Here is a 72,089-nt window from a genome sequence, read left to right as displayed (position 1 = left end):
GACTTTGCTACCGGTCATGAGAAACCAGCAGCCCCTCAGGAAGCAGGCAGAACACTGGACAGGACAGGCCAATCCTTCACAGAGACGATCAACTGATTTTACAAATGTTTTGCATGCTTGGCAAAAGCCTATGGATTTTTGCCATGGTCAATGCAAGACTGACTCAAAAAAAAAAGTTAAAGGACCAAGGGCAAATAAAAGAGGGTAGGGGAGGAGGAAAAAAGTTACCAGTCCTTAAATAGTGAGACTATTTCAAGTGACTGAGCTATGGTCTTCCACTTCAAAGAAGAGGGGTATCCCCATTACAGAACCACAGAGCATTAGGAGACTCTCCTGGTGACAGAGCTCCTGTAGCAGCTCCTCTATTATTTTTCCCCATGCAACAGTAGAAGTAGTGAGTGAGTGTGGGGATAAGTAAAAATGAAAATAGCGTTCCTTCCAACAGAGATCCCCAGAGAGTTCTGCTTTCTGAAATGAGTGAAATGAGGGATCTCCATCTTGCCCAGAAGCAGCAGCGCACCTTGCTCCCTTCACATGCACAATGCACTTGCCTTCCAGGAGGAGTAATGTACCACAAGTTACCTGATGGTCAACATCTCACCTTTAAGACAACACCTGCTGCCTCCAGCTTCAGACAAACCCATGCCCCACCTTTTTTTAAATCTCAGTTCAAGTGCTGGATTTAGACCTACAAATTAATGAACAGCATTGAGTCCTCCATAAAAGCAGATTAACATAGTTAGGAATTTAGTATAGATACAAAGCAAAGATAATAGTTATTTAAAGATAGGTGTCTATATAAATGTATTTTGTTGAACAGCACAAATGCTAAATAAGTGAGCTTTGTTATTTCTGGCACATTTCAAAGTTAGAGTGTTAAAATGTTAAGCAATAAAATGTGTGTTTCATGAAAAATGTTTCTGTTTGGCTCACATTGATTAAAATTCAACTCTTCCTGTTAGAAGCCAGATTAAAAGAGAGGTAGAATATTGTTGGCCACCTGCAACAGGCAACAGCAAGCAAAAGTACTTGCTAAGAGGAATAGGTGGAATATATGTGAGCAGCTTTTTGTATCTCCTTTAAAAGCCATATGTCCCACAAGCTATTTCTTGGCTGAACAGCAGTGTATTCTCTCTCTGTGGACTAACCATTTCCGCAGTGTTCTTCATTGCCGTGGTAAACCAGCAGGTAGGAAACCCTGACCTTGGTGCTGAGGCTTACTCAAATGATAGCTAAAATTTTCTGGTTTGTTCCTGCATGTTTAAACAGTGAGGAAATATTTTTTCCTGCGCTTTACCCAAGTGAATTCATGACAGAAAATTAATCTTCTACCAATTTCCCATGTTTCCTTCCCTTCAAACCAGTCACTAGAAATATACTCCTATAATAACTTGCACGTCATTTAAGAGCTGTTACGCTCATAGGTGGCTATATGTGTTCTGAACATCTCTTCACTGTCTGGGTAACCTCCAAACAGGGAGACCTTAGAGTGGTGGGAAATCTGATTGTTTAGGCGTTTGGTCTCATTAAAATCGACGTAGACCATTTGGATCATGCATATGATTTGTTTGCAAATTTAATGTATAGGTCTTAAGAGAAAAGGCTTTTATATTGGTACTTATGGTTTTATAAGGCTAAAAGTAACACAGAACGCCCACCATTTCCGGTCACATACATACTGCTTTGCTCTCCGGTGCTTTCTAAATTCTTCTCTCCTGAAGCATATGGTCCCTTTTTCAGATTCTTCAGAGACTGCTGCATCTTTGAATTCTTTTTGTAGCTATATCTTTTAGCGTGCTGACTTAATCCGCCAGGGATGGAATTTGCTACCCTAGTGCTACAGATTTTAACACCAGCAGATTCTGATTTAATAAATCTCAAAACCAGGCGCTCTCCCATATTCTGATCCCTAGTTTTCAGGTCATCCAACAGATGAGGATCTTTCTGAAGTTTTGACCTTAAGTCATCTGTTCAGGCATCTCAGCTACTTGTCACTAGTCAGCAGTGACCTTATAAGTCATATCCACTTCTTTTGTGAGTCTGAATGTACAGCATCAACAATAGCTTGCACTGATGCCTGTTGTCATTGCTTTGTTGACTGTAAGATATTTGTATCCAGATCGGGGGCATAGTAGTCTTAGTTCCTACATCCTTTTAAATAGTGATGCTTGCCAACATATTCTTTTGTAGCCTATGCTCAAGCTTCCCAAGGAAGCTCCTGGAAAACAGTTAAGGTTGTTTTGTTTTGGTTTTTTTTAGTCCAAATTCTCTTCTGGTCTTTCCTAGGGAACTGAGGGGTATAGTGTGGTAGGCTGACCTGTTATGGAACCTTATTTTATAAAGTGACATGGAAAAACCTAGGAACTTAGCTACTGTTCATTTTACACACAAGGAAACACTACTCAGTCAACCTTGGTATCCTGCCTCAAGCAGTGACCACTCCGGGAAAACCTAAGATGATATGAAGGAACACTCTCTTTTATATATACTTACATTAGTTCCAATAGCCTTTAGTTGATGGAGCTTTATGCATTTTTTTCATGATTATCTTTTCTTTGGTTGAATTTTGTGTTCATTTTAAAAGGCTAATTAGCTGATTTGACCACCAGGTGGCCTGCTACACTGTGTTGTTGGCGTGTGCCCTAAATTGTGTCTTGAGAAGGGTGTACAGTGATATTTGTTAACAATTCCGTTGTTAGATGGTGTTATTCCGTGAGTGCGAGTGTGGCATTCGAAATCCTAACTTGGTCTTTTTTGTTGTACAGATCGAATGTAAATATATTCATACTACTGGGTCGTTTTCAGGCCCATGAAATGTTGCAAAATTAAAAACATGTATAATGTCCTTAAAGATTTTTGCGTGGTTTAAATATTGAAACCTTTTTCTTAAGTGCTTAATGGCTTTACCAAAGGACAGTTAACTTCTGCCTCTGCCATTTCTTACACACTTTATTAGAGACAAAGAATAAAATCAATGCAATGACAGTTCTTCAAACATCAGTACCAAATGCCAATCGCCAATGAGCTGGAAAAATTACCTTTAATAGGGTTAATGTAGTGCTAGTGTAGTTGCTTAATGTAAAAAAGCTCTATGGCCTGTTCTAAAACGTGTATTCATTACTCTAATTTCTTTAAACTTCAATTCTATAGAAACACACTATAGCTCTAGCATAATAGCTAACAAAATGATCAAAAATAGTTGACTCAGATGTAGATGTGAAAAAGGTAGCCTAGTACTGTTAGGAATGTGGAGTATTCAACAATGTATACTTTTTTTTTTTTTAGAATTGTCACTAATTATAAAAGGATTCTTAAGCTAGGAAGTACAACCACTTTATGTCACTGAAGTGCAGATACCATTCATACAGGTTCTGTCACCATAAAAATTGGACTCACTTATTTTTCGTGATATTCTCAATAGAATGTATTCCTTCAAAAATCTCAAAAACACAGAATAAGCAATGGGATCTTGTTCTTTCCCTTTCGTCCTTTTCTCAATTTTTTTCTTACGTTTTTCCATCTTCATTTGGAATTACTAAATTCCCTATGTATACAGCATAATGTAACAAGCATCTATTAACCAGGCACACAACAGTTAAAGTTGAAAACATCAATGCACATTACTTTAAGCATATATCTTGTCTTAATCGGCACATATCTTTCCAATTTATATTTGAACTACCAGACAGCTATCATGGCCTGCATAGTTGCCAGGATAGGCTTTACATAAAGCAGGACCAGAAAGTTGTGAAAGAATACCAGAAAGACAGAAGTTCATCTCTTCCCTAGTGTTCACTATAGCTGAAGCAAATTCAAAATATCCTAAATTTGCTTCATATCACTTCACTTCTGGTTTTGTGTCCCAGTATATCCTACTACTGTGGTCCTTTGAAACATTTCTTTCCTTCTCAGATATATGCATATATTTTCCAGTTTTCAAGACATGCCTTTTTCATCTTCTTTACATAGAATTCAGACATTAAAATAGCAATAACTTACCAGTCTCTAATCCACTGACATTGCAAGTGTTATATAGATTTGAATATTGATGCTATGGTCACCAGTTTATCAGTCTGCTTAGAGCACAGAGATTAGCATTTCAGCAAGGCAACATAAGTCAACTTGAACTTGTGGGTTTTTTTCTAAAATCCGTTTCTACAGTTTCATCGCAGTATCTTTACAGAACTATTCTGTTTTTAATTGCTGAAAGACATGTTCTATTAATATACAGGCATTACGCTGCATGCTGGTTTCAGAAAAGCTCATTACAAAATGCTAAACACATAGGGGCAGTTGCTTGGTCTGTCAAGATCACATTCAACTTTACAATTTTCAAAGTGAATCTAGAGCACTTGGTGGTATGCACTAGAAAGTACTCTCCTTGTGGGTGAAATTCTCATTGATATCGTCCACTTCATCTGCTACTATGGTCTTTTTCTCCTTCTCATCATCCTTTCCAGCATGAATAGAAACAGAAAAAAAATCTTTCAGTGAACCAGGAAAGCCTAGCAAGTAAAAAACAAAATGTGAGTGCAGGAAATATTGTCCCTAAGCACAGATTATTTTTTGTTTGTATCAGGGCCAAGTTATTGAAAATTGGCTTTCTGACAGCCCTAGAAAGAATCAAGCCTTAAGAATGTCCAAAGTATGTGTATTTGAGTTCACCAGCCTCTGAAAAAAGTGTTCAGCTTGTCTATGTTTTGGTTCTATAAATTGTAATCCCAGAAACACCAAACAGAGTTAACCCGAGATCAGTGCAAGTTATGTAGTTCTGTTTGATTCTTATAGTAACGTCACGCTTTCACAGACATTCAAGCTGTTGGCAAAGGTATAAGAAAATAAAACATCTGGAAGTTAAAATTAAACAAATTCAAACTAGAGACAAGCCATGCAGTTCCTAACAGTGAAGGAGGCTGGTTATTTATCATCTTACCAAGGAATGCTATGAAATTTCCATCATTTGCATCTTTAATTCAGGACTGGATGCAATGCCAAAAGATTTTCTCTAAGCCAGAAATTTGAGAGCTTAATATAGGAAGAGAAGGTAAGACTATGGCACATTTTTATGCAAGGGGTGAGGTTAGATTATGCCAATTTCTTGAACTTCAGATGTGTGAATCAGAACAAGTTTTGTCAGAGAATATTTTGGTGAAATGCCATTAGAGATGAGAAGACACTTTCAGCTTTCATCATGCCAGCAAATAGGAGTTCCCAGTTAGCAGCAGAACAAATCCTTGAAAACTGACATCTGAAATCAGAGAGGTAGAAAGAAACAGAGGAAAATTTTCTTGTGTTTCTTTCTCACTAGTTGTTCAATAGGCAAAGTGAGTTGTGTCACTTCATTCATGTATTCTTTTAAAGGAAATTATTAGTGTTGGTTCCTTAACGTCTTGTAAAAATCAAAATTTATTGAGTTTAGAGCTGAGGTATTTTCTACGATGGCTAAAATATATTGTAAGTACAGTAATTTACTTTTTTTTTTCAGTCTAATGTGAAGCAAACAGTGTTAGGTAGTTCTGAACTAACACTGTATTCTGTTGGACAGAATGCTGGAGCAGATCTCAAAAGACTTGTGTTCCTACATCAGGGATCTTTCTGACAACAGACATGGTGTCCATCTGTATCTTCCCATTTGAAATTGAGAGTAATATTTCTGCACTTCACATGACTGTTGCAAGTCTGCGACTATTTGGAGCACAGGAATGGCAGGCTTGACCCTGCCTGTGAAAGGCTGCGTTAGGGATACCTTTGCTGGTGGCCATTTGGAAAGAGGCTAAGTATCTCTCCTAGGCACAGCAGCTGTTGGAGATACAGAGAGACTGGCTTTCAGCATGTCCTGGATTGTTTAGTTTTCAACATTTCTGGACAGAACTGAAGTTTATCCATCACCTCACAGAATAACAGAGTGCAAATTTCTGTTCCTGGTGGTTCGTGGTCACACTTCATATACTCCTCAGAAGTTATAAGGCTCTTAAAGAGCAAATTGTCACATACAGGTGGCCAGAAGCAGCATTTCTTTGTCTTTTTCGCTTTTCTTTTCCCGTTATATGTGTGATAGTTCCTCTCAATTTTATTGCCTAGGTTTTGTTTGTCTTCAGTTATTTAACATATTACAATATTATTGCATTCAGAAAGTCCATTTTTAGAAATAAACTCAGAGTCTAATTTTCTAAGGCTCTGAAGGTAAAAAAAAAAATAATCGTAATTTGTCATGGATGTTAGTCTTTAGAAACAATGGCAACACTGGCATAGTCCTTTAAATATTCAGCAAATATAGTGGTGGTGTTAAGTGTTCTGGAATTGAAATACATCTTGAAAGAAGTTTTTGCACCTTCAAGGTAGTCTGAGTCTTGCTGAAGAAGCTGCTTGGGCATAGCATTATGCTGTTTTGATGACCAGTGAGGAAGAGAGAAAGCATCTGTGTTAAATACCCATAGGTCCATCAGGGTGTTTTCAGTCTCAGATATTCTGAGGAAGGCTAGTTGTTAGCTTTTGGTGTTCAGTCATGTTTATATGCTTAGTTTGTTTCAGGGACTATTGAACTTCATATTGATAAGGCAAAAAAATGATCATTGCTGTGGCATTTTCTATCAAAGCTGTTAATACCATAAAAAGTGAAATATTTTCTTCCATGATAAAATAATTCATTGACATTTGTGAGGTGTACAACTTCTTGACAACTCTTCTAATTTGAAACATTATCTGTTTGAGGAAAACATATGTTGGAAATTTTTAATTCGGTGATAGGAAAGGCACGAATGAAATATGCATGTATGAATTTTGTATTGCATAAGTTTCCTCTTTCTTGAAATGTGATTAAAAGCCAAACATCTGGATTATGTTTAAAAAGCTTGAATTTCCAGTTTTCAGAGAGATTCAATCTATTTTGACACTGTACACTTAGCCTTAACATTTTCGGCATGCTGTTAAAGTTACTTGCTATTGTAAAAAAATAAGTTCAGGCTTAAACAAAGTTGGACTTCTCCTAATTCTAAAAATGTTTTCTGAAATAGCTGTTTGTGCAGCATTCAGACATAATTTAGGCTGTGTCAGCAGTTCTACTCTAAATTTGCTCTTGAAAGTGGTTTGTAGTTGATCATAAAAATAACTTTTCAACTTCAGAGTATTTTTCTTTTACTATGAAAGTACTATATTTTTCCTAGAATAATATTAAAAATGAAATATTGAGTTCTTAAGAATTTCTAAAATTCAGTATAACATGAGATTAGCCTGCTGTTAACAGAGATAATGGCAATGGGATGCTCACTGTCTCCTTTTGTTTTAACAACATTCATGTATACTGGAAAAGGGAATATCTATTACCTGCTATGTCTCTTTAAGGGTTAAGGGTATGTCCGACTAGAAATGATAATAAGTAGTTAACTATATAACTTTCTTTTTTAACGTGTTTTAACAATAGTTTTCATGTAGTACACTGTAATGGCATTGCTGTAAGAGGAATTACGATGATTGCCAGTGTTTTAGATAGTCTGTGGAAATGTTTTAGCACTCCCAGTGGACCTGTTGCATGTGCCAACTTTGACATAACTCAAGGGAAATTATAAGGAACAAATCAAATAGCACATTATAAAAACTATTAGCTTTCACTTTATTTAATATAGTAGAGGATGTGCTTTTAAAATAAAAATGACATTTTTCATTATAACTTCGAGGCAAATTGAGAAATCTGCCATCAACACCCTTTCTGATCAGCACCTGGATGGGCCCTCAAACAGATGTAAGTTCTGTCATGTAGAAAACAGTACAAATACTTTCAAGACCTTGTTGTTACCCTAGATAATACAGGTAATGAGAACTCAGTTCCACATGTTCTGAGGTTAGAGAGCAAGCTAGACACAGAGTCCATCTGGTCTTGACTTGGATTCACTCACCAGCCTGCAGAGGTTGCAGGGGTATCACCACAGGCCAGGGATGATTTTCTTTTCTCACAGTTCACAAGATCTAGTAATTTCCATTACTAAGGACACTGTGCCTTTAAATGGTTGGTGTACTGCTCTTTGTGGATACTCCTGTCCTTTGGGTGGAGACTTTTGAGTTCTGCCTGTGTTGGTCTGAGGAACTTAGATTTCCATTTGGCTCTTTTTGCAGTGGGGAACCTCCTCTCCTGTAAAACAGTATAGCAAATAGGTAAGAAGAAGCATCCAGAGATATTCCACCCTTAAACATATCCCAGTAGGTATTGCTAGAAGAGAGGATAATTTATTTGTTGATTTTCAGTCAGACTTCACTCATGGGAGGCTATTACTGACCACCATTAGCATTCTGGCTGAGTAACAATGGCGTAAGGACTTCAGAAGAGTCAGTCTGTGAAAGATAAATGCGCAAGAACATCCATTTCAAAACAGAGTGATGCCTGTAACACAGAGCCTGACAATAGTTGGGGCATTTGGAACTAAATCTTTGAGTAAAGGAGTTCCAATTTTATGTTTCGTACATACTGCAAAAGCAGACACGGTTTAGCAGAAGGGAGGATAACAGGTTATAAATTACTTTCTTTGATTATCTTCTTGAAAAAATCTCCTTAATCTTACATTGTTGTACTTTGCTTTGTAAAAATGTAAATGTAAAAATGTAGGTGTATGAGTTTTGGTACATGTCGGGCGAGCATTTCAGAATATCCAACCAAGGATAGACCTGCAACTCCACCTTTTTGTTTCCAAGCCAAACAGTTTCCCCTGCCATCAAACGAATTTTCTGCTCAGTAACAGGCTACCTGCAGTCTACACCACTATTTTGGAATCCCCCTTACTCTGTGTTTTTTTTGTCAATAAATTTACCTGAGCACTAACCCAAAGATATAGTAGTTATTAATTCCTAAAGAGCACTATTTTTATTTAATATCAATTATCCTCCAGACAGCTAAATACATGTAAATTAAGCTAAATCCACATTTGATACGTTAAAGCATGTCTGTAGGTTGCGTCTCTATTAGTCTGTGCCAAAAGTCACACCTCTGGTGCAAGGTGCAAAAAAACCCTCGAAGCAGTAACAGCATTGTTGCAAGCAACACAAGACGAATCTCAGAAATTCCTTTGTGTATCAGCCAAAGATCTCAGTAAAACACATAGTTTACAAGATCAATAGGTTGTTATAACGTGAAGTACACCAGCTCTATGGCCTTACCCGAACTGCACTATAACCTGTGTTGTGGCACCATGTTCTATCATCATCTGCCAGGGTTTGTCGTCTTTTGTAGATGGGCGGCAGTTTATAGATCTAGTGGAATCTCAAGCAACTCCTACTTGATTACCCTCGCTGTATGAATTCAAACTGCTGTGTTTTGACTATATGTTCTTAGCAATTTAATTATATTTAAAATCTGGTTAATAGTGTAGTAAATAACTGGTATTGCTACAAAATTGCATTCTGAAGGTAATGGGATTGAATTTCAACACAAGTTGACACTCAATTAAAATTTCCATATATCTAGTGAATTAGCCAGTTCTTGGCTGCTGTATGAAGGTGGATATCTTCCTGCTTAACTGAACACTGAGCCAGACAGGCAAAATGCATAATACAGCAAAATCAAGACTTAATATACCCACTCAAATTTTTATTGTTTGTGTCAAGTAGTAAGCTTGAAGAACAAACTGAGGGGATGTGGATTAAAAAAAAAAAAAAAAAAATCAGTGTTTAAACAAAATTCCTCTATATTTAGAGTAATGAAGCTTAAAAAAAAAAAGAGAAGCCCTTAAAACTTCTTACTGAATTACTGCTATCAGCCAGTAGATCCATGGGGCTTGTTTGGCTAAAAGCCACAACAGACTTTGTAATGCAATGATGTAATCTTGGCTTTGTGTCATTTATATTCAACCTAAAAAAACAATTTTCCTGAATAGACAGGCTGACAACAATATTGTTCAGTGTTGGTTTTTATTTGGATTGTTTCCAACTGGTTCATATGCCTCCGCAGCAACACCCCATGCCCGCTTAAGTTTTTACTCTGAATTCCAAAGTTTCCTCTTTTTTCCTCACATTTTATTTTGCTTTTAAAGCCCCAGTTATGTTTGTGAAACTAACCAGCCCGGCCACAAAATTAGGATGTATCTTGCAGAGTGCATTCATTTTACTTTTTGCATATTTTTCCCGAGGTCATGTCAAGGTTAGTTTGAATTCCATCCTACATTAAGACTTCTTTCACAGCTATTTAGCTCTGCAGCCTACTCCCCGCTGGGGTCTGCCCCTTGGGCACGTCAAAGCTTCAGACCTGACAAATCACACACAGATGAAGCTGTACAGTTTTTTAAACAGTTTCATCAGTAACGTGCTGGGGGGAGGGGGGGGAGGGGGTTGCCTTTGCACTATACTTTTTTATTTTTTTTTTTCCATTGGAGTTTATTCTCTGAATTGAAATATACTGAAGACTGATTTCCATATGGAAAATTCCCTTGCACAGGGAAGTTTTAAATAGAAATGGCCTTATACAGTATGTGCCACTCAGAGCCTCCCAGAAAGAGAAAGTACAGCAGATCGTCTTAATTAGTAACAAGCTATAGCTCCTTGTCTAATAACTGTAATTGTATTGTTAACATCTATTTGCACAAAGAGTCTAAAACTACAAAGGCTGATAAATATTCAAAATTTATCATCCATATTGTGAACCTGTTAGTTTTCCAGGAGAGCTGTTAGTTTTTCACAGGAATAAACTTCTGTCATCCTTGGGATTACTCAAATGAGTAAACGTTCATTGGTGTCAAGAAATGACGCTTTAGCAGCAATCCTTATGGGACTTGGGAAATTTTAAGTGGGTGTGTATGTGTGTATATATAATTAGCTTCACAACTACGTGCAGGGCTTTCACCACCTACATTCATGCACAGACACCTCCCCCCATGGATATGTCGCTGCACAAAAGCCATTTTGAAGTGTATAATGCAGCTTGCCAGTAAAAATAAATTTTCTAAAATTCTTAGCTGGAGACTGCTATCTGTATTTTAGCATTTTGTGAAACTAATGGTGCACCACCATTTCCCATTTAATTGATGAAGTTAAAATGCTTAGCTGCTAATGAGTGTATTAGCAAACAATATACCCTTAACAAGCTTAAGCAGCTCAGGATTTTAAAAAGCAGCTTACTGTCCTCCTCATTTTTATAAGACAAAATGTACTGCCTTCTACAAATTGCTTGATCGACTGATGAAGTACTATAATTATAGTTGTATTGCAGTTTTGACAAAGCCACAATAACAGATTGTAGTTTAGTCCCCACTTTAGGCACACAACTCTTTGCATTACAAAACCCAGTTTTACTGGTCTAATTCTTACTGAGAACAAAAGGCACCTGGAGATGTTAACTATATACTAAAAGAAAACTTGGAATCTAGGAAATAATAATATTGAGGCATGACTTTTCTTCTCGCAGTCAGTTCATTGGGAATGGTATCTAATGAAGAGTTGTCTAAAGGCTTGCTTGTTTGGAACTAATTAAAGACAGATATCCTAAATAGAAAAAGGATCATGGGAATTACATTAGGTGTCTGGAGACTTGTTATTCTTTTGGTACTCTGAGTAGATTGGGGAAGTTGTTAGGGATTCAAGAAATAAGGCAAGCTAATAAAAAGTTCTATTTTTCTGGTTATTGGCCAACTATAGTATTTTTGTTTGCAATAAGATTTGTGCCAACAGGCTAGGGGCTTGAATAAAACATTTAAACATTTGTGCATTAACACATTATGGTGAAAAGAGAGTCTTGTGCTTTCACTCAGTGCATTTCAGCCTTCAATTAATGTGAAAGCACTACAATGCCTATGCAACTTCTCTTGCCTAGTGGTGCACCATTTATCATTGCAGTTTTACATTGACCTTGACACCCACTTCATTAGAATAAAGATTGTCTACCATTTAGGTTACATTGTTCCTCTGCACAGAGACCCCATGCAAATTTCTGTTCAGATAGAAGAGCTGTGAGCCTGTCAGAGGTCATCTGCATTAAATGATTGCAGCTATTTTCCAACTGCTTCTTTTCATTCTACTCAATTCAGGCTAGGAGGATCAATCAAGCCCTCTGCCTGAAACAGTGGGACTGCTGGGAATATAACTGTTTTTGGTAGTAGTGGATATGCCCTAAACAGTATTAAATATTTAATATAAATTCATTAAAGGGCATACAAAGTCTTCAAAAAGATATTACATTTATAGTAAAATCTAAAGGCTTGGGATCACCTTCCTTAAAAAAAGGCAGAACAATGGGTACCGACTGTATAATTGCTTAATGTAGGCAAAATTTAGTTCAAGAAGTTACTTAGTATTTCTTTCAATGTGTTTATTTCTCTAGCTGCCACAGAAAGGACTGCGTGGCAGAAGTGTGATCTGCATTTGCTACTTTCTGAACAAAAAAGCAAGGTGTCTGCAGGGGTTTAAGACAAAAGTACTAAGATCTGTTTTGTTTTACAGGCATGCACCCATACACATGTGCAATCTCACACAAATACCTATTGTATTATTGTGCTTATTTGTAGGGGGAAAAAGCAAATGGAAATAAGTTAGCGCTCTCTTCCTTGAGTTTTCTGAGTGATATAATTGGAATTAAATTATTAATGGGAGATACTTTAAAAAAGATTGTTTTATGATCTTCTATTAGAGAATTTGCAATTCATTTTAATATTTGTAGTTTGATTTATATTAAAGATAATGCAATCTATGTCCAATTAACAATACATATCCAATGTAATATGATTTCCAGATCATGCAAATGGAATAAACTAGAGGAGGAAAAGCTGATTCTTAACCTCAGATGTAATTTGCTGTGTGAGTTCTGGCAATTTTAAATGACATTGCACTTTTTAATTTTTCCAAAGGCTCAGCAGCAAATTTATCCCAATCAAGAAAGCCTATTATTAATTTACAAGGACAATTGTAGGAGTCTTTATAATTTCCCTGTGCAATTATTTGCCATAAATTGCTAATAGTGAAATACATGAAGTTTGCAAGAAACACAACTGCTATTTATCTAGACAGATCCCTCAGCCCAGATCTTGAATGTTGTCCAGAGGTTCTAGTGCTATTGACAACATAAGAAATATAACCAAGCTTCTGGACGGTTTCTAAAATATTTCACACTGATAGTACCAAAAAAGGTAGAAGCATTAAGAGCTATTGTGAAGGGTAGGCTGGCCTCTAGCAGATTCCTTTACTTTGCTTGTATACAGCTGAGCTTTGGACCCTGGACTCTGGAATAAAAAGAGTCTTTGTTCATCACTGAATGGCATTAGGCATGGGCTTCCTAAGGGGCCACCATGAAGCCTAGCATGAAGAGTGCAAACATTATCCAGAAAGCAAAACGAGAATGTGTCTGAGGAGATGATGGACAAATATTGCTATATGTGCATTGCTATACATTTATCTATATTTATATTACACAGAGTATTGCAGAGTATCCTTTATTCAGTTTATGTATGGAGTATATTTTGCGGATGTGTGCCAGTGCTGACTATGCCTGCATGTACAGACACTGAACATGCATGTGTATGTATTTGTGTCTGCAGCAGTCAAAATGCCCCACAAGGCAAGTTTTTAACATTTAAAGATCCAATACAGGTAAAACTAAAATTGCAGGTGTCTGAGTTCTGATCTCAGTTGTATATCACACAGAGCCATTTGACTGAAGATACTTTGTTAGTCTGTGAATGATGGAATGCAGAGCACCGACAAACAGCACACCGTTATTCCAATAATGGAGAAAGTTCACTGGCTTAATTCTGTACTTCGTAGCCATAGCTCCACTGTGTGTTCAGTATGTCTAGTCTCTTTTCACTTTAACCAACAGAAGCACCATACAAAAGTCTTACAATGGATGTCTTAATCTCTCTGTGTGCTTTTAGAGCATTATTTTGAATTCCATCATGCAGGCTTTTTTTTTTTTTTTTTTTCTTTCCTCCTCTGAAGTTTTATTACAACAACAGAATTCCCAGGGAGCTTTAGGGGCAAGGTTCGCATAATATTGCCCTAAAGTTTTGCTTGAGGGGTGGAATCCGCACCCCAGTCCTGATCATCTTTTTGTGGTGTTTCTCTTTCTGAAAGATGCAGTGCGCAGTCTTACAGAGTTGTTAACTGTGTACAGATTTTTTTATTGTTTACCAGACAGTGCACATCTACGAACCTTTCATGATGATTTCTTTCTCTGACCTCTCAGTGACTAGGCATCTTGTTCCTTAACACTGAGGGAGGCTGAAAAATGCTTGAGTTGCTCAATGTGTGCCTTCTATACCAGTTTCAAAATGGCTTATTCTTCTGGTTTCCATGGTGACAATTAACACTGTTACAAGGCATTGTTCCAGTCTCCATTTGGGCAGAATTTTCGGGTGTGATTTTTCACACAAAAAATGTTTTATATAATTTTTTAAAAAGAAAAAAAAAAGAAAAAAAGGCACAATTTAGTATAAAGTGTCAAAAAATGTGTCTCAATCCAGGCTGCCTGGATTTCTTAGAATGTTCTTATTGGGGAAGTAAGGTTTTAACTTGCTTTATTTTGAAATTCAACTTCTCATAGTTTAAATCTTTTTGCCAAACTTATTCACAGATAAAAGCTGCTCCCTTTTTTTAAAACTCTACTATTTGTCCCTTGAGAAATATTGATTGTATTGAGTGAGAAGGAATAAAAAGCCAAAATTCTTTAACTTACATAACAATGTTTTGGATTTCTTTTGAGTGGCTTCAGGAACACAAAATCAACCATGCATACACACAGCTAATCATGCTGTAAATATTTTGCAGTTTTTCCAGTATGTTGTTGTTTGGGTTTTTTCCCCCAGTTTTTTAGTACAACAGATATTGTAACAAATTAAATATTACTCAGTTATTTAGTTAGTTATTATTGTGTCTGTTGTGAGAAGCCTGTGACTTTAACTTTCTTAATTTCATTTTTGGCTATTAAACAGTAATGTATATCATAGCATTGACAGACTGTCACAATGGAGCAGCCTTTGCTTACTTAAAGCTGAGGAAAGAATGAAACCGAAGATTAAATTATCTTCTCACCGCAGGATTAAGTAGTTTTAGCAGACTAGGGTTGTGAGCACTGATAGAGCTGGTAGCTAATTTTTCCATGCAACTGCTTAGAGTGTAGGTGTTTAATGGATTAAAAAATAGCATTAGCAATAGCATCTAGTGCTATCAGTTCTTAAACTGTACCTCCTGTACATTAAGCTCTTCCCTTAACTTAAAATACACACTGTATGTTAAATATCCAGGAGTGAAACAATACTGACTCTCAGTCACATACCAATGCATCTAATAAAGAACTGAATTCTTTTATCTTTTACAGTTACAGTATAATGCATTTTCTGTCAATCAGCACTTTCTTCATGCTTGTTTGTACAGTAGGTTACATGGTGACAAAGACAGAGCGTGTACATAAAAAATTTAGCTTATTTATTTTTTAATGTAATAACCTTTTATAACATCTGTCACACTATTCGGATTATGCTGCACTGAATTATTTTATCTGGCCCCAAATTAAATGAAAGGTCTTCTGTTTCTATGTTAACAAGAGCAATGTAGTAACGAGACATTCAATGTATTTTGTTTCTTCATCAGTCCTGCACTGTCCAGGAACATATCCAGGCCCCGTCCAGGCAGCAGCAACTGTCAGCCTAGAACAGGTGACGAGTATTAACTGGCTGTGCCTGCACCAGTGTCACACAGCTAGAGGACTCCCTCAGTCTATTAATTCACTTGACAAAAGAAAGGCAGTAGCACGAACTGGATTTCAGTGCCTAGCAAATTGGACTCTGGATTCCCCTTGATGTTACATGTACTTATGGAAATAATTATGCAAATCCTTTTCAGCTATATCATCTTTAAATAGAAATCAGATTACATAAAGGAGATTGTAATCTCCTTCAGTAACCATTCTAGCTGAAAAGGCAATAATACAGGACCAAGAAGCATACTTGTTGAACATTCTAGTCCAATAAAATGGAGTTGCCTCTTGGCAGATCCAGTTCCCTAGTCCCAAACCTGGTTGATACCTACTGTTCTACATTTCTAAAACCATAGCTGCAGTACACCAAGTATCAAAAGGCAAGTTCTTTGTAAACAATTCCTTGGTTTTTACTATGCATATTCATGTAATTTTGGATACACAGACACCTGATCAGTGTTCATTAATAATGAGAAATGGTTTAAATCACCTCATTTAAAACATTTGCTCTATGATCCACAAATGACTAATATTTGCTGAAGTTTACATAATACAAATGATGTGCATGTGTTGTGTAAATGAGAGATTAAAATATGAAACTAACAATATGCAAACATATGCATGGAAATGCTGAAGACCTGTTAGCTGAAACAGTGATTTCACACCTTTATTATTTTCTTTAAACCGGCTCCAATTGTATTTTTGCTTTGTTTTCCTACAGAGCATGTTCCTGGATCTGGCAAAGGCACCCATGTTTTAAACATTCCTTATTCTAGTTTAATTTTTTATACTTAGCCCAATTATGAACATTTTCAGTATAAGCTGCTATAGCAGTTTTCTTCTCTGAATTTAAAGCGAAGAAAGCTTAATGTTTAGGACACAGTTTACTAATAGCTATGCATAATTTGTTTATGTCTTGTAAACACCTTTGTAAGAATATGTGCTGAACTCTTGTCATTCAGTAGAAGGTGCATTTTTGGCTGTATCAGAAGTTCTATTTCTACGAGTGTTTGTACATAAGGGGGAGAGGGAATCAGCTTAACTGTATGTAGGGTATGTGTATGAGTGGATGCCTCTATGTTAAATTTTATTTTTTGGTTTACTGTACCAGCTACTAAAACATAATTAATGATTTAGGAACTATTATATTTAACACTTAATTCAGGTTTTCAGAGAATACAGATTTTAAAGAAATTTATTTCACAATTTGTCTGTAGATTCGAATACATTTTTATAGAGTATATAAGTATGTATACTTACACACTCTACCTATATACTTACTCTCTATATATACTTATATATACATCTAAAATATTTAGAAAGTCATATTAAAGTAATTTTGAAAGAAGCTTCAGGTTTTCTTCCTGTTTTCTCTGTCCTTTTCTTTTTTAACAATAAATAACAGTGCAGGAAATAAAAGGTAGCTTCAGTTTGAAGAAACTATTGGACTGTATGAGCATTGCAGCTGTTCTTGTTTGTGGCCATTTCACTGCTCCTGTTGGTTGATGCAATAAAAATCAAGTTACTGGTATTGTGTTGTAAGGGAGTTAGAGTTGTTTTTCTAAGGTGAAACTCTTATGTTTTCACGTATAATAGCATTTCAGGCCCCTATATGAGACAGAATCCACAATGAGAGAGAGAAGAAATAAACTGTACAGGCAACATAATTATTAAATTTTTTCCTTGATGTTGTTTTGTTGTTTGGTTTTTTTTTTCCAATGGAGAGCCTCAGTGTTGCTTGCTGAAGGTAGCATATTTGAAAAATAAGGTACCACTTACTTAAATGAGACAAAGGCAGAGCAAGCTTCAGATGAGAACGTGTTAGTGAATATTGTGTACAAGTGAATATTGTGAGTGAATATTACTATATGTAATCTATTGCTAACTGCCTGCATAGATACGTCACCCAGAAAGCTACGTGCTTGGTACCTAAATCTCTTACGATATGTAATGAGAAGGTTGTATGCTTGAAAAAGAAAATTTAAAATATGGCATAGTGAGCGTGATCATAACTGGACACATAGAATTAAAGTTTAATTTTTTCTAGAAAAAACTCTTCACAGTAGCTAATATTATCTATTTCTTTTCATTTTAGAGATACAATGTAGAAATGTCAATCAGGCACCTGAAAAAGATGGAACTGCTTAGTAAGGTTGAAGCTCTGAAGAAAAGTGGTGTTTTACTAGCAAATGATCTCCTTGAAAAAGTGGATTCAATTAATGAAAAATGGGAACTGCTTGGGGTATTTGCATTTTTATTACTGTTTGTGGGTCATGTGTACATTTTTGTGTGTTGAAGTACGCTGTCTGTCTGATTTCTAATTTGAGGCACAAATATCTCTCTCTTTCAATTCACCACGTACATTTCAAACAAGCTACTCATGCTATGATAAAAACTCCATAGTATTTTCCTCTTCTGTTGATTTTTTTTTTATTCCATGCTTGTCTCCTGTCTGAGTTTAATAATTTTCATTCTTTAATACATAAAAAATGTAAGTAAAATATGCCATGTATTACGGGTATGCACCAAGTCAACTATAATGCAGTATATCTGATATACACTGACTGTCATGCTTGAGTAAATGTTAATAGAATTTATTCTGAAGGTACATGTTAGAGACATCTACTGTTTAACTATTTACTACACCCTTAATATGAAAAGCAGGGTTGTCGCTGCATATTTCAGGTCACACTGATGGCTCAAAAACAAATATGCAGATTCAGTACAAATCTGAATACCTGAAGCTAAGAATACAGCCAGGATATGTTTCATGCTGCTGTATTCAACTCACTTTTGACAAAAGCCAAAAAAGTTTCATGTAATTCATTTCACGCTATGATGGGCTGGGTCTCAGCCAAAGAGTGAGATACAAGAATCTGGCAAAAAAAGCCATATAGTGATTCTGTTACCCAGAGACCAGTGATGGCACTGTGCAGGAGACACTATTGTCCTGTTGTTGTAAAACAGCTGAGAGAGAGAGAGAGAGGTCAAACTATATATTTTTCCATCCACTTCTCTCCTTAATTGCCTTCACTTCAAATCAAGGGTAAGATAAATTTATAAATTACTTTAAATTATTATAGATGTGTGATATTAGCAATACAGTTACATTGCATAATTCTGCATGCTATTATCTTAGTTTAAAAAACATGTCTAATCTATTATGAGGAAACTATACATGCAGCCTGCCAGCAGCATTTTAGATGCTGACTTGTGTCACTTCAGCTTGTTCGGTAAGGCAATAGCCATTTTACAGAGGGTGGGGCTTTTGTAGTTCAGCACAGTAGTTTCTAATTGCTTGATTCTCTAAATGTGCAAATTGTCAGAAAATGTTGAAAGTTGCCTTATGACTAGTGAGCTTATTATTTTTTTATTTTAATATGCAGCATCACCACAAGCATTTTAAAACTATTTGAGTATTAATATATTTACTGATAAAAATTGGACTTATTAACCTATTCTTTTAGATCTGATCATGACAACTTGTATTTTTAAAATAATTTCAGTTGTAAGCCTTACTTTTATGACTTTCAATGTATTTAATCAGCTTAATTCAATGGCACTGTGTAGAGCTGGTAGGAGATAAAACCACGAGATAAGTAACTGATCAGAATTCTAAAAATCTAGAAAAACTCTTCCTTAAAAAAATGGGAACCCTCCACTTCTCAGTATTTTAAAATCAAAATATACCTCTGGATTAAGTTTTGCCATTAATTTCAGCATTTGCAGAAAAAGAAAATATTACATTTTTCCTGCTAAATGCAATTTCATGAATAATAAGCAGAGTTTGATAGAGTTTTGTTTAATTTAATAAAAACCTCTGCAGAAACTAACGGCACTAGGCATACTGTTTTAATTGGCATGATTACGTTTTAATTGGCATGAAAAAAATTAAAGACAAGGATTTTAACTTCTAACAATGGTAAAATAGAGGGATATGGTTTTTAATATTACTTTCATCTAAGGTGAACAGTGTGGAATGGAAATACATTAGAATGAAATGTCAGTGGTGCGTACAGTTTAATCTGTGAAATTTTGTCCCCTGTGCTGAATATTACTCTGTCTCAATTGCATATTAAAGAACCCTATCAAGGCAGGCATTGGCATCTGCTGTGCTGACACAAATTGTGAATTAAATGAAATTGATGTCCTCTGTCGTATATTTATGAAGACGGACCATTCTCTGAAGTATTCTGTTTATGAAGAATTTATGAATGCAAACTGTTCCAGAACAAAAAAGTGGCAATAAATTCTTTTTTGTGACCCTACCCTCCAAGGGCATTGATTTCACCTCCTGCTGCTACTTTTGTTACAGCATAAAAACAATAGCTAGCGCTGGATTCCACTGAGGGTCTTCAAATTATCAATATTTACACCATGAAAATAGAAGGGTGTTGCCAAGAAAGCATGTTTTACAGTTATGATCTCCTAAAGACGTTATTTACAGAATGCCAGATAGTAGGTTAATGTCTGTTGATCTAATTTTATTTGTGTTTTAAAGATTATTTTTGGAAGCTAACCTTTGTTATAAATTGTACTCTAGTAACTTTCTAAAGCATGTATTTTCAACAGACAGCCATACCGGGTCGCCTAAAACCGTATCTTCATGTTAAAACAATTAACCACTGCTAAATATCAGTTTAAAAGGTTATTGGACGTGATTGCCAGTGTATATTCAATATTCTGCAATCAGTAACACAGATCTATTGCTTATAATAAGTGTCAGACTGACAGCCTCTTATAGGTCAGATAAAATACTGCTTGGCATAGAAGAAGCAGGCAACAGCATATCTCCCTTGTGATGTTAAAGGATTGCTTTTCAAAATACTGAAAAGGAAGGTAGCTTTCTCTCCCTAGCCTCTTCAGAATATTCATTATGCTCACAGCGTCCACTATCAAAATGTTATTCAGTGGTTCTTTTATTACAAATACTACTTTGAAAAGCTGTACTAAATTAGTTTCATTAGCGATCAGAGGTGAATGTTTATTCTGGTCCATTATTTTTAAAGTGGATGCTTAACCTGGAGAACTTAAATCCAAATTTAGTTGCCTAAATAATTATCCTGATGTTCAGGAACATTGAGGCTTTGCAATTTCTAGCTTATTGGTGTCTGAATGAGTTCACCCACTTTTAAAAGCAAACCAGCTGTTTGGTGGCCTAGCTGCTCCTGTATACACCTTCAGGGCTACTAGTTTGGAAACTATGACCTCACAGTTCATACCTCAAAAAATATTTCAGTGTTTCCCCAAAAACTTAGATGGTACCTTGGATAAGAATTTAGTGAACTCAGTGCTTGTCCTATTTTCTGTTGCTGCCTAGAAACCAGTAACTCTCATGGTCATAAACATCTAAAGCCACAGGCAGATTCTGTAGAGTAACTACTTTAAAAAGTTATGTACAATTTTGTCTCCTCTGTCCATAGTTGCTCTTAATAAACATTGATTTATCATGCTTCCAGCAAAGTCAGTGGCCCAGAGAGAATGGCATAAGTGAGAAACAAAGATACAAAAAATAAAATTGATTGAAACAAGGAAACAAAGCATTAATTTGATTTATATTAGCAGTAATTATTCAAAAAATCCACATCTCTAGTCATCTAACAGATGCTTGTTATTGCATGTTAACCTATATATGTTTTGTTACATAGGACTAATCTATGTTTTCTTTTTCTGATGCCTTAGAAAACCCTAGGAGAGAAGATCCAAGACACAATGGTAGGGCACAGTGGGTTAGGTCCACGTGACCTGCTCTCGCCTGAAAGCGGCAGCCTGGTAAGGCAGCTGGAGGTCAGGATCAAAGAGCTGAAAGGGTGGCTGAGAGATACAGAGCTTTTCATCTTCAATTCCTGTCTGAGACAAGAAAATGAAGGAACAATGAATGCTGAGAAACAACTGCAATATTTTAAGGTAATAAAAAGCAATCATAGTTTTCATAGAGAGCCTCCTCTTTATGATAGGATAAAATATGTATCTTATGCATAACATAATGCAATGCATGTACACATGTAATCATATATTCATATTTTTGCCTTCATTTATGTACTATGTGTTCATTCAAGTTGAATTTATTGAATATTTACAATAATATTTATTCCTTAGACTTTTTGCAAAAGAAAAAGCAATAGTATTCTTTCATTCTACTTCACTATAAAGCTGAGTTTTTTCAGGAAAAGCTTCACTCTGAATTTCACTCCCTACGTCAGTTAAATGAATTAACGTGTTTTGTGGCTATCAGTTTAATAGCCTATTTCTCTGCACATATGAGTCAAGAGTAGCCTATTTGAGGTCACATTTACAGAGATATAAATTTAGCATACATGAGAAAGCATTCATGTTTGTGGTGAATAGATATGTGGCAAAAGACATATACACTATGAGATTTGCATTAATCTAGGCCACATCTTAAGCCTAAACCTGAAGGTTTATAAGCTCCTTCAACTGAAGGCCAGCATTCAGCTTTGCAACTGACTTAATGGAGGTTGTATGTTTTGTTCCGTTCCCCAAAAGTATTGGGACTATTTAGGAAAGAGGGCTATTAAGTTAGAAAACAAACCTGGTAGAAGCATGTGATTTTCTTCTGTTCATGTCATTTGTAAATAAAACCGCACCTGAGTTGTCATTACGGGTCACTTTAATCTGCAAGTGATCTTTGACCAAAGAATAAGGAAGGAATCATGAGTAATTGTCGAGCTTTAGAGGTAAAGAGGTTTTTCTCTTCCAGTAGTACATCAGGGTGTCTAGGGCAACAACACACTTAAGGTGATGGACAATTTATTAAATACTCACCTCAAAGGGCATGTTGCAAACACTTCTAAGCATACTTTTTTATACAAGTGTTCAAGAAAACAACAGCAGAAAAATTACTTTCTTCCCAATTAGTCATTCCTTAACTCTTCCTTTTCCAGTTATGAGGATTAGTGAGAAGGTTGTATCAATGTAGATAAAGTTGGTAGAATTCTTTTCAGGTTCCTGAGCCTGTCCATTTGAATGCAATTTTAAGCTTTCTTATAACATCTACATTATTTTTTTTAATGATTTGTAGTCTTCTGGTAATGGGGGAAAAATCATGCTGATTCTGTTTGTTCTATCAGCAAACTTTAAAGCTAGTGATTATGAAGGACTGTTGATAGACCTGCAGAAGTTCACAGCAATAGATCCCTGTTTTCCATAGGAAATGCTGGATGGTTTTTATTTCTGTGGAAAATTTAGGTATTTATTTAAGTGCATAACTGTGGATTTAAAAATCTAATTTTGGACAAACTTGTTTTTAAATATACATTTATATATATATATGGCTAAGACTTATATATATATATATCTGAAGAGAAGTACCATAGCAAGGTTACTTAAGTATTTAGAATGTGCATAAATCTCTCAAATGGAATCTTTTAATACATATTTGACATGACATCATGCCAAGAGCTCTAGAGATGTTAAACAGGATAGCACCACCCACAATGATGTAACCAGAATATTTCATTACTCAGTTGATTATCTATTAATTACATAAATAATACGTTAATTATTTTCCAAATGGTAGCCATTAGAGTATAAAAAATAATTACCTATCAAACATGGTGAGAGTACATCACTTTGTCGTATATATTAAACCATCTTTGTCTCATTAAATCTGAAATCCACTATAAGTAAGTTTTCCATTCTTCACTGATCTCGTGGGGAAGTGTATAAAAGAGAAAATGGATATAATTAACAATACTGCAATGTATAATACATATATTTGAGAAAGAACATTTAGAACATTTTCAAAAACATTAGCTATGCCACTAGTAGGAAACCTGCTGGGGTTTAGTTTGACTTACTTTCCACTTAACTTAAGAGTTTAACCTTATTACTGCTTTCACTGTGGTAAGTGATTCATTGTTTCTTAATGGAAATTCATTGTGCTGCATCAACCTGATTATACACATAGCCACTGTACACAGAGAGACGTTTTTAATAAAATAAACTGAACAATGCTGTTGATTTTCATTCCAAAATGTTATGTTTTAAATTACACTTATCCCTTAGAAAAAACAGTTATTTCATTTTTCAGGTGTTTTCCTTTCATTTTGCAATTGGATGATGAATTGAATGTATAGACCTCATGCAGTTGAGACCCCAGATGAAAACAATTTGGTGGGAGGAGTGGTTGTTAAGTTCATTAGTAGGAAATTTTTTAGACTTCTTTGTTTTCTTTTATAAAAAATCATGCCATATTAATTTAAGTGTTCTTTTTATTAAAGAATGTACTACTGTGTTACTTTTCTTTTGGGATATTGCTGTGCAATAATAATACTTAGCATTTATATAGTACTATCCAGTCAAGGAGCTGTACATGCTGTACAAACATTAATTAACTAAGCCCCACTAAACCTTTAAGGTATGTATTATTATCCCCGTTTTAGAAAGGAGGGAAATAAAATGCACAGAGATTAAGTAACATTTCCAAGTTTTCATAGAAAGTCAATGGCTGTGTTAGGGTAGAACCCAGCAATCATGATCCTAATCTTTGGCACTAACCACAAGGCAGCCCTTCCTTCCTTCCTCTAGGTTACTTTTCAGTATATTCCATTTTCACATGTGATTAAAAGAGTCTGCTTCCTTGGGTTTACTGCTGTTTCTTGTTTATATTTAAAGTTTTTTTTTGAACATGTCTGGCTAATTTTTTCCATCATTATTAGCATATTTAGATATTAGAATTACTAGAATATTTTTAGGTAAGGTCATTACCCAGGTTACATAAAGTCCTGTATTTCTTGGTTTTGTGGAAACTGTGATATACTTTGGTCAGCCCAGTGGTCTCTGGAATACAACATGCAGCTGGTCTGCATAGCCATTTGGTTACTCATTCCACCAACTTTCAGTGTTCCTGGTGGCCTAAAACATTTTCATATTTAGTTATGAAGAAGAGTCATGAACTTTGCTTCAGTCTATAGTGACACTTGCTGGCCGTTCCACAGCAGCATTAGCTGAGCTTCCAAGTGGATCCTAACCCAGGCTGCTGTCGAGAAGGGGGAAAGAGAGCACACAAGTTGCTCAGCTGTGAAGGAGGAAGTGTGGGTGTCTTATTTCTGGTTTGTTTTCTTATGTTGCAACATGAAAAACCTGCGAAGCTGAACTGAGAAAATCTAGAGATTGACTTAAAATTCATGAGATCTTCATAACTGCGAGCGTAATTTATTTTACTTATTCCTCCTTTTTATTTCTGTTCTGCCTTTTGAGTCCCTCGAGTTCATGTTTTCTAGCTTTACACTGAAATGATGAGGACAAGGACCAGAAACATACTTTTTAAATGAAATACAAGCTTCTCAGGTAAACACATAATTCTAGCAGCTGAAAGACCTAATGTCGTGAGACTAATAATTGGCAGAACTGATTTCCTAACGCAACGATGTATGGCAATTTTGTGGATCAAGGGAGATTTGGAGCAGGAAAGAATGAGGAGCAATAATAGAAAGAATTCACATTCTTTCATGAGAGATTTAGTAAATTTGATTTCAAGAAGATCTAGCTAGAAATTTGTGTTCTTGTTGGCTTGTAAGTAGAAGTGTTCTGCCACTTTTGCTTTTATGTGTCTGAGACTTCAAAAAGCATGCTGTTTTCTCTGCAAAGTGCACTCCAAAAGGCAGCAAGGGAGCCTAAATAATTAGTAATATATTTCTGTCACTTGCAATGAAACTTATGTCTTTAAGTGTTCAGTATAGAGAAATGACCCATCAGCATCAAAATGGTAGTTGTCATGGCTTTGGCTCACGGACCAGCTACTCAAGAACAAGACTAGACTTGCGAGTATCTTTCAGTCCCTTCTCGATCACGTAGAACTGGGAAAGCTTCTGTTGCTTTTGGTAGTGAGATTTTTTAAAGGATCCTGTTTGGAGAGGGAACAGGATTTTTCTGTCCAGAACAGGATTTTAGCAGAGGTTTTCTGCTAAATTGTGTTCTTTGGCAGTAATAATGTTGCATTTCATGTTGTTTTCTGATACAGCTTTATTTGAAGCAATAAACAACATGCTATATACATTGCTATGCCTGTCTCCTAAATCTGTATTTGGGCCTTTAAAAAAAAGAGACCTGAATTTCAGTAGTCCTGGAAGCTTGTGGTTCTCATTGACTTTAGTTAGTGTATTCATTAAAGAAATCAGACAGTTGTACCAAAAAATGTTGGAAATGTTTTCTCATTTAATATTTATAAAAGTCAATGATCTATTGAATTCCATAGCTAGCAGTATTTGTAGAGGATAACAGAGGACACGTTGGCTCACAGAGAAAGCTTCCCAAACTGGCCATTACAAAGTAAAACTTACAATTTCATAGTGACAAACAGCTTACAGTTCCTTTCCCAAACCTTTAATATCAAAGACATCTGCAGACTTTGGGCTATATTTCCCCTCTCAATCATGGCCTCTTGAACAGTGAGATGTCTAGAAGTGAAAATAGCTGACTTGGCATCTTTTGAGAGAACATTCTCAGTTCCATCACTTATTATTGTCCTTATCATTGAAGATATAATTGATGTTCAACCAAATGTCTCGAAAATGTGACTGTCTATTGTCCTGCTATTGCCTTTAAGATCTATTTCCTGCAAAACCAGAATCTTTCTGTTACTGTCAACATAGAAAAGGAAAAGGGAAACGAGAAGAAAGCAAAAGGTGACAAAAGAAACAGAGAAATAAATATTTCTCCTAAAAATAAGCCAAGATTGACTTGCACCAGTTTACAGTGAGGGTTTGTACTTTGGTTGGCCTCTAAGCTTTATCTTCTTTGTTAGTGATAACATATAGAAAAAAAGTCCAGTGTGGACTGGAAATATAAGAGAGTTAACAGAAATTCACTGTACTGTCACCATTAAGGTCCACTTTGTGCTACTGCATATGATTATGTGATTTATTTGATTGTCTATAACTGCCCCTTTGGAGAGGTAGCATTGCATTTTCAGGTGCAAATTTCTCCGATATTAGTGGATTATTGATTGAATACTGTCGTCTGGAGCCATTAAATCTACTAACAAGGTTTTTCTTTAATTGGTGAATCATTGACCTAGTAGGCCATTGCCTAATTTTGGTTTCAATACTGGACAGGTTTCCCAAGTTTTGTCTTTGCATGTAAGTTTATAGATGATAGTCCCAATAGGGAATAGTATTATCGACTGTATTGGTACCTTTATCACACTAAAAATAATTTCATACTGCCAGGAAACCCACTGATTTTAGTAGAATTATTTGTGGGTTAAAGTGTAATTCAGTATGAGTATGAATAGGAGTGTAAAAAGAACAAGCCTTCAGTATACATTCTGAAGTTATTGCAATCCTTATGAGGTATTTTATGTATCACAAGTATGAGATGTCAGTCAGGACTGGGATTTGCAGATTGGCAACGTATTACTGGAGACAGCCGAGCAACTTAGGTTATGCTTGCTGCATAAAGTCAATGGGAAAAAAAAAGATGCATGTGGATTCCTGTCCTTTGAAAGATGATTCCCTTACTGGTCTGTTAGGAAAGTGATACATTTCCTCATCACATAATAAAACAGAAGGCCTGTCCTCTAATCTGATGGATTTTCTGTGCATTTCACCAATGGCTGATGATGCAATGTCATTTGTAGTGCACCAACTTTCCCTTTGTCACAGTGACACTTATTTTCATGTCTTGGGCACAATAAAAGGAACCCCATCATGTTCTCTAGCCTAAACTTTAGTGAAGGAAAGAAAACCTCTTTGGTGCCCTCTTTGCTCTCATCCTATCTAGTCTTCTTGTCCCAATCCTGTTGTCCAGTCAGTGGAAGAATGGCTGTTGAAGGTGCAGTGATATGAGTAACACTGAACCTCTGAGACCATCATACACAGTCACCTCACTGAGACATTTGGCTTTTGACAATGCTTAGCTTTTTGACTGCTGTTCACAGTTCACCTTGACTACATCACCTGCTTCTGTCCTCACCTCTAACCCTAGCCTTCCCATAGCCCTGGGATGAAGCTGAGGATGTCAAAGTCATGTCTGCCTAACTTATACAAGAGGCAAGTTAATGTTAATTTCAAACCTACCTCATCCCCATGCTGCCTGGCTCTGGTTGATTCTGCTGCAAAACTTCTCTTGTGGGGGTCTTCTAGTTTTGTCTTGAGCTGAAAAAAAAAAAAAAAGTGTCTATGTGTATATTTATGACTAAGATATGGCAAAAGAATGGAAATAATGTTTTTATGTTTTAATGAAACATCCATTCTAAGGATGTGTTGCTTTTTTGAAATAAGATGAGGAACACCATTTCTAGAAAAACCTACTTGTCCTTGTGCATATACAGATACATATGAAAGCATCATAATATATTTTCATCTCTTTACCCCGGAGCAGCTCAAGCTGTACATTTTTGAATCCAGCCTAAATTTGCTTCACTGACACAAGAAAAAAGTCAAAGGAAATATCTTTTTCCTTACTCATTAGATGTATTTATTTTTCCTTTCCTATCACCCTGCCTGTCCCAAAGTCTGCAAAAGATTAGTCTAATTTATTTTATGTTCGCTACTTTCCTGTAAAAAGGTAATGCACTGCAGGATGTTTTTTCCTGTAATTCAGAATAGAATAAACTCTCACTTCGTTTTGGAATATACCAGGCCCATTGCACAGGGACAGCAAAAATGCATCTCTACCATGTGTGGGGGAACTCGATTAAGAAAGGGAGTAAGTACAATATTAACATCTGAACCACAGCCCAAGGGATACAGATTTTGATGTACATCCATGCAAGTAAGTTTTTCCTTTAGAGCCTCTTATGAAGCTCTGATGGAGGATAAAAATTTTTAACAGTTTTAACTGTTCATTAAAGATGGCTGAAATTCTGATACCTAAAGTTTTTTAGGCAGTTGGAGGGGGTTTCTTGGCATCTCATGTATACTGTATGTTGAGAAACATCTTGATTTCTTTTAAGCTGTAATTCTAAGTGAATTCCAACAACTGGAAGAAAAGTTGAGCCTAACTTATGCCTTACTTGATTTTGTAAAGTTTCCACCTGTACCCAAAGTTATTTAATCTCTTGAATTTCCACACATATTCATTCAAAACTCTGCCCGGTGTGGCAGTCTAGCAAAAATTTCAAGTTTGTAATGTCCACTACAGGCCAATTAATTTTTGGGTAGTGTGGTTCAGGATTTATTACAAGACCAGAACATAGCACTGATATTTATCCTACCTGTCTGATGTTTTTTATTTTAGCATTTTCTGTAGGCAAAAAGAAACCCTAGCAATTGTGCCACTCCTTTCGATATTTCTCCTGTGGATCTTTTTCACTGGAAAGAGAACTTCTCGAATGAAAAGAGGGCACGAACCAAAGGCATTTATAAACACGAACAGTGCCAGACTAGAAAAATGGATCCTCCTGCCATCACGTCTGGCTCCTCTGTCTGAATGATTTGGCTTATCCCCTGGAAACAAGTTAACCCCAACTTTGCAGTGTGTTGTGAATAGCTCTAAAATATTTCAGTGTGAAAATGAATCTAATTAATCCCCTGTATGAAACATGAGAAAAATAAGGATTGGAAAAGCTATGTTGTATTTCAGTAGGAAAAATGCATTTACATCCAACACTGTTTTTCTTTTATTTTTGAAAGTTACCTTCGGTAATTGCACACTAGTTTAGAGCTACGATAGGAGCATCTTAACAATAATGGGCACTTTTTTAACAGATTATTGCCAAAAGTGTATTTTTTTATTCCAGGGAGACACTGTAATAGATACCAGCACTTTAGTAATGATACAAGCAATCTGTAAGCTATTATAGTTTCTTTTATAGTAACTTAATCTTCATATTGTTTTCTACATCTTGAATTTTAATAGTGTTTTTAATTTATGAAGAGAAGTATATTACATATTACTAGTTACATGGGAATATGAGCTAAATAACAGACCATTGAACTATATTATCACAAACAAATATTTTGAAGTACTTAAGCATAAGGAATAGAACAAAGAAATTAAAGAGTCTTGTACATATATAATAGCAGCTTTTGTGGAATGAGCCCAGAAGCATCTATTCTGGATTGTTACTGGGTTTAATGCATGTATTGTACTTCTATTAAAAAATGGGAAAGAATACAAGTACTTTTAGAATGCTATTTAAAAAGAAATATTTTTTGAAAAATATATATATTTACCTAATTAATAAATTTATTGTATTATTGATTGCAAATAAACACAAATTCTTGTGTAATTTTTTAAAATTAGTTTAATTAATTAATTAATATATACGCACTTGGTTATATGTAGAATGTAAGCGCCTATGTAGATTCTTGAAGCCAGTGCAAAAATGAAGTATTTTTTCCTATTAGTTCATTACCATTTTTAATATTTATAGAAACAGACACAGTTCACAAGGAATATAGTGAACTGTGCTGACTTGTAAGAGATATCGTAACACTTTGCTAAGCAGTGAGTTACAGAGAGTTACGATCAGCGTAGCAATTTAGTGGTTGTAATGCTATTAAAAGTAGGGATTTTAAATAGAGAACCAGTCTTGTGTTTTGAAAGAATTCATATTCTACTTTAAACTGTCATTCTGTATTTTTGACTTGCAATTAGATGATATTTCTAAAATGTCAGTCCCAGATTCTGTTGTGACCATCATTGTAATAAAATGTGACAGCAAAGATATTATATCAATACTTTTTCCATAATTAGCATTGAAGATCTCTCAAGGGTTAAATACAGAGGTTTTCCACTGAATGGTCTACAAGCCTTGTGCCTTTAAAATCTTTCAATATAGCCAAGACTGGTGACAACCAGGAGACAAATCTATGAACAAGCCCGTTTGGAGAGAATAGTTTTGTGGTGTGTGATGTATGTTACGTAAATGAGCTTATTAGGACTCTCATCTATTTTATTATTGGTGCCCAATTTAATAGAGGCATTTAAAAAACAATATTTCTGCCTGACTCCTTGAAATGAAGAAGATACATTGATATAATTGAGAGCAAATGATTGCATGTTGTGCCATTTAATCATGTCATTTTTCAATTGCTGTTTTTTTCACTTCACTGCATACTTATAGAATATTTAGCTTCAGTATAGATTAAGTCCCACAGAACGCAACTGAGTAGAGTTCCCATATTAGGTGACATTTTCTTTTAACCTTGAAATCAGCAAAAGCACACAGGTTTGGCAGTATTTTTCTAAAAGATGGCAAGTCATCATTCATTTCCTATCTTTGTCATTTAGCTTTTTTATTTTGAGGAATTACTTTCTTACTAATATCTTTTCAGGAATTATTGGTCTTCTTTTTTGTTCCGAAGCAGAAATTCTTTTTGTCACCATGCATCCTTTAAGAATGGAATTTGAAATACAGGGATGCATCGCCCTGACAAGAGAAGGTCCAATAGGCATTGCCATTTCACAGAAAACACTGAAAACTACATTTTACCCAACAGCTGCAAGCATATTGTTTCCTGTTTTCCCTTTATTGATGTATTAGTGCTGTTAGCCACAATACTTAAGAGCTTTACATTTGCACTTTTGAAAACTGAAGTGCTGCACTAGCCAAAAATAAGATGTAAAAAAGCAAATTAAATTTTGTTAAGAATTGCAGTTTGATTGTTGTACCCAGAAGAGTAGCTTTCATTTTCAGATTTTGCCTTAATTTTTGCATGAGGCTGTTGTACTAAAGACAACAGTTCCATCGTCATTTCGTCTTCCATCAGGCATGGCACGGTATCATTCCCTCCCTCACATACCCACATCCTGTAACAAAGAGAAAGAGTAAGCCTTTAACAGACCAAGGTTAGACAGAAACTTCCTCTTAGATCTGGTCATTCCAGATTTATCTGCAGTTGAGGTTCTTTCTTTTTCGTAACGAAAAGCAGTATTGCTAGTACACGGAAACACAACGTAAGCCTAGAAATAGCATTTGTCTCATTGGCATTTCTTCTGAAGCTGAAAACACAAAGAAAATCCATCTGTGTGAGTTACCATTTGTCATCTTCCAATTATTTTCAAAGCTCTGGGAGTCTCTACGTGGACCTTTATTATTCCTAATTATAGAGTGAAAGCAAGAAAGGTGGAAATAGTTGAAAGAACTTCAGATCCCGTAAAAATTGATTCCCCAAACAATATGTAATAAATGATGCTACAAAAATCATGTCTCAACATTTTATGTGGTGATTATAATTATATGTGGGTTATGTGGATTTAAGTGAACCAAACTAATCTTAAAGTGACTTTGGAACTATTTTTTGAGCACAAGTAGTCCCACTGAATTCACTGAGAACTGTAGCACATTTAAATTGTTAATATTAAACACCTGGTCAAGATCGTCACTGTAACAGTGCTTCAGTGGCCAACTCATCTACCACATTGTGTGAGAAAGCCAGCTTCCCATCCTTGTCCTTCAGCCGTGCAGAGCAGGCGGTGCAGCACAGCTCAGGAGCTGGTATGCCGCAGGAAGGCTGAGGGATGGAGGGGGATTGGGGCTTGAGGGGTTCTGATATTCCCACCTTTCTATGCCTCTCGTATGCTCTGGCACTGCCTAAAGCTTCACACGTGTTTCTGGTCATGTGCCATTCACTTAGGAGTCATGCAGCTATGCAGAGCACATTCTGTTCATATCATGGCTACTTCCATCCCATAGATAGTGCCATTAGCCCATGGCTTGGGAAGAGTGTTTGATGTCATTAGACTCAGCAGGGGCTTTTCCAGATGATTTAAGGCATGGTATTAACAAGCTGTGAAAGTAGTTTCAGCTAGCCCTTTTTAGCTATGCGGGTGATAACTTCAAAGCACTGAAAAAAGGAGTAGGCAGAGGGAAGAAAAATCTTCCAAGATTCTAGCAGCACAGACAGGAATCCTCAGTATGGGAAACCATGACTCGTAATAACATTATAATGAATAATACCTCAGTGTTATCAGGGTATCTGTTGCAAAGCAAAGGACTGAGACACAAAGTCAAGTTCATACACAGCACCTGCAGTTACTGTGTATACTCTTAGCCTGCAGCAAAAAAGTCAAATACATTAATTTAAGTCTCACTGCAAATGATTTAAGTGAATGTGTTTCTCCCACATTTGCAAAGGTTTAGATTGTATTTACAGTCACCACAGTTCAACAGACACATGATAATGTGAGGAGCCACAACTGAAAGTGTCTGATCTCTTAATCTATACTTCAGCAAATCTTCCAGACATGCAGGAGACTAAGCGACCGTAAGTGATGCTCCTCAGTCTTCTGTTAGATCATTTCCTATTTTTCTGAAGCATCACATACCCAGCAGCTTGCTAGAGCAGCTGTAGATCATCAGGCCCAAGCCTCACTGGAGATACTCACAATCTTTCTTCTTTTTTTTATTTATTAATCATGAATTATGGCTGTTAATTCACTATGTAGAATGTACCTCACAAATAATTAAAGTAAACATAGTCCCGGAAGTATACTTTGCATGTACAATTGTCATATTGTCATGTTTTTATGCAAGGATGCCATTTTAACAATAGCAGAACATGGATGGATATACAACACTCAGAGATACCATGTCACAGGATGCAGGCAATTATTGTGTCCCTTCATGACACTGTATGCCAGACCCTAATACTGCTTAAATTCATTATTGCTGGTGCTATTATATAGGGTTTAAAGATGTCTTTACATGATTAAGTTCTTTGGCTTTTAAAGTATGGTTGCTATAGCCAAGTCTTTCAACACACTGTTAGATACAAGCGCTTCATTCTTCTGCTGTTTAGTATTAACCATAATATCTTGTAACAAAATTGAAAGAAAAGTGCCATAGGCCTAATTGTACTGTCACAGCCATGTAAATCAGAAATAGCTTCAGTAAAGCTATTGTTATTATGCTGGTGTAAAATTGAAGTAAATTAGAAATTACTTGGATGCTGTAGCTCTGCTTTCAGATAACACCATGTAAAAGCCTCACTTACAACTCCCATATAATGGCTTATGAATGAAATACTCCTTACCTCATCATATTACATGTTATTGTATGAAAAAACAGCAATATTTATAAGGGATGACATAGCCAGATAGATCAATGTAAGTTAATGTTATGGGGCCAGATTCTGAGCTGTATTGACTTCCCTGAAGTTAATGCAGATCTACAAAGATTTGACTCCCATCAGTATATAACTTACCATCACTTCCATAAAACTAAATTGCTTAGCTGTTATAAAATGTAAAATAAGAATCCTGACTTTAGGTAGAGTTTTTTAGTTTGGGTTGGGTTGGGGTTTTCTGATGTGATATTAGGCTAATAAACAGCACCAGAAAGGAAATGTGCCAGACGTGATGGTTACATCAAGAACTATGAAGGAAGCTAGTAATGAACTCTAGGAAAATAAATAAGGGCAAGTTCAGGAAATGTAAGTGGAAATGCAGCTCTGGTATAAATTGAATAATAAAATTCCTGGTCATATTTTGCCATAAATAGTGGTTTGGGAATTTGTCATTCACCTTATTTAAAATTCAGAAATATTAAAGGTACAGCGTTCTCTCATTATAGAAGTAATAGAATTCTAGCTATTACAGAGTTAGGGTAATTTAAATAGCTATAGAATGTGTTATATCATTAAGTGGAACATATGTATGAAATGTCCACCTGCTAATATACTACTCAGTGTACTTTACAATGAAATGTACTTAATCATTTTAAGACGTTTTCTAATGAAGCCTTATTGGGATTAACATTTGGAACACAAATACTTTTAGGCATTTAAACTTCTGCTTTAAATGAGATTTCATTGTCTTGTTTATACTTGTTGATTAATAAGCAATCTGTTAACTGTTAGACCAATTGTGCCAGTGGAAGCAGATTAGTAATTCAGCTATGTTTGTGGAGGTTTAATCACCATTTCTCTTGAACGCTTTGAATGAATGCACACTATCCAGAGGCAAAGAAAAGATATATATTTTTAGAGGTGTATACCAATGTTTTGCTTCAGACTTTCAGCTTAGTATTATTGATCAAGCACATACTTCCATCTGCAAAACACTTCTTTGAGGTACACCATTTCTAAGTATAAATTCCAATTTTTAAAGAAAAAGTGATATGAAAATCTGGAACTTGAATTCTCTTTCTGTAGAATGTTATTATTTTTCTAATAAATTCAGGAAGGTAGGTCTTGATTTTTTATCGGTTAACACTTGCGAACAGCTTTGAGACGCAGTGAGGGGTTTTTTTTTGTTGTTTGTTTGCCTATTATGATTAACTGGAAGCTTAAAGGAAAATACCCTGATGATAGTTCAGATTTTCTCATGAGGTCATGCACTTTCATCTGTGGCATCTCACAGAGGGAAACAGATGTTGGCAAGTTGCAGTTTAAATTATCTGGAAAGCTCCCATGTGTGGAGCACAGTCCTCTTAAATTCAGGAGCAGCACAGGTCTATGGTAATAGATGAATACCTGAACCATGCAATGCTATAAAAGCATAGGGTCTCAGAAGCTGGGCTGAAGCAGCCATCCTTGGATGTATTTGTGTCTTCTGTACCCCCGCTTCATAGATGTTATTATTAAAACACATTATGAGTTAATAAAATCCTGATTTGATGTTGAATGGCAGTAGAGTGTGATTGCAGATAAAACCATGCTTGAAAGCACGCCATGCCATTAACTGCTTCCGGGTGGTAGATCTCTCTTTAGTTTTGGCATGTAGGATACATTATTTACACTGCTGTTCAATGAGATTCTCAGTGTAGTTACTTGGGTTTCTGGCATAGAACCAACTTATCCTGGCTCCCATCAATATTCAGCAATATTAAGGCTTAGTGATTGTCTCCCATAATGCAATTCACATCAGACTGCATTCCTGGTAGCATTGGAATCAGTATGATGAAATAAACGCAGTCAATTACTCATCTTTAAGAAGGATACAGTTATCACAGTATTCCTATGTTTACTTGAATATGGAACTAACCTGTAAATATTTTATGATAACAAAAAACATCTGCAAAGAATTTTATACTGAATCTTCTCCTTCCTTAAGGTTTCTCCTTTGACAGGGTACATATGTCTCGTAATTTCTGTTGTTTTTTTCTAAAAATACATATATTCACATTGCATGACTACAATATTTTTCCCCCATTTTTTTCCTGAAGGATTTCTAAAGCTGATTACTGCCAGGGTAACTTATTTCAGATGTGTCCCAGATGAATAAAAAAGAAAGGAAGAATAAACCAGTGTACACCATAAAACTTTCAACATTATTGAGACAGTTAGCTATGTATGGCATTTGTTTGAAGAATACTGAAAGTAGCTTTACTCTGTTTGTGCTATTAAGATTAAGACTATGTTATCTGTAATAAAACACTAAGCTTTGACATTAAGTATGGGAATTTATGGAAGGGCTGAAAAAACTATTGTAAGACAGAGATTGGGCACCATTAAATATCAGATAATAGTTAATGTTTTAATTTGCAAAGTATTCCACACTGACATTTATTGTTTGTCTATCCTGCAGTCTCTATGCTGTGAGATCAAACAGAGGCGTCGCGGGGTAGCCTCTGTGCTGCGGTTATGCCAGCACCTCCTGGATGACCAGGAGACCTGCAACCTTAATGCAGACCACCAGTCCATGCAGTTGATAATCGTAAACCTTGAGAGGAGGTGGGAAGCCATTGTCATGCAAGCTGTCCAGTGGCAAACAAGGCTACAGAAGAGACTGGAAAAAGACTTGGTGAGTGATGCTGGCTTTAAAAAGATCTCATGTGGTTTCCTTCTTCGAGAGAGACACTTTTTCAGTGCAAGGCAAATGCATTCATCTCAGAGTGTTTTCTTGCGACTGAAGATGCCATTCCTAGGCATTAATAAGATAAACTCACAATATGTATTTTTGTTTGGCTGGCTATTTAATCTCATCACATCTGATCCTGTCAAGTAATGAAAACAAGCTTCTCCTGTTGCCCAGTTGCTCAGTACCTAACAGAACTGGGCCACAGACACATTTCATTGATTGTAAATGTATTTCAGAAACAGTATTTTCTGTGTAAGTAAGACTGGTTTTAATTAACATCCCAGCAGCAGATATGTATTTCACATAGAATGGCATGGGTATGTGATTAATATACAATTCTGTGTTATTTGAGTATAAGTAAAATGCATTAATTTGCTTTTATCTCAGGGAAATGATTCCTAAGAGGCAAAACAGCACTCTGCTTAAGCCATATATTGAGTGGCATAAATTAGACAGGTTTTCTACAGCGTAAAACTATATTACAAAGCAGTACCTACATTTAAACAATAAACCATAGGGGGAACAAAATAATCCCTATTGTAACACCATTGACTGTAATGGATGAATTGTCTCAGCATGTTTGTGCTACTATCATAATGCTGAAGTCAGTATTCTGAAGTCTGTATACTGCAGCTACACTGACAGCAGTGATAACCCTATGTGGTGCATACACTGAAGAGCGTTGGTGAGATTTGAGAATGAGTAACATATATTTAGCTTACATAATTTTTTAGGTTTATATCAAGCAAATAAAAGGAAAAAATGCCGGCATTTACATGCTTCCTAACAATTATCTAACAGTGAAATACTACTTTTGACTTCTTTTTGTTAAAGTTCCTTTACAAAAATAACAGAAACTCTAATTCTCTTGTTCAGTTACGGTAGTGTAGTATGAAGACACGCAAGACATTGTTCAGAAACACTAGCAGTTCCTGAGTGAAAATACTATTAGTCTTAACAGGCCAAGAAATGGTGAGTTAGTGAGGAGGATGCTGTGGACAAGAGAACCGTTGAAGGTGATGTGTTGCCTGCCTGCCTTTATCAAATGTTAAAAAGTAGCATTGCTCCTCTGCCTGTTTGGTTTATTGGCTGCCTTGCTTTAGGTATTGAGACAGAAATGGGACTTGAGGAAGGAACAAGGTTTGAAGAGACTTTCAGGACAAGTCAAAAGAGGCATGTCTCTGTATGAGAGAACATGGAAGGAAGGCTTCGTTGAAAAGCAGATGGAGTGTCAATGTTGGTTTTATAAGCATGGGAGCAGTAAACTGAATGTAAGAAGTGTAGATAATTGAGGAGAGTCGGTTAAACTCTCAAAAATTTTATCTAGTTGGAAGAAGTGTAAAAATGATGAAGCTACATGTGATTGTACAAGGGTATAGAGAAAAGAAAACATTATCTTTCAGCCTTTCCTTACACATCTTTGTGCAGAGGGGGAAGTAATGACTGAAGAGGAATGCTATTGGAAACAACCAAGATCAACTAAAAGCTTTCACTATGTGACCATCAGAAAAAGGTCAAATCTTAACAATGCTAAGTTTACTCTCAAAGAGCTAGTGAGAGCTGTAGATGTCACAGCTGATGCAGATTACTAGAGGGAGAACAGTCATACTGACAGCGCATGAAGAAACAAGGAGATCTGGGGAGGACAAGGCAAGAGTTCCATTTTATTGGTTCTTAGTTTATGCTAGTGGGCACCAAGAAGGAGATAATTAAAAGATAGGTAGAAGGCCAGGGTTAGATGCAGAGGAATTCACTTGAGCCCTCAGTCCAGAGATGGGAACTGCAGGTATCTGAATGTATACTCTAATCTAAAAAGGAGAAAGGTAAGGAAAAAGGCTTGTTTGAGTCTAGTGAAAAGCAAAAGATGAAGGAAGATCAATTATCAAAAACCACAGAGGAGGCAGAAAAAGAATCTAGAGAGCAGAGAAAAACCAAGGCAGTAATTTTTTGAGAATCTGATCAAGTGGAGTCAAAAGTAAAACAGAAGCTGGTAAAATAAAGATCATAAGAAAATCTTACAGAAATTTCAGTGGAATTAAAGTTAAATTTAGTGCTACATAAAATCTTTAATAAGCTGACCAGCAGTAGAGAAAAAAGCTGAATTTTGGAGCTTCAAAAACAGGTGTGTGCAATCTTAAGCAACAGCCAAACCAAAAAATAGTTCTTACAATCTTGAATTTTAGTTGCTAGAGGATGAGTTTCTGTTAGGTCTATAACTGCCCAAGAGAGAGTGGGCTGGGTTTCTACTGTGTTTCTGCAAATGGTAAAGTACCACAAAGATGATGAACTGCCTTTTTCATCTAGAAAACTTGTCATTTTGTTGTAGTAAATATATATCTTCTATTGAATTTGGAAGAGAAACAAGTTGAATTTGCAAGATAGCTTGGGGAGTGCTGAATGAAGGTCCAAGTTACTGTAGTGAAAGCATATCATCTCCTTTTGTGTGTGGACAGCTGCTGTGTGGAAGCAGTTTGCTGTTTGTACCTGCAGTTTCTCTAAATAAAATGTTACGAGCTAATTAGAACTTGCTGTTGCCCTTGCAGCAGGAGTGAAATAAGTCTTGTGTTTCTGTTTGGGATTGCAATCGATCTGGAGTTGAAGCATGGTGAGGGTATGAGCACAGCACCTTGCTTGATATCTGGGTGCTTGGAACTTCACAAGGTGCATGCTGCTTTGTTCCCACTTTGCCTGAGGTAGTCTGGAGTTATTTGCAGGGCTGACTTGACTTTCACTGGGCAGAGGATGCATCATTCTTTCTGCTGAGAAATGGCAGCCATTTGGAACTATCATGATGCTCATCTAACTTTCACTGTGGGCTGTTTTATTTTAGAACCTCTCATCCTAGGCTTGTTTACAATAATATGATTCTTTGAAATATGTCAGTATCTGCAAGTTTCTCATGTTGATAGAACTATCTGTATTCTCAACACTTGGAATTGAGAATAGCCAGGATTCAGGTTTCTTTGTCCACCCTGGCCTGAGTTGGCATGTTCTAACCTTCCTTTTCAGTCAGTTCCTGTGTAGTCATTTCTTGGGTAGGTACCAGAACTGTTTCTTCTGCTTCCCTATCTCTCTGTATTTGATGGTGTGCCAGTCTTGGCACACAAACAGTATCCCTTGGTAACAAGTCTTTATTTGTGGTTGCCCACAAAATACTGTAATTTATGAAAACAAATGAGATGTTTTTATACCCTGATGGCATCTGACTCATTCATGGCATCTGACTTGCTGACAGTAAATAAGATAGCCCAAATGATTATATTGCTTCATATAAGTACAGGAGTCACTTGCATCTTCTACTGTCTTCTTAATTTGTGCACTGGTATCTTCCCTTGTCCTGCTTCTGCCCTTTTTTTGCATTCAGTCATTTATATGGGCCACTTGTGGCATTACAAAGGTATTCTGGAATTAACCACAAAAAGCTTTTAGGTTTCTTTTGATTTTTTTTTTTGTCTCCATTGATGGTTTTCAGTAATGTTTAGTTTTGCCCAACTTTTGCAATAGCAGGCACTATAAGTTTGCAAACAAGAAGAAGATATTAACATGTGCTCCAAGCACTTAAAGTCTAGTAAAATGTGTCCTTCTCATAAATCAAAAGTTATGTCTAGAATGTGAAATTTTCAGTAGGAATCACTTCACAAGGATGAAATGTGGTTAAATTCAGTAGGTTAGTCTAGCTATAAAGAATTAAGTATTTATACAATGAAAAAAACCAAAGACTTCTTTTAAAAAACAGTAGGACATTTGTCTGTTACTGGAAGCAGTCCTAATCTGTTTTAGCAAAACAGGTTTTTATTTCCCCCATCTGGTTTGTTTGGTTTTGGGGGGGGGGGGGGGGGGGGGGTTTGTCTTTTCTATGGTTTTTTTTTTTTTTTTTGTGGTAAATTCTTTTCCCTCAGATTTATCATTTCATAGTTTGCTGATATAATGCTATATGTCACCTAAATTTTAGCTTCAGAATTACACAGATGCCTTATAGTTTGCCTAACAAGACCCTGCTAGCAATCATCTTAAAAGAAAGAGGAGTCTGACTGGCAATTGCAACAGCAATAGCAACAATATTTAGTCAGCTAGACCCAAAACTGCCATCTAAAATTCCTGCTCAACAGCTGGAGAAGCTTTAACTCACTATCCACCTTCCTTTAGAGGATCTAGTCTGCTTGAGAGACTGAACAGTTAAAAAAGGATTTGGAACAGATTCAGTCATGGTCATGCCTAGGAGTTTACAACAGTTAAGTAAAAGTGGGAACATGTAAGTTGTTTTATGCAATTTTTTTTTAATCTTTTGTTCAGCCAGTGGTGTGTTACGTGTTTAGCCTCAGTGGATTATTCCAGCCACTAGAGATGTTCACAGTTTGGGGTTGTCCTGTCCAGGTCAGATATGTCTCTGTATAGAAAGCTACAGTGAGGTGATGCTGGAAATTCACTTTTCTGGGACTGTTTTACTAATACTGGAATACATAAAACTGTTGTATTGCTGTGGCTGGAAGAGAGACAAAACTGTGACTTCTAATGGATTTTACTTCTTGAGTTGTGATTCAGTATTCCTGCCTTTTTGGTGACTGGAGAGACTGTTTTTTCTCCAGACTGCTCATTGATTGAATGAGAAACATATCTGTTTTATGGAGCAGACAATCTCTTTTCTTATTCAACAGAAAGGGCTAATTATTGAAGGGACAGTATTAATCATGTTTTTTAAATGGAGATTTTGAGCTAAGGCGATTTGGATTAAGGTGCACTTCTCACATTGTCCTGAAAATGTCTGAAATAGTCATTTGTCTGATCACTAAGTTCACTACTATGCTCCATGAAAAAAAAAATTATTTTTATTTCTCTTGTTCTCCTGAGTCATCCTATGTGTACACTACACTCTATGTCCAGCAAAACTCCCATCTGTATTGGCTTGCAAGTATGCTCTACATCCAGCCACATAATTGAAAATAATAAGGCCACAATAAATGGGATGGCCTTGGGGTATAACACCCAAGGGATTCAATTGGTGTCGCTTTGCATCAATGTCCATGCATCATGGTAATTGAGGTAACATAACCAATTACCACATTTTAATTAGAGTTGTAAGGACTTGGGAAAATCTGCAGTAGTGAGACAGCTCACTTTAAAAAGAAAAAAGAAGAGGCAACCCTCTTTTTTCCACAAGCTTGTTTCTTAGGAGGCAAAGAGCCTGCTTAAACCTCTGTTTAGAATTTTTTTCCATCTTCCTCTTGGTTTTATTCTTTATAATGCACTTTGAAAAATGAATTGTTTAAAACTACTCTATTGCTTATAGTCTGCTATCTTTATCCTTCTTCTCCATTTATCTCTTTCTCTGATACTTTCTGGAAAACAAAACAGTTTTTAATAATGCTAGGCATGGTGTGTCCACTTCACTTCTCTGTATTTAATTCACTGGTGGAATGTTTTTTCAAACCATGGAATGACACTTGTTCTAAGCTTAAAAAAAACCAAAACCAACAAAAAAATCCACCAAAAAAACCCCACAAAAAACCTTCCTTCAGAGGTAAAAAATGAATTTGTCCTAGTTCGGTTAGCTGTTAGATAGCTTCACTAAACAAAAACGTGGTTTCTAAAAGATTCATATTTTATCACAAGCCATTATTTTGTAGGGTGGGATCTAGCAAAAAATCTTGCTTAAAACTTAGAAGTTCATCAGAAGTGCCTAAAACAGCAAAGTACTAAGTGATTAACTTAATTGGCTGAGGAGGGCACACTTCATGTTGTAAAGTGCTGAAAACGTATTACATGATCGAGCCCTCACAAAGTAATTATTTAGTGACTTATCTTTGAACCTTTACAAATTGGTTTTTTTGCATTATCTATCACAAGTCGTTTTTGTTTTGATATTGTACCTCTTAATACAGTGTATGACAGTAAAATCTTGATTCCTTGTATTTGTTTCTGTCAGTCATCTTGGTTTACTCATATTTCAGCACAGAAGAATGCTCACTTTGGCACTTCCTTAAAATATACATTTTTAAAGTGAATGAGTATTTGACTGTAGAGTCTGTGGTGTGATGCATCATTGTCATACTTGAGGTGCGTATGTTTTTGAGCTCCTGGCTTGCATTGCATGCCTGATTTGTGACATGGAATAATTACCTGTAGGATGTAAAATGAAGTTACAGAAACTGTGAACACAGGTCTAGATTTTTCTTGGACTTTAATTGAAGATAGGTGATATGCCCCACATTCTTGCAAGAAATTCTATATTTCTCATAATTTTCTTGAGGACCAGCTGTAGTTATAATGGTAGCCATCACAGCTGTATGCAGAGACTGGATGATCTGGTAAAACTAAAGCTGGTAAAATCCTTCTTATTGAGCAGATCCTGGTAAAAGAATTGCAGAACCAGTGGAGTTTAGTCAAAATTAAATAAAAATTGAGATAAATGCTGGGTTATATTTTTGAGAAAATCTCCTGAGTGGTCACCTGCAGTGATAGGTTTTTAGAGTGAATAGAAAGAAAAAATAATACATTTAAGTCCATCCTCCAGAGACTGCAAAGCTTTCTGTCACAACTAACAGTATAGGCTAACAATCCAGAGGTGAAATACTCCATGCAATGTTACCAATCTGCTAAACTATTCAACCGTTTCCTTCACTGTGGCAGACGTCGTGTTTTGCTATGGCTTTGTAAAATGATAGGAAGCCCAAGGTGTATATTCAAACTCATAAACCCAGCCAAATCAGAACAAATTCCAGTCACCTGAGAGAGCAAACCCTCAGAGGTGGTCATCTGAGCTCATTGCCACCAAGCCAGACTTTTAGCTGTTGCTCTGATTTTAATCGTGTTATGGACTCTCTAGCTGTTGGTTGGATTAGGCAAGAAGAGGCTAACGGTTAATCCAAACTCCAGAGACTGAGGCAGCCCTATTTCACTGTTTCACAGTCTCTGTTAAACCATGAGGTCTCCCCCTGGAGAGGATGGAAAGTAAAGGTACACACTCCTAACTTTCTCTAGAGTCCCAGAAGATTATTTGGGAGTAAGCTGAATTATTAAGGTTGGGAGCAAATGTGCTCACCTTTGGTCTTTTCTGTTAATGGAAAGGGAGCAGTGAATACAAAGTCTTTACGTGTAGCACAGGTTTGGTATGGACAATGCTAGGAATAGGCTTTCCTGTGGAGCCTCTTCCAGTACAGTTTATCTTTGCTCCATAAGGTGAACAACCCAGAGCAGAAAGAGTAGTTCAGCATTCTTGCTCTTTCAATCCTTTTCTCTGCACTGAAATTTCCAGACATAAAGTTTCCTTCTAACACTGATGGTGTTGATTACATATGAATTTTTAGTTTGCATTATGATGACACCTACAAGAACATTTCTTGTATCTTGTCCTACAGTAGCAAGTTTCAGTCACCATCCACCTCAACTGGACTCAATACACTGCTTTAAGATGTATATTTCTCTTTTGTGACTTCTTGCTGATTCTGCAGACACATTTAGTTTCTTTGCCCTCTCCAGGGTACCCAGCAAATTTTGTAACCTGAGAGGTGAAAGTTACTTTTTTGTTGTTGGCATGAGCACAGGAAGATAAATGAAATTACATTAAAAGTAAATAATTATTTTAATGAGAAAATCAATTGCTGCAATACTTAATTACTCCAAGCCCTCTTTGATTTTTTTTTTCTTGACAAAGCACACAACATTTCTCTGCAGTATTTGAAATTTACTTTTTTTAGAAGATAGGTTTTTTTATGAGACTTCAAATGCTTCATAATGGCTGATCATGATTTTAAACAAAAAGGCTACAAAAGCAAAATAAATGAAGCATATATTTCCCACTATTGTTTTTAAACGAAACATGTTTTTTTGATCATGTATAACTACTGTCCACAGCTCATGATACTGTGAAATACTGATTTCAGGTATTCAAGACAGAAAATACCGTGATCACAGTGTTACAAGACTAGGTTCCTGATGTTATAATTAGCTCATAGTGTCTGAGTTGGGTATAAGATACTGTGTCTGTACTAATGTTTTTTAGTAGTATCCTGTTAGCAGTCTGTTTCAGTGACTGACAACTCTTTAAGTCACAGATACTTTGAATTTTTTTCTCTGTTATGCTCTACTACATTAAAGGAAGAATTACATAAAGTTGCTGGCTCAGTGCCACAAAAAATTGTATATGCATCTACATATACATATTTAAATTCAAAAATTATTACTTCTTTGTGTTTCTTCTGTATTTCTTTTCTGGTTAATTCAGTTTTAATCTGTTCAAATGTATAAATTCCTAGACATAGAAAATTGTATTTTAAAATTGCTTAAACACTATTATATCTCAGGAACTTTCAAGGCTGGTCAGTGGTTCTGTGTTACCCAGTGAGAAGCTGGAAATCTTTTCTTTCAGCTACATATACAGAGCTCCTGTGTTCATCCATGTGGCCAGAAGATACTTCTGTTCCACAGGCTGATGCTGTTTTCTAGTTGCGTGAGGGAATTTTATAGCTCGTAGAAAGCTGACAATACTTCTCTTCTGATCTGATTTTTTTAAAATGGTTGGTGTTTACAAACCCTCAAGAGATTTAAAATGCCAGTGAGGCCTTCAAAAGTGCCAGTTTATCACGTGGCTCTGTAAAGTCAACATATGATCGTGAAAACAGTGTCATATTTCTCATAGGTAATAGCATTTGACCCTCATTGGATTCATTTATCTTCCTGTGCTCATGCCAACAACAAAAAAGTAACTTTCACCTCTCATACCTAACATTCTTAATTCCTTTGCATTTGTAGATAACTACAATATTAGTAAGTCAACTTGCCACAATTTTTTAAAAAAATAAATATTCAACAAGTAATTAGAAATATTCAGGTTTTGAGGCAGAAGAATTCAATCGTATAAAATTTAGAAATGTGAGCTCTGTAACTTCATAATGGGAAAAGTCAACATCACGGTAGTGGGTTTAGTTCTTTATAGCATGGTGGCATATATTCTACCAACCATCTGTTAATCTATTAATCTTTTTTTCCAGGTTACAAATTAAATAATGGTTGAAACAGTGTGGGTAAAGCACTTTTTACAACTTTGATAAAAAGACATTCCCTCCTCCTGAAATGTTCATTAGAACTGTAAGATGAGTAAAATCTTCAAGTGAATTCTCAGGAATAATCAGTTTTAGTAGAAAATTATATAATATTCAGAAATTAAAAATCTGATGTTTCGAATGCATGCAGACGCTGAAAGAACTTTCAAACACCATTTAAATGGCAAAAAATAACTCATTAAAAGGAAAGAAAAAATGTCTAGGCTTTTATTTTCAAGGACAGAGGTCTTCAAATAACTTCCTTTTTAGGCACTTAAGTTGCAGTGCATGGTGTTCAGATTACAGGACAAAGTCAGTGTTTTATTTAGATGCATAATGTCCACTAATCATAAGATCATGACTCAGGCCAGCATTGTTTAAAAAATTAGAGTTAAGAGAAATACAAAAGTCACAAACCTGTGATTTTTTAAATTAATTTAATGACTTGTTGCTCTCTGTCTCTAATGACCCCAGTTCTGCAAGGAATGGTATGTGAGTGTAATTGAAGCTAATTTGCTGATATTTTGTTTCAAGGGTTCTCAAACAAAATAGTTTTTAGAAAGAGTTGATGAAACCTTATTTGCTGACAGGTTGTACAGCAGTTATTTCCATCTTACAAGGGTCTTCCGTATCGGGTAATAGGGCCCCAATCCGTCAGCCATTAAGGAAATGTATTTGCAGGATCTTCGGTAAGTATATGCATAATCAGTGTTTCACTGTTCAATATTATAGGATGTTCTATGAGCTGCATCCGCTGTCAGCAGACAGGAATACGATAAAAAACTTTTAAAAATGCATGAAAATAAATAAGGTACAATTATTCACTCTTTTTCTTAACACACAAAGTAAAAGATACCAAATGAAATTATCAGGCAGGAGATTTAAAACAATCTAAAGGGAATACTATTTCCATGCAGTGTGAATGAAACTTGTTCCTATAGGATGCTGTGGATAGCAAAAATACAAATTAGTTCAGTAAGTAATTAGACAAATTAATGGAGGAGACATCAGTTAATGCTTATTAATTTCCCTCTTTGAAAGTCCCCACAGGCTGACTTCTCAAATTTGGGATGGCAGCTTCTATACCGTAGAAGGTTTTTTTAACTTCTCCATAAACATTCACTGCTGGCCACTGCAGGAGATGGACTCAGCTGCGTGGACTGTTGATCTCACCTGAAGTGACAGATGCTTTCTGAAAGCATGTGAACTTGTGGATTTGGAGGCCTACTTATACTATATTTTCATGTATAGCAAATAAATTTTAAGGAATGCCTAGAGAGTTTTCATTGTATTTGAAGGGTTTTTTTGCTGGGATGTGTCCACTTAGGCAGTCTGCTTTCATCAGAAGAATACTTTGAAAAGTGTACCCACTTAACAGGTTTTCCAGATATCTGTAGCACATTATTCTGTAAAATATACAGAAAATATAATACATACATCTACTTCATATTTAAATATGGCCATACATTTATGTGTCAGAGGTACTATAATATACATTAAATAATAAAATGTAAATCGTTAGCCATGATGATCCGAATTTCATTTCTCCTTACCTATAAGACATTTGTGTTGTAATTGTATCTCTAACCTATCTTTGTGTTTGGTGTGCAGTAACATGTAAATTACCTAGCCAGCTGCATTAAGCAGTGTTTGTTTATTCTATTTCTTTTGGCATAGCATATAACTGAATTTCTGCCAAAAATGTGGCTGCTTCAGGGAACACTGTTCGAGTAGAAGGAAGTTTTGAAAGGAAACACACATCATAAGTCTTTACTCTGTGAAACAGTAAAATCAAAACAAACTTTCTCTTCATAAAAATATCTGTATTAATGTAAAATAATGGACTTGTAAAATACAGTGAGTTAACTGAATCTTTTTAGAATGTTCTGTTTACGTTGGCTTTGTAAACAAGAATACAATACTAAGAGGCAGTGATTTTTTCATATGTGGGAAGGGTGACTAAAACTGGTGAAACGTGAAAATGGAAAGTTTGAGAGAAATTATTTTAAAATGTCATATTAATCTCCCCTAACACATAGCATTTAAATGCATTTAAATTTAGAAAGCAGTGAAGTTTAAGTATAAAAAAATTGCATTAATGATGCATAGAGCTATCTACTTATGCTGGCAGTCCTTTCAGTCTTCCAGACTGACACTTCCTTTTTTATCCAGCCAGCTAATTTCCCCTCTTTTGTGAGGAGTAACTGTTTTCACACTAGTGCTTACCCAGCAAGCCTCCTCATTGTTTCATGGTTAATTATCTTCTTGAGCTTCACCTTCTCAAGTGAAGGGAGGAAGACTGGGCCTCCCCACAGCTCTGATGAAAGCTAGGTTTTAGAGATGCACTGTGTGAATAAATGCAGTGTCTGATCTACCAACATAATAAATGAGTTCCTAAACTTTATGGAGTCACAGCTTATCCAGGAGGTTGACCAAACAATGTAGAAAGATGCTTTATTTTTAAAATAAAATACTTTTTTTTTTTAATTTTTAAAAGCAGGGAGGAATATTGGTTCAGTGAAACTAAATACTGTAAATAGTTCTAAAATCTCTAAGCATTACAGAAGAGGTGCGTGTCAAACATTTAGTTTCAGTACAAACCTGAGCTGCTGCATGAAAGACTTTGAGCTCTATACTTTAAAGTTGTATATTAACAACACTTACAGTAGTAATGTTATTACCAATAGCCCTGTGCCCTCAGTTATTGCACCACTTTGTAAACTCTTAGTACTCATTGGACTTTTTGTGCCTCACTAGCCCTGAAAATAGCAATTGTGGATAGACGTAAATCTTCAGTTTATGTTCCAATTTGAGCCCAAGTTTAAACTGTGTAGCCACACAGTTAAAATAAACTCTCCTGTAGTAGAAGAAAGTTGAACAACGGCAATAGTGGTTTTGTAATAACGAGGTACTCCGCACTGTAATTTTGTACTCAGCCAAACCAAGGCAAGCAATTATAAACCTTTCACTGTAGCCAAACTAAGGCAAGCAATTATAAACCTTTCACTGTAACAAGGTACAGTTGTCCATTAATTTATCTTCTTCTAAGTGAATTTCTACAACATCTACTTAAATTAAATAATTTCTTAAGTGACCCAACTAAAATGGGCACATAACACTGGTACTTGAGACATTGCACAGGATCTATTCAATGTACTAGATTAGAATGAAAATTTCAGTCCTTTTTTTCCAGCCAGCTCCAGGGCTGTGTTGACATCTATTATGTATTGAGAAAACTATAAACATCATCACCTACCAGTGATGGAGACAAGAAAAAAGATCTGGAAGTTCAAGGATGAGATTATCTTAGTGAAAGAGCTCTGCTGAGGGACCTCTTATAGTTGGAGATAAGGCCAGTTTCTATTTTGCAACATTTGAAAAGCAGCTCTTCTTAGATATAGGCTGTGTAATAGGAGCAGTTGTATTGTTACAGCCTCAAGGTGCTTACCATTGTAATTTTGACTCATCACCAGGAGAACTCTCTGCCACTTATTGACAACTGTGATGTTTAATTTAACACTTGAAAATCCATAGGTGGGCAGACTGTGCAAGTACTTATAACATACAGCATTCTTCTAGACTTTGACTTCATGATACTTGCTTATTGACCCCCCTCTAGTCAATATCCCAAATTTACAAATGGTGAATCAATGACTTCAGGAAGTGCCTGAACTGAGATTACAAAGAAATTATGTTGAAAATTTAAATAGGGGGGGGGAAGAGTCCGTTCTCTTTGATAACATGAATTAGGCTAAATTTTGTAGTCTATGAACTGCTTCATGAGGAGGAGAAACTGATGATAGAGCCAGATATTCTTCATGCAGTTATGTTATTCATAAATAGTAGATAAAGTCACCCCTTCCAGTATACAAGTAGAATTTTTATTTAGAAATTCAAGCTTTTCTCCTCCAGATCTCAGTGAGAAAACTTTCTTTCTAGGGTTCTCCTAAGGTCAAGCTCCCAAGGGCTTATGTCCTATTCTTTTATACCTTATATCTATCTGTTTCTACAGCGATTCTCACTCTTTAGTGTTTCTCACAAACACTCATTTCTGCTAAAACAAAGCTCTTAAAAACTCTGTGATTCCAGGTGTCCTGATGTGCCTGTTGTAGGTTGGAGATCGCTAGTATGATCTACTGAGTCCATTCATAGTGGCCACTGAGTTGTTTGGGTTTAACTGAGAGTACTGTTAAAGGAGTACCTGTTCCAATGTAAATTATATTAAATTGAAAGTATTCTTAACCAGTATGCAGATCTCTTAACTAGTACAAAGACAAAACAATAGTGATTTTATTATGCCACTGTAGCTTTGCTGGTACAACTTTGTTCATGAGCATCTGAATGCAGAATGCAATTGATTTGCCACCAATACCAGTGAAAAATTGTGCCGAAGTTCTGCAGTATAGACAAGCAATAGTTAGACCTATTTAAGCGCGGTTGGTTCCACAGATTTCCTGGGTTTGGTGGATTTTTTTTGTCTTAGCCATAAAGACTGATCTTTGATTGGGTCAAATTCTGAGACTTGGTATGGATGAACTCACACCAACTTGCATGGATGTGCATCTGAAGTAGTATGCCAGGATGTGCTCTTTTCTGAACTAGGTGTGCATCGAAACGTTTTGGGTTTGGGTAAAGCTAGGAATGTTTTTCAAAGAGCTTCATAGAGGGCTCTTGTTGGTTTCTTGCACAAAGAGAATCATATATTCCTCTGCAGTAAAGGTGAGACTGAAATGACATTCAAGGGCGAAAAATCCTGTCATGTAACCTCTTGACAGTTGAAAAGAAAACTACAAAGCAGCAAAAACAACAGTCAGGAAAATATGTCATGTAGCGAGGTTTTCTCATCACAAAAAAAGCCCAAATACACAACTTGGAATATAGGCCTGGAATTGTAAACCTATTTGGATGACAATATGATTTGATATAAAAATGTTATAGATGTTCTGCTCTCTAGTAACATTTAAGGGGCTTCTTCAGCAAATGAGAACCAGAGATGTTAGAAAGCCATATAAGGTTATGGTGTCAAAAAAGGAGGCCACTGCTTTCATAGAGGCTGGAAAACGGATAATGGGTAGTATGTTAGCCGTGATACCCTGGGCACAGTGCAGGGACTCAACATGTTGAGTCCCTGCTTTGCCTTGGTCTGTGATAAAAGTTAGTTCCTGCAGGCCTACTGCTCACACAGCTCACTTGCTGTTCCAGCCTGTCTTGTCTGCACCAGCTGGTGTATGGTGGAGGGGCTGGAGCCTTTCACTCTTTCTTTTGGCCTTCTGGTACTGCAGGCAGCTTACCAAGAAAGTTAGAAGACCCTCATAGGACTCCTATGCAGGCATGACTGACCCCAGAGTGCTACCTAGCATCATCGAGTGCTATTTAATAGCAGAAGATTTGTTAGAGAATGACCATTTTCTTTGTCTTTTTAAAATAGTTCTGCTAGTAGTAGGGACTAATAGTTTTCAGATGGGCATCCTCTTAAAATGTCACTGCAGTTACTTCATCTGTTGTGTAGGAGATGTGCCAACAAAACCACTATCATGATAAAGGAAACTATCAGTGTTAAAACCTGGATATGACAATCCTGTCCTCTAGAGTTTTATTTCTGAGCATTATCAGACTTCAAACCTCAAACATTATCATAAAGACAGGTACCTGAGCAATGGTGGAACCTCAGTTGTTCCCATAAGATCCAGCCTGTGCTGGGTTCCCATGAGACCCATCCTTGCAGGTGACACTTGTGACTGCAGGGAGCAAGGCTGAAGTCAGTGTCCTTCCTGTGGTACAGGAATCTGTGCACACAGCCACCCGTGTAGGACCCTGGCAATACCTGTAAGCATCCATAACACCTAACAGAAAAGCACAAGGTCTGCATGTGCAGGACTGAGCGTATTATTTCATCGAGGGGGACAATAATGATTGTAAAATGAAGCAAGAGAAAGTATGAAGTACAGTTTTGGATCTTCTTTTCTCAGGAAATAAATATGTACCTTCTTCTTTTAACTGCAGTTATAACAAATATGTATGTTCATAACTTTCAGTAGTGATCAGTGATAAAACATACTGCTTCCATATATTTGAGACTATATTGTAATGTGCAGGTCACTTCTTATTATACACATGGGATACTATGGATATGCTTATTATGCATATTAAAACCTTGATGTTAGGAAATGGGGACAGTTTTCTTGGTGGTTGTGCTATAGGGAACCCCATTTAGAAAATTAACTCGAGTGAAGCAGAGGTGAAGTGGATACTGTACACATGACTATCTCAGCCGAAGTACTTGGCACGCTTGCATTTTTCAAAAGACAAAATCATGTTTGTCTTCCTTGAATGTGCACACATTCCTGGAGATGGGGGATGGTTTTCTTTCTTTCTTTTTCTTTTTCTTTTTCTTTTTCCTCTGGCCCCTAAGCACAGCTGAGTTTGGATAATTTGTCCACAGCAAATTAAGGATATGTTGCAGGGGAGGAAGGAACAGAGTTTGTATTTATTATTGTAAAAGCTCTTTTTTTCATGTTAATTCCTTTAAAAAATATAATGGTACGTAGGGGTTACATTACAGGCCTATTTCACCAACACAAAGTATCTGTACTGGAGTAGCACATGCAAATGAAGCCGAAACAGAGAATCATTGTTTAATAAAATTTGCTGCAGAAAAAGCAAACCTATCCATGTTTTAGTAAAGGAAACAAATGAAAAAATGCATTTTTGAGACTTTTCCTTATAGAGCACTGGGGGTTGAGGAAATGTCCTTATTTGACTTAATAATCTTATTTCTTCCCATTAACATTTTCAGCAAATTAACTATTTAACCATTAAACACCAACCCTACAAACATATAAGTGCACACCTAACTTTGCACACATGAGTTATCCCACTGAAATGTGAATACTGTCCTGAGCAAAATAGTTCAGGGTTCAAATTAGGAATAGCCAAACCCCTTAAAGCAGCACTTTCAAATACATTAGAATTAATTCAACCTTTTATTCTTCTGAGTCTGTAATTTAATTGATTCTTGGCTTAATTATATTAGAAACTTTTCATGCAACTTTTCATGCAAATGCTTCCTAAGTGTTGTTTATCTAGTGGTAATATTTTAAAAATAGGAATATGCATAATATTGTGCATCTTTTTGTTATTATTGCATTGTTATTTTTTATTTGCTTGTTCAAAGCTATTTACCATCTTTTACTGTGAATCATGTGACCATCAAGGTCTACCCTAGACATAGTGGTATTTAATGATTTATAACAAGAAAGTCACTCTTACCTACTTTAAAGTTACCCATTTTTAGAAAGACAGTATATACACACACACATACACACATATATACCGTGTTGTGTATTTATACACACACTTGCGCATATGAAAAATAAGTTTCTGGGAAATTTAGCGCAATCAGTTACACCAGCTGGTACCCAATTGCCAGATAGTATGGTACCTTTGTAGCATGTTTTGTCACAAATTTCTGAGTATGTACCAGGCCTCAGAAAAGCATGTGCATCTGAAGAATAAAAAATAGGCTTTGAAATGAGAAGTACTCAGTGAAGATGAATGGGCTGAGGTCACAACTCTACATGTTTTATTGTTTTAGTCCATCTGACTTGCAGAACAAACAAGGCAGCCAAGTGCTGATTTACAGGGAGAAGGTTATCTTCCTGACCAATAAAGACCAAATGTTTTGGTTTTGAGAAACAAAATCAGATTCTGTGGAACATAAAATCCTTGGAACCTGCTGCTGGTTTCCTGCCTTCAGAAATTTCTTTTTGCAGCTGGAAGAAGCTTAAAACAGTAAAACTGTGCAGTTTAGGAAGATTTTTACAGCAATGTCTTCCTAAAGCTAAGTAAGACAGAGTTGTAAAACATGCCACAGAGAAAATGAGTAATTTTAGTTGATGTGTTGTTTAATCTAACAGGTTTTCAAGCTAACTTAATTTAGACATTGTCATTCTCATGCACCAGTTTCTACTTGCAGGTTGGTTAAGGGTCAGCTACAGGTTGGAAACTGGGTCCAGCAAGTAACAACCAGGAGCCATTATGAAAACATGGCAAACTGGCAAATACAAATATGGTTTTCTGAACTCCACAATGTACAGAACTGCTCTGTTAGCCTTAGTTGTCTAGCAAATGGGTGTTTTCATGGAAATTTAACATTTAAGCTATCAGTAGCCAATATCTCACAAGGGAATTAAAAATTAAAAAAGGACACTAACAAATTTAATACTTAAAAGCTTTGGGGTAGATAGATCCACAAAGAGACTCTAGCTTTCAACAGTAGACATGACAGATTCTCAAAATCCCAGAAGCCTCCTAACCTGCCCAGGAGGAAAAAATTCTTTGGCACCCATATTTCTACTCATGATTGTTGACACAGCTGTAGTGCTCAGCTACCTCAGTGAAGCATGAAGACACAGATTTATCTTACATGGAAAATGCCTCAGTTTATCAAATATATTAATAATCATATCACCCCGCTGAATTCTACTCTGCCCAATTTGGAGAAAATAATTCTTCCTTATGTCGGTTGAGTGTTTTAGCCATTGGTCTACTGGATGTACTGGGATGGGATAGCCTTGTGTCTTGCACAGAAACAGTTCCATTTATATCCATAATTAAATACACACTGGAGCAGGGATTTGGACCTATCTGTGCCTCTTGCCTGTCAAATGTGCTGAACACTGCACTGCAGGATAAAATTCTCCTCATCTGTCTATGACCCAATTAATATTTAATTGTTTTATGCAAAATGAAACAGGAGAAGCAGGCTTTTCAGAACAGCATGGAGGTAGGGCTTCTCCTGAGAGAATGGGAACCTGGTTCATGTCTCTTATGCTCAGTCTGACAAAGTGTCCCACACCCAAAATCGATGTCCCTACTATTGAGCTGTTGGAGAACATCCCATGATTTCTCACAAAAGGGCTGAGCAGCTTTAGTTCCTACTTCAAAAAGAGAGTTCCCAGCTGAGAATTGCAGTCAGAGATACGTGCCTTTCCCTGCACAATTAACCTTGGCCGAGTCTTTATGAATCTAAGTCAGTAACTCAGTTGTGTACAACTGCACTTCATTGGATTACAGCCTTGTTTTATCTGCTTGCATTTCTGTAACTTTGTAAGTTTGTTGTGATTTAGATTGCTGTTTGGCGTGTGTTCAGTGCTGTATCTGAAAAACAAAACTTGCTCCAAGAAAGCTCAAGAGAACAAGAGATCATAGTTGAAAGTTTTTTTTGGAAAATGTGCTTGTTTTTCTGGATATGATGATCATTGTTCAGCTGCTAAGATGAGTTAAACTAAACAATTCTACATTATTTAACAGTTCTATTACAAGACTTATTGTATAACAAAGTTTTCCTTAAAATGGATGCCTCTCAATAAATAGAAAAATAAAGTAGAATTAATTTGTGCTCAGAAAACCAGCCCCAAAATCAGTGACCGCTTCTGTCTTATTTTGAGGGATTTAAGGTGAGTCAGTACTGTTGGTCACTTGACACATCACATATGAATGAGAAAAGTTGTCAATGTGTTCTTCCTCTCCCATATGTTTCTAGAAGGAACAACTCTTGATGCTGTGTGTTCTGAGTCATACCAGCAAATATTACTGGAAAGTTACAAAACTCTTTAAAAAAGCAAACTAAGTTTAGCTCAATTATTTATCAGCCCTTTCCCAGATAAATGTGTCATCAAAGACAATATTTGAAATTCATGTAGTATTTAATTAGACTGATTGTTCTTACAGCTGAAGATATTAACATTCATTAGTCTTACTTACTGGTCATTAGCACTGCCTTTATTATTAAGTAAAGAATAAATAGAAATTCTAATAAAAAATCATCAAGTCTTGTGGTTTCCAGTGTATTAGATCTGTTGTTTTAAGGCTGACAACACAAAAGTTTGTTATAAACATTTCAAAAATGCTTTAATAAATCCTTTATATTTTAACTGTTTTAAACTTATGCAGGCTAAGAGAGAGTCTCATACATCCAGCACAATAAAGCACTAATTGCATGGTTTTCACTAACACACTTAGTAACACACTCCAATGTGATTCTGCAGAATATTTAAAACTTCTTACATATAAAATGACATATACTTCTTACATATAAAATTAATCATAATTAATCTCTATTAAAGAAAAGACAAATTTCTGTATTATATTTTGACGCAAATAAGGAAAAAACCTAGGAAGACTAAGAAATCATGCAAAATTTAATAGGTTTAATTTTAATTGATAATTTTAATGGTACATACAATGTAACAAAATTAAAAGCCTGCTAGTGAGCATTGTTCCAAAAATGAACTTTACTCTCATTAATTTTTTTATATGATTTCAGTGGAAGCACATTTAAAGTGCAACTGTAAATATTTTTAAACTTTGCTCTTTTTTTTTTCCACAGGAGCCTCTGAATGTTATTGATCCCAGTTTGATGGATCTAAATGGTCCAAATGAAGATGCACTAGAATGGGATGAAACTGACATAAGTAATAAGCTGATCAGTATTCACGAAGACTTAACTGATCCTGACCAAGAAATCAAGAAGGATGATCTAAGCCAGAAACCTGATTCAGGAGAATGTGGTGATAATGATGTGAATGAAGATGAAAGTATCAGTGATCGTGGAAGTCCTCTTTATTGTCCCAGCATTACTTCCCCTCCAAATCCTCACATCTATCAGGTCTATAGTCTCCATAATATTGAATTATCAGAAAAAAAACACATGCCATTTTTGAAAAAAACATCCAAACTCTCCAGTGTAACACAATCTAACATTTTAAACAAAAGTCTTAGTAAAGACTCATCTTTTTCATCTACCAAATCCCTGCCGGACCTAATAGGTGGGACCACATTGGCAAAACCACATAACTATATGTATCAGAGTGGAAACATAAGCAGGCACTCTGAGAGTGAGAGTGGGATAGTGAGTGAATGTGATACAGAAACTACAAACAATTCAGAAATTTTTTTGCTAAATGATATTGAAAGCACTCAGAGTAATCCTGAAATTGGGCATGCAGAAACTCAAGTGGATGACATAGTCGATGTAATAAAACAAAAAATAAAGCAAGATGAAGAAGACCATGCTAGTCTCTCAGACGATTTTCAGTTGGCACCTTCCGCATGTTGTGGAAGTGAAAATGATGAGGATTTAGACAGCATTACCATGTGTAACCCTGTTTGTCTAGAAGAATTGCAAGGAAAACATGGCATGTTTACATTTTATGATTACTCATATCTTCAAGGCTCCAAATTCAAATTACCAGTGATAATGAAACAATCTCAAATTGAAAAAACACATACAGAGGACAGTTTATTTCATGGTTTTTGTTTTGATAAAATACCTGGTAAATCTGAACATAAGCCTGGAGAGTCACAACCAGATGGGTTTATTCATGACCATACTCTGGCAAGTGTCCCTGGAGAATCAGATCCCAACTCCTGTAAATCTGCAGAAACTGTAAGAAAATTAACTGTTACAGAGACTACAAGACAGGTTGCAACTTTATCTCGTAGTTCCTCATTAGAATCTCTGTCTGTGGTAGGTGATTTGTTCAGCTCAGGTATTTTTAAAAGTGGAGATGGTCTTCAGCGAAGCACTTCTTTGGAGAGCTGGCTGACTTCCTACAAAAGCAATGAAGATCTTTTTAGTCATCATGGCTCAGGAGACATAAGTGTAAGCAGTGATTCTGTTGGAGAGCTCAGCAAAAGGACATTAGATCTTTTGAATCGCTTAGAGAATATCCAAAGTCCTTTAGATCAAAAGATAAAGCGCAGCATCTCTGATATAACACTCCAAAGTAGCTCTCAAAAAATGTCTTTTACTGGACAGCTGTCTCTAGATATTGCATCCTCAATCAATGAAGACTCAGCAGCTTCTCTCACTGAACTCAGCAGCAGTGAGGATCTTTCTCTGTGCTCTGAGGACGTTGTAGTGCACAGAAATAAAATACCAAATTCAAATGCATCATTTAGAAAACATCTTAATAGATCTGTAGCTGATGAGAGCGATGTCAATGTCAGCATGATTGTTAATGTCTCCTGCACTTCTGCTTGTACTGATGATGAAGATGACAGTGATTTGCTTTCAAGTTCCACCCTTACCTTAACTGAGGAAGAGCTAGGTATCAAAGATGAAGATGATGACTCCAGTATAGCAACTGATGAGGATATTTATGAAGAATGCAATTTAATTTCAGGACTTGATTATATAAAAAATGAACTCCAAACTTGGATTAGACCAAAATTTTCTTTGACAAGGGAGAAGAGAAAAAGCAACCTCAGTGATGAAATTCAGCATAGTAAAGAAGTTAGTAATGAGACATCAAAAGCCACAGATACATTAAGCATTGAAACACTACTGAATGGTTCAGTACAGAAAATATCAGAAAATAATGGTAATAGTAAGAATGTACCACGTGATCATGAAAAAGGGACAAAGAGACACCTGGTGAAAGATATCTCTCAGGTTGTGAAGGATCAGCTTGTGGATGATATGGAGAATGGCAATGTTGAAAATACTCTTGGTAGTCAAAAGGAAGGTCTTGTTAAAACATCAGCAACTCCCAAAACTCATGCATCACTTGATGTCAGGGAAGTCGAAAATGAATGTTGTGTCTGTGAAGCATTTACAGACAGTTCAGATGACTCACATATGGATGGCAAGGAGACTGTTCTGTCATCAGATGGATCCAGAAACTCTCCAAAAGAATGTCAAAGTCATATTCAGCCTGATCATCACTCTGTTGCTTCCTCTCCTGCTAAAAAGCCTTGTCTTGAATCTTCCTCTGAAATGAATTGTGTAGAGATTCAAGATTCAGCTTTACAAACATCCTTACCTAATGCTCCACAACACAGAATGAGCATTCCTGAAAAATCTACTGATTGTTGTACATCCTTGGAACCCAATGAAGCAGAATGTCACTCCTCAGCCAATGGTCCTGATTCATGCTGTAACTGTGAATCTGCTGCTTGTGATAAAAGAAACATGGAAGATGGCTCAGTACACAATTTTGTGAGGGAGATAATAGACATGGCATCAACAGCTTTGAAAAGTAAATCACAACCTGAATGTGAGTCATCTGCTCCAGCTTCATTAGCACAGATCAAGGAAAAAGTGTTAGAACACTCTCACAGACCCATTCAGTTAAGAAAAGGGGACTTCTATTCTTATCTTTCACTTTCTTCTCATGATAGTGACTGTGGAGAGGTAATCAAATACATAGAGGAAAAGAGCAGCACTCCTGTGCCACTGGATTTCACAGATGAGAGAGAAAATATTGAATGCTTTTTTGAAGCCTGTCCCGAGGAAGAACGGGTTGAGCAGCAGCAGTCCATTTCTAATGGTAGTCCTGAAGCACGAGTTGAACAGCAGCAACCTATTTCTAACACTATTTCTGAAACATCTCCAGAGTCACTAGGTGAAATGACTCTAGAGTCTTTAGAAGAAGTTAAAACTTCATCTGAAGGTAGAGATTTATCTTTCTTCTGTGATGATGGCAATGATATAAACATCCCAAATCCTAACAAACAAAGTGCATCAAACAGTTTTAAAAATGCTGCTGATGATTTGCTAATTTCAGATGGGCAAACTGAAGGTTTGGAAAAGAATGTTCCAGAACTTAGCACTGAACAGAGTAGTACAGCAAAATCACCTGGAACTGAAGAGCCTAAAGGATGTGTTGCTGCCTCTGAAGAGGCTTCAGCTATAGAGTTTCAGTTAAAGCCTGGCCATTCACAGGAAAAGGATGTTTTGCATCAGAACAGTAAAACTCTTACTTGTGAAGAAAATCTCCTGAATCTTCATAAGGAAAGACATATAAATATGCACAGATAGAATGTAACCCTCTCCAGGCACATACATTATCCTAAAAACAGGTATGTACTCTATGAGTTGCACGGGTTGCACATTCTTTTTTTTTTTTTACATTTTTTGCCTTTTTTTTTCTTTTTCTTTTTTTTTAACATTTTTTGTACAATGAAAGGAGGTGAATCACCACCCAGGCCTATATAATTTGTTTTTATTACGCTATAATCCAAATTTTCATGACACTGGTCAACAAATGCAGTGAATACTAACTGCTTCTTGCCCTTTGGCTTTGCCCTGGCTAGAACTGTTCTCTACTGGGAAAAATCTGCTATCTTGCAGAATTTGGGAATTCTTCAAAAGTAGTATTTCTATATCAGCCTCCTCTTCCGTCCTCAACTGAGCTGTGGAACTAGAAACCAGGTCTACTCATTGATCCCCTTCTCCACAGTCAGCTGGCCTTATGAGGTGTTCAAAAGGACTTGAAGGTGAACTTCTGCTTTTACAAGAATTTTGGGTGACTAGTGAGTTGGAGTTCTACAATATTTCCAGACAAGCCATGAAGAAAGGCTAAGTGGACTGGAGAATAAGTATAGAGATAATAAGTCATCTCTTGACATCAGTTTACCATGTTTTAAGTTCAGTAAGCCATTGTTAAGAACACAATTATTACAACACAGTGTTAGGCCAAAAGTTGAGGTTACCAAAATAAGAAATCTTTGCAACATCACTAAAGAGTATAACGTGAGGTTAATGTAGAATAAAGACCTGAATACCAAAGCAGATGGAAACTGATAGCCAAACAGCAGTACTGGAAGCTTCGGTTCTATTTTGTGGCAAGCATTTTGAAACATAAGATGGTGGAACCTAAGATGAAAATGTGGCTCTGATCTCTTCCAAAGTTTTAAAGAGGTTCAGATCTGGAGTTTCTGACCTCACATAAATGTCTAACAATAACAGCACATTTAAGAACAGAAGAAGATCTACAAAGCAACTTCTGTATCAGATCCTAGTAGGTAGCACTGCTGCTTTGAGTCTTGCTAGTTGTTTGGCGACCCAAAAGCCAGCATAGCTGCATGAGAATGCCATTGATCTTTGGAAACGCTCCTCCAGTAGATCAGAGCCAGCTTGGAAAGTCCAAATGCCACTCCAATTTTAAATGCCACTGCTTGCAAGAAGCTGTAGCAAGGGAATTTCCAATCAAACACAATGCTAAGCATGGGACCAGGTTTCCCCAGGAAGTTCTGGAATCTCCATCGTTGGAGACATTCAAAATTCAAGTGGACGTGGCCCTGAATATTCTGATCTACCTTTGAAAATAGCCTTCCTTTGAACAGGAGTTTGGACCAGATGATGTTCAAGTTTCCTTCCAAGCTAAGTTATTCTATGATTCTGTGATGTTGCTAGGAGAAAAGGCTGTTACTCATCACTGCCCATGAAAACCACTAGTACTCTCCTACTGCAAATTAGGTAGTTATAGCAAAGGATCTAGGCCTGTTCATACAAAATAGATTGCTTTACTGCTATTAGAGATCTAACTTCTACATTTCATGGTTTCGCTATATTATATTACTGTGCTTTGGGCTTTTCTTTTGCACATGTTGACAGTTTACCTAGCATTCACACATTCACATGTGAATAAGTATTTCTAGCAAAGTCTTTAGGTTATGACAGCAACAGTCTACAGCTTGCCACTGTCTCTTTCGACACATATCTATTTGACTAATGCATTATCTTAGAACCATCATAGCAAAGAGGATATTTCTTGAATGGCTTTGAAATGGGCTACCATGACCTGTTGATTGCCAGTTTGGTTAATACTTGGGCACATCCAAACAACTGGACAAGCAATGGAAATCAACTGGGAATTACAAAAAAAAAAAAAAAAAAAAGAGATTATACTGTATATTCTAGAATTGCATTTAAGGGATTATGTGCATACGGAAGCCTCTATTTGTAAATTTGAGATGATGACAAAAGTCTGAGGTTGATAAGTGATAATTATGTAAACATAAGCCTTTCCCTAAATTTCTGTTTTATTAGTTTTCTTAATTTTTTTTCACTCATTTTTATAACATTAATTTGAGGAAGAATCCTTACTATTGTGAGTGCAATTTTATTCTTGTTCTTACTCTTTCACTGATGAAGATAATAACATGTCTTTTCAGTTCATTAGTACTTTTCATCTGAGGATCTCAAAATACTGTATAAACTTTCCCTCACTCTTCAGAACTTCATAGTTACTTACAGGGTAGCCAGCTGTGGTTTTCATAAGACTGGGATATGACAATATATAGTTAAAAAGATGTAAGGACTAAGATTGGACATAGAGGATGGAGACATTAATAAATTCCCCGCAATGCAATAAAATGTAATGCAGAGTCTGTATGCAACAACTTGGTAGAGTTGTCTTCTAGCCTTAATTTTTGCCCAGGGGTTGACAAATATTTTTAAGGTAACAAAGCCCCTCACACTACATCCCACTTTTTACATTTAGGAAGATATAGTGGTTCTTAACTGATATGTACAGGATTGCTTCCATGGAAATTATGTATTGTATTATTCCCAGTATTAAAGCCCTAGGATGCATACAGTTTATCTCTGGCACATCAAAAAATGAAAATATGAGCTGCTAGGTTTGGTTTCACTAAAGTCTGAGCTCCCTTCCCCCATTCACAAGCTTGGTGCTTTAACTTCATCTCTCATGCTATGGGGAATGAATTACAGAAGCAATCTATCCTAATTTGTTAACTTATTCAAATAACAGTTATTATACTTAACTATGCTAAAGATTATCTTTTTGGTGGCAGATTGTTTATTTTTTGATGAGGCTAATTACTGATTTTCCAAAGGTAATTTACATTTATTACTAATACATCTTTTAAAATGTGACAGATAAATGTTGTTCCCATAAGTGTATTATGAAAAAAGTTACTATTTAAAAACACATTATTTAATTTGAAAGATAAATGGCAAACACCATTATTTTTCCTGTAGCACCTGTGCTGCAAGCTCATTTAAATGTGTAATTCCATGTGTAGCTGTAATACTTAGAGAAAAACAATCTATAGTATATGTGTACCTTAAAAGCATACTGAGAATTCAAGGCTAAAAAGGGCATAGTTTCAAATGGAGTTGGATTTTGTACTGTTACAGTATTTATCTTGGCTGTACAGGAGAATAAAAGTAATGGTGACGAAAATATTTTTGCCAATTGTTGCAATCCTGTTATTTATCAGTGTTCTGAAAAAAAAAATTACAGGAAAATAATAACAATTCTCAAGCAAGCTTAAAAATATCTCTGTCAGCACTGACTACTCTTTCATATGAGCCAACATGGAGTTCTTCAACAGAGGTGCTTATAAAGCTATGCTGGTTTTAAATTTGTTTAAATTTGTAATTTAAACTTAAATTTTAATTTAGGGGAAAAAATATTTTGGTTGGACTTAAGGAAACTAAATTGGCTTTATCTGGCAGTGCTGCAATGTTTGCCAGAATATCCTGCCACTTACTATAGCCAGGAGAAACCCAGGGCTGGTACTCAGAAGGCCTGACTGTTTTTTCCTGTTCAGCATTAAATTTTTTTTGTATGACTTATTCCTTCCTTGCCTCAGTTTCTTTAGCAACAAAATAATGAGAATAATGATCAATGGGACCTGTGAAGCATGATTTATTCACTGAAAAGTGTTTCAAGATCCACAGATACAAGATGATACATAATGCAAAGGACTGTTAGTTAATTATTCATTACAGGAGAAAAATAATATACCGGTTTACACAGTAGTTAATTTGTGATAATTCACTTTTAGAGACTGGAACTATAAGAATACTGTTTGCTTACTGTTTTTTTTTCCTAGAGATGTTTATAGGGAGGTAGATACTATAATGTTTCTTTATAGAGTTTGAAGCAATCTGACTTTTTAGCTCGATACAGTAGCCGACTTGAAAAAAAATAAATAGAATAAACAGATAATCTTGTATGGTCTGTGAATTACATAATTTTTGAAAAAATTGACATAATCCATCAGTGAGACTTTTCTTACTATAGATATGTGAAACTCGTGCCAGAGTTGTAGGAAACTTCATACAATCTTCCCCTTTATTCAGATCCTTAATTTCTAAACAAACTGTTGAGCTTTTCACTATTTTCATGTAAGTATATTTCTTCTATAAATAGTGAGGGGGTCAGTTACAGCCAATAAGATCAAAAGAGAAGGTAACTGGATAGATCCAGATATTCCTGCTTAACTTGGAAGGCACATAATGCATGTCTGGAGTGCCTCTTAGGAAATGCCTATGAGATGTACTTTACACTAATCTTTGAGCTGTATTCTGACAGTTATTTCTTCATAATCCTCATCATAAGCCCCTGTTCGTTGATGAATAGTTTAACCCTAAACTCTGGGCTGGATAATTCTATAGTATGAAAATTTAACTCATTGCTGGTACTAGAAGTGTCTAAATAGCTATTTTAAATTTTAAAACGCAGTGTGATGACACTGACAGTTCTATTTATGCAACACTTCTGTGACAATCCTTTCCTCCTCTCCATTTAAATCTCATTCCATATGTTTATCTAAATATTAAAATAAGTGATGGGTAGATCTTTTTGTTGCTTGGCTTTTGAAAATTCCTGTGTTTTCATTGATCGGTGCACTTTCAAGTGTGCTGAAGGTAAGTTTGCAGGTAAGGATGAGGACAGGATCCAGGGAAAAGGTCAGATTTGATGAATTCCCTTGTTTCTTTAGAAGCAAAGTCTTTACAAAAATCAATGAGTTTTCTACATCAATACAATTTTTTACACTAACTTGTACCTCAGACTGTTAAAAGTCACTGTTTGCCTACTGTAAGCTTCTGCATTAAAGGTTGTGGCATGTGACCATTTAATGACGATCTATGGTTGTTCTGGAAGAGCTATGTTTTGCAAATAAAACTTCATTTTCTGTAACCTACTATTACTTTTTTGTTTCCTTTTAGAAACTTGGCTGCAATTCAGGTGCAGGTTCATCCTGTAAACCCTGGGATGACCTCCAATTCCATTGTATCACTGCCTCTCATTACACTGACTCCCAAGATAAATTTTCTTTCCAAATGCGATTTGTCCATGTTGGCTTTGTGATCAGGCTGCATATGCTAGTCCTATTTCAGTGATCATTTTGTACTGTAGCAAGGCCATTTGCTTTCATATGGATTCCTCTCCCAAGCTACCTCTAACGATCTCCCCTTCCTAAATTGGATGTTCCTGTACTACTTATTGCTGGTTCTGTTCTGTAAAGTTTTGAAGTTCCACAGAATTCATGATCAGTCTGGTTCATCTTTTCAGAACTGTACCTGTCAGTGCTCTTCTATTTTATGTATCAAATTTAATATTTATGTGTATAATGCATAAGTTTATTGAAACTATTTTACTTTTAAAGTGACAATTTTGTTGGATTGCAGCAAAAAGAAAACATTAGCCCTCCTGATTCAATACATCTAAAAATTAAGCAATTACAATAAATGGCATTTTATTTATTTAATTTTGAAATTTAATCTATGCAACACTTCAAGAAACAACTACATGGTGTTGTATATTAGGAACTGTTGACATTCTACTGAATTAAGTACAACATTTTGGGTTTTTATGCTTCTTGAGGTGGTAATGAGAAAAAAAGTTTTTAAAAAATGTGTGCCTTGCTGTATTTCTTATACCATTTATTAAAAAGCTGCTTTCACAGTAAAATTATGTTGGTTTGAAAGGAGGAAATAGCAAGGTTAAGATGTGTGAATAATTTCTGTATATATGTATAACCAAATGCAAACATTGATGTATAATGACAGTATAAAATGCTTTCATGTTTGTGATGTCCAGTGATGTGGAAAATATAAGCCTTAAAACCATTAGATTGCATGGTAATTAGAATTGGCATAATAAACATAGTTTATTGGGGAAAAAAAGCAGAACTGGTGATCTGTTTTACCTGCGTTCCACGAACAGAGTGATTTATCAAAATACAGAAGAATATGGTTTTGTTTGCAAATATTCCCTAGAGATTTGCGATTCCATAGCTGGGTGAGATTTGTATTACCTGGCTCAGAGGTAGAGAACCTATTCATTAAAGATTCTCCAGGTCTTTTGGGACAAACAAGGAGACACAAATATTTAGTAGTTTAAACTAGTACACTCTCAACTGCAGTGGTGGCAATGGTCAGGCACACTTTTATAGCAGATCTTTTCTTTGTTTATCAGTAACAGTTTGTTGTCTGGTTCTTAAAATTTTATTCACTTGCACATTTATACTGAATAAGCTTTTTATATATATATTTATATAGACACTTTTACAGTTGGCTGTTTTAATTATTTGGACTGTACATTTTAAATGTTTTTATCTTGTGCTAAAACTATATTGGGTGGCCAAAATAAACCAGAGAGCTTTATAACCTACCTCTGCAAACATAGCATTCAGCTCCTAAAAACACTATTGGGGAGGGATGTCAGAAAAGTTAAAAGGCAAGGAATGCTCTCCTATACTACCTTTACTCATTGTTTTTCAGAGTATATAAATGTTTTTACAAAAAGCTTCAACATTCTCCTTGCTTTAGAAGATGTGCATCAGTTTGAGAAGCTTAGCTAGTAGCTCAGAGGAACTGTACTGACCAGCTGATACATTCATACAACAAGGAAGGAACAAGTATTTAAAAAAACCTCATGTTTTCTGAACTATTAACAGCTTGCTGTTACTGCAAGAGGCAAATTATTTATCTCTCAATTTAATATTTCCACTCCTAGCCTTGGGTAGGCTATGATGTAGGTAGACCAGCAGAAACAACTCCTAGCTTAAAGAAACATGTCAATAAGAATTATTATGAGAGCCTTTTGAAGCCGTAAAGTTTTCTGCTCTCACGTATCTTCTATTATGTAGAAATCTAATAGGTTAACCTATAATTACCAAAAATGTATAATTATATAACTTAAGGTCACTTTAATATATCCTTTTTTTTAAAATATATAAAGCAATTTGGAATATAACTCCTAATTTTAGTAAAATATTTACAGTGATAGTTATGTTCATTTATAAGTTATTTCAAACCTGATTATAAAAATGGTTTTGACATGGGAGTTGATTTTGGAATAATTCTTTCTTTCTCCCTAGCATTTTCTGGTTTGTGTTGTATTTTTTTAAACTTACTTTGACTATAGCCATACCTTACACTATGATGAAAGGAAAACTAATCAGTTAGGGGCTTTTCAGATCTGTCACCTCACCCAACAGACTGTGGAGAACTCCATCAATTTCTTATACCATTCTATTGGGCCATTTGCCACAAATTTGCTTTTTTCCTGGGGGAAAATAGTAGTAATTGTCAAATCAATAAACCACATATTCATCATACAATATCTGGAATATTATACGGTCACAACTCAAATTTCTGTGGTTCCTTTCTGAGAGATGCTGAACATTTTAATTTAACTAGTATTCACAGATCTATTTGATTTCGTTTCATGAGATAAAGTCATCATGACTGTGATGCAAGATCCATCATTATCAACTATTCCTTTTTTGGCTTGGTTAGAAGCTTTATCCTTTTTTTTATTTTTCTTGTTAGAATATATTGGACTTAGTTGTCAATAAAAAATTATTTTTAAAGGAAAAGAATTCTCTGATACATAATCTACAAGATTTGTTCATGTCTTAGTGTAAGTCGTATGCATATGGCTAAATTGTGCCTAGAACTTGCAAGAAGTTCTAGTGCTAACTCCCTGAAGAAAAATATTGGTATAGTGTAAAATTAATGTTGATGTACTAATATTACCTCTAAGATCAGCCTATACATAAACTCCTGTATACATCCTGTTCCCTGCTGGTGAAATTCTCTTGTGGTGTAGAAGCATGATGTAAGCTTTCTGCAGAATTTATCCCCATCTAAAGTTCCATAGGCTGCTTTTTATTCCACGTACTTCCTGGCTCATGCTTGAACAACATCTGCTGTGTGTGAGGAGGCCATTTGACAGCAATGGCCATGACACGTGAATCTCCCTTTCCTGCCTGCTTCACATTCCTTCCATGGAGACCCAGAGCTCTCCATCTCTAAGCAAAGGGAATGCACACTAACACTGGTGGTAAACCACGTCTGCAGCTAGGAGTTAAAAAGTGTTTTGTAATCACAGTAGTTTTATATATGGATAGCCTTGTAAACCATGTCCCCAGTTTTTCTCACTTAATGGTTTGCCTTTTTCCCAAGATGAGCCAAAGAGTTTTTACAGAACCTTGTCTCTGCACTGTTGTTACAGTAAGAGACATTTCGGTGGCATTTCTACATCCTTATGGTTTTTTTATGTTGTTCATTGTACACGTGTACACATAAGCATACAAACACATGCAAAGATACTGAAACTGTTTCTGTTTGTTTCACAATAAACTCAAATAAAGAGTCAGTTAGATGGTGTCTCAACCTTTCTCTTTGGTGACAAGATCCAGAGATGACATAGCCTCCCACATCACATATTTTAGAATTTTATTCCAATTCCCCTATGTTGAGCAAAACAACATATTTTGACTAAAATGTATCTGATAAAAGGGCTGGGTTTTGTATACTTTTTTTGGCTTGAAGACGTCAGGAACAACATTTTAAAGGTTCCTGTCCTGCAGTGCACAGAAAAGGGGTTATTACTGTTTAGGCCAGACTGTACTCATACTTGCCTCAAGAGGATTAACGGGGATGTCAAGTTCTTAGCCAAGTCAATCTCCTTCACTGACAAGATTCTACAAAATTATTCCTAATAATAGCATCACTTTGAGAGGGATTTTGGCCAACAAATGACATCTGATCTATTGCCTTCAGTGTTGTGCTTCTAATTTTTCAGACTCACCCTGTTTTTTATACCTTTTCGCATGAGGTGCTTACATTTTTAATGTGACTACTATTTGCTTAGTAAATGCATGCTCATCCCTGATTTTAGAAATGTTTTTAAGGACTAGACCATAAATGAACTTAAGTCTGTGCACTGGATGAATTCTAAGTGCTTCAGTGCTTTTAAAATGGAATTTCCTATGCAATAGCAAGTAGTATTACTTTATTTCTGGGAGAAATAAGCTAAGTTAAAAGTGAAGTTAGAATTGTTTAAGTCAGTAACTTTAGTGTAACAAATACTACTGGGATATTGTAGTTATTGTCAAACATTAAAAATACAGCAAGTACAGAATTTCATCATACTTAAAATGAAATTATATGGTATGGAAAAGAACAGTTAGGCATGTAAATGTATTTACTTCTGCCTTACATTGAGCTCTGTCTCTGACATTCTGGGGTTGCAAATGGAAGTGAAAATAATTTTTAAAAACACGTGCAATCTTTTAAAGATTTTCCTCTTTCTTGTAATTACTGTGAGGATGTTTTAAATGCAGCAAAGATCCAGCTGTATAATTTTCCAAAGAAACTTTATGAGAGTAACAGGGAAAGGGAAACATATTTGACAAGATTTCAAGAAACAGTGGAAAACCACAAACGATTCTCGATGCACTTCATTTACAGAATCTGAAAAAAAAAAAACAGACTCTGGAAGAACTGATACTGAGCATCAACCATCTGCCCCAAAGCTATCCCTTTTTTTCAGGGGGAGATAAATGCTGCAAGAAATAGTGTGCCCTCAGATGAGGTGGTGTGGCAATTTCTCATACAGTCTACTGTGTATATATAGCTGAACTTGTGCTCTGTAGCTCTTAAATCAGAAGTCTGATCCCAGAATCACCTTTAGAAGGCATTGGTTTTGTTGTTTTTTAACAAGGAACAGGACCAAATTTGGGCTGAGAAACATCTGCCTCTAACAAGCTTGAAAATGAAGTTTCAAAAAATCTGTAGTAAGCAGATTTTAAATAATATACAATGGCAGACAAATAATTGTAAAATTAATAGAAAACAAAAACCAATCTTTCTGTAAATCCCAATGGTACCCTGCTGGTAGCGTAATCAAGAATAAACCGTGTAGGATTATGATAGTTCTGTTAACTGATCATTATTCATCCTGACATATGGAATCCAGACAGATCCATGTCTCTCTATAGTTTTTGCTTTGCTTGCCTCAAAGTAGGGCTTTTCAAAGTGCTGAAAAGGCTATGAAAATGCCTTTTCAATGGTTAAAATTGTGGCGTGAATCAAAAACAACAAGAACCCGACAGCTCTGTTGGGTTCCTGAGCATCTGTGCCAGTCCAGCTGATCAGTGATGATGCCTTTGGACATATTTTGGGGAGGCAAAGTCTTTAAAAAGCTTTTCATGCACGTAGAGCTCTATTTTCCACTATTAATATGACTGCTAAAGAAAGCTTCCTCTCTAAGGGGAGTTTGCCTTAAATGAGAATATAAAATGTTTCTCAAACCTGTTGCTGTCCATTTTACATATTCCTTCATCTCTTATCCTTGGGTCTTCACAACTGAACAGTTCTCCACTTGTACCTTTTCTTGCACAATTCAGCAATTAGAAGAAGGGTTTGTAACATTTTGAAAGGTGGGCAAGTGGCAGGCACAAAAATAGGTTCTTGCAGTGAAGAGAAGGTGGCTGGTAGATACATAATGCTGCAGCTGTGTCAGCTAGGCTGGAGGGAGGATTTGGATCTGTCAATGTCATGCTTGCTGATAACTGAAAAAGAAGAGAGAGAAGCTGAGGAGGAGGTGGAGGTTCAAGGATGGTTGATGGGAACTAGCTCTGGTTAAAATATTTGTAGAATTATAAGAGCAAACAGTGTATTGAAACCGATTTCTCTCTATTGCTAGATTTGTTATTGCAAACTGTAAAGTGATGCTATTCATGAATACTCATTTTTCTGAATCTGCTGTTCAGTATGCCAAGCATATCAATCAGATGTACCATTGTCAGTTAATTAACATTTGATTGCATTAAACATAGGGTGCTGAAGAGAAGGCTTCTTCTTGGAGGGGGAGGGGTGTCTGTGTATGAGTTCTTTGGAGGGGGAGGGATGTGTTCTTAGTAATTATCATCAATTATGAGTAAAGTCAAATTGTAATCTGTGTGTACATTTTTCTCTGCCACTTGCCACTCTTATGGCCACAGTAAGAGGGGAAGACAAAGGCAGTAAGTGTATTAGCACCTTAGTACTTAGCCATATATCCTGCAAACTGGATTTCCATATGTAAAACAGCATCCGGAAATGTAAAAGTCATCATATTAGACAAGTGTAGAAGTAAGATATGAGAGGAGAGAAGAGAAGAAAGGGAAGAGAAGAGAAGAGAAGAGAAGAGAAGAGAAGAGAAGAGAAGAGAAGAGAAGAGAGAAGGACAAAAGAAAAAGAGAAGAAAGAAGAAGGAAAGAAGAGGTGAAAGGGAGGGAAGAATGGAGGGAGGGGGAGAGAGAAAGTTGAGTTATGCCTACAGGATATAACTATTTGATAGCATTTTGTAACAAAACAGATGTGATGGTATTCAAAATAATGAATGGTTTGGTTAAGAGAAAGATAAAGTCTTCTTCTCCCAGCCACATAATACTAAGTCACTCACAGAAATGGATTGGTTATGAATTTAGACATGATGGAAGGAGTTACTCTACTCCTTTGCATGATATATAATTAATCTGTGGAATTTCATTTCTACAAGAAATTACTGAGTTAGATAGTTTAGTGGTATTGTAAAGGAGTCTAAATATAGAATAGGCAGCTGTGCTAAGATAGTAGGTTAGTTCAAACTAATGACAATGGAGAGCAAACTTCATTCTCCATGATGAAAGCTGTTGTCCACTGAAAGAACAGGAGAAGTTTCCCAAACCCAATGCAAAAATGACCACAGCAAGATGGAAGATTTCTGGCTTTCTCTAAGGCAATCAAAAATGGGCCACTGGCAGTCACAAGGCACATACAAAAGGCAGAGAAAATGCTTGTGTTCTTTTCTGCCTGGTGAGAATGAAGATGTGATGTCAAAAACAAATTATTTCAATTACTTGACAAGCTATTGTGCTGCAGCATAAGCAATTATCTCAAATATGATTTTGTGGATAACTGTAATCAGCTTTTCATATGCCATGTGTAACATATACATGGTTACCTAGAAGGAGTTAACTGTGATAAATTATATTTCAATAAAGAAAACGTTCATATTTCAGGCCAGTTGGGAACAATATTTCAGAAGAATAACCCTTCTTTAATCATACACTTTGATGGAGGAATGATCATAAGCAGATCAGCACAACTCAATTCTTTCCACAAGGACTGATATCTTAAACTGCTCTACACAATGAATCACCTTGTCAAATAAAGTGCAAAATGGAAAACCTGTTTTCAAACTCATTCGATATAATGATGTTTACAACAACATGTTTGAGGTGATAAACCAACAATAATAATTATATTTCTCTTATACTTCCATTGTACTTTGAAAGTTTTATGCAATCATATGCTCTTTTTTTTCCTTCAAGAAAATTTTGTAGCAGGACTTTATGGGTTTTTAGAACAAGTCAGGAGGGAAAACACATTCTGAATACAACTGGAACTCAATGTTTTCTTAGAAGAAACCATATAGTTTCAATTGCTAGCCAACTTATCTATCCTTATCTGAAGATACAGGTGGTTCCTTTATAATATGATACACATTAAAATTTTTTTCCTATGTTTTTCAATGGTGATCAGTAATATTTGTCTTTCTTGATCCTTATCATGACAGTAAACACACTAATGAAATATCACTGAATGTATTTCTCAAGCTTAGTCAAATTAAAAAAGATGATATGGAGAAAGTCCATGTTAATCTTAGAAATCTACATTCTAATAATTATATTTTATCATATACTGATGAAGTTTGTGGAAGAATAAAAAAGAAAGTGGGTTCAGGAACATCCTTACAGTTGCTCTTGCCACTATCAGAACAATGTTCTCGGCTTGCCCTGTCTCACCTACTACA

At 35.9% G+C, this 72,089-nt stretch overlaps 1 protein-coding gene across 1 annotated transcript; it reads left to right on the top strand.

Annotated features, from left to right (window-relative positions):
* Positions 1-17,756: 17,756 nt before the first annotated feature.
* Positions 17,757-64,707, top strand: AKAP6 (A kinase (PRKA) anchor protein 6; the record flags this gene model as incomplete). The annotated part of the gene is made up of 6 exons (XM_010081239.1): positions 17,757-17,903; positions 21,344-21,568; positions 36,101-36,316; positions 55,802-58,868; positions 58,983-59,277; positions 64,184-64,707. Coding segments are annotated over 5 exons (3,909 nt in total), but the record flags the coding sequence as incomplete, so codon positions are not given.
* Positions 64,708-72,089: the final 7,382 nt, after the last annotated feature.

The sequence above is a fragment of the Pterocles gutturalis genome, unplaced genomic scaffold, assembly GCF_000699245.1.
Source record: "Pterocles gutturalis isolate BGI_N339 unplaced genomic scaffold, ASM69924v1 scaffold14429, whole genome shotgun sequence".
Lineage (NCBI taxonomy): Eukaryota > Metazoa > Chordata > Aves > Pterocliformes > Pteroclidae > Pterocles > Pterocles gutturalis.
Note: the sequence above shows the minus strand (reverse complement) of the source record. Positions and strands in the feature narration are given on the sequence as shown.